Raw genomic sequence first — 72089 nt, forward strand, 5'->3', positions numbered from 1 at the left:
CTTGCTTTCCTTTCACCAACCATGGATGATTTGAAGATTTCTTCTTTTGGTCAGTTGAGGATGACTTATCCAAACGAAGGCAAATAGCCATTATTAATTAGTAAATTTCAAAATTGCCCTTTCCTTTAGCCAGAGACAAAGGGAACAGAGTGAGAAAACCAGGTTTGGAATGTTGAGTTTTCCCCTAAGAAGCAATCTGCTGAAAAGCTTTTGGCTCCAGAATGCTGTTATAAGGGAGAATGAATTGGGAGCAGAATTCAAATGAAGGAAATAATGAAGGTTTTTCTCATCTAATGGACAGTATATTTGTTAACATTCCTGAAGTTAACTTGAAACTGTAAGCGTGTTTTCACATTTCAACTAGAAGATAATAGAAGGCTGGTAGACCACAGCTTATCTTGAAAATATTTGTCTGAGGATGAAACAAGCCATCAACTGGGTGAGAAATCTGAAAATATTATCTAGAAGGGTATTGAAAGTATAAATAATACTTGTTTATTACTTACGAGAAAAGAAACTATTGATTTGATTACTGTATTTTATTGATTTTATTACTAGCTTTTGTTGATTTTTTTTCACTAACAATTTTTTAGCTTTAATTGATTCTATTACTAACAAATTTTTAGCAAAAGCCTTCAGGAATGTGTTTTACTTTAAATAGCTTGCCCAGAGTTATGAAATAAACTATTGTTCATTTTCTTAAGTTATCATATTTCTTGAGTATACCTTGGGAATATTTCAGAAATATCATGACTTGCCTTTTAAATAGTATTGATAATAGAGGAAATAACTACATTTCTTGGTCAGCAGTCTGAAAAATTCATAATACTCTGTCCCCTCCTTGACTCTTGACCCTAGCAGTGAGAGATTGCTCACACATAATTTCTGTTCAAGTTGATGAAAGACACAGGTGCATTTTTAGAAGGAACAATATCTGAGGCCTGTTATTTGAATAACATTATTTTTTTAAAAAAACTGCTTTAGAGACATAATCAGCCTGGGCAGCAGACAGGATCTGAGAAACTAAAGTGTTGTGTTTGTTTATATGGGAGTATATTGGCATGATTTCGCCAGTTACCTAGTTCAGATAAAGAAATTATTTATAGAGAAAAACATTATAAGCAAAAAAAAAAAAAGACTCAGTAAAAAGCAGAAAGTAACATTTTTAAGGAATCAAAAAGAAGTCTTATTCCTTAATAAATTTGGTCTGCTGTTGCGTGTGTGTGTGTGTGTGTGTGTGTGTGTGTGTGTGTGAACAGTGGCTGCCACCTCAGTTGGTAACCATCTATTTTAAAACCATTCATGCCTACTAAGAGTGTCTTGGGCTCAACCAGCTTTATTCCAAATGTCTGTTTATTCAATAAATGATTTTTTTGAAAACCTCAATAACTTCATCATGGTTCACAACTGATTCCTGGCTCAAAATTTAGTTGGCTTTAGGTTTTTATTGACTAGCTGTGTGTTTTTCCTATTAACATTTCTTTTATGATTTCCATGGCAGTTTAACACCTGGAATGCAGTTCTAGTTTTGGCAGAAGAAGACTCAATTATTTACTTATTTTATTTATTTATTTCTAGCTCTTTAAAAATCATGACCTCTATGAGTTTCTTCATCTTATTACTGAAGATAGTTATTTGAATGATTGGATGGCCCCATGGGATTACTCAGCCTGAAATATCAAGTGTGTTTCATTTTGTTGGATCAGCATTACAACAAAGGAAAGAATAAATTGCACCATTCTAAATGTTAAGGAAGCCTCTAGACAGCTGGCACATCTGCACAAAATGTAATCACCTATTCTCCCTTGAAGCAAAATCCTGCACTTTTTCCTGTGTATAGCTATGGCTAGATATTTGATTTTGTATATCCCAAACCTCAGTCCACTTCCCTGTGACCTGTGTTGTCTGGTACAGTGGTTCCCCCAAAATGTTTGGGGCACATTAGAGTTGAGAAAAATGTCCTTTTAGTTGGATTTTGGTTTTCACATTGTGGAATTCCTTTATTTTTCTCTTTTGTTGTCTTTCAAAAAGATAGTTCTCTGTGAAACACGTTTAATGATTTCTGCACATACAAGCAAATCTTCCAACACAGCAAGTGTGTCCAAGGTCCAGAGGGCTTGGCTGGAATACCTGGTAAGTGAAGATGTCTGTGATATCAAAATAACGAGGTGCCAGCTTTTTATTACCAACCCCCTGGAATATCAGTTCTCTTTATTATTTTCTACTTACTAAAAATGAAAATCCTTACAGTGAAACCTTAAATAAATTCTGCTAAAATAATTAAGTGATATTTTATTATTCAAAATCAATTTTGTTAATTCTCAGGAAGTTGATACTGACCCCAAGCCATTTTAGCACAGAGAATAAAACAATAATTATGATTGATAACATGTAGGAGTGCTGTACTTCCCTTACCCTTAGTTTCCAGGTTAATGTATGTTAGTATTTGTATGAGAAAACATTTCCATTTCTCCCCAGTGGTCACATACTGTAGTGGCCATGGCCCGCAGATCGGGGAACCCTAGCATGAGTCCATGCACACACTTTCCTAGTCAGTGGGAAGGATTTACATTGTCTTGCTGGCTTTCATGTTAATTGTTGTTATGGTTCACCAGGAAAGTCATCACCTCCTAACAGTATATTTGTATTTGTCTTGTGTATTTTCTTCTTTAGTCACTAAGAGGTAACCTCCCTGGGGGCAGAGGCTTTTGTTTATTTGTTCATTTCTCAATGAGCAATTGAGAAATGGCAGAGGAGAAGAGTGCCTGCCACCATACAAATGCTTCAGGAACATTTGTAACTATTACTGCTGTGTTTAAGAAGATGGAAGCATTACCAACTGCCCCCTTCTGCCCTCTACGGAACAGTGGGTGTTCTTAGAATCCATTCTTCCTAGCAGGACTGAAATGGCTGCAAGGACTATGGTTTTAATGGCTCTGTGTGGGTGATGACTTCATCTGCCAGCCCCTGTCCTGCCCCTTTCTTGAAGAAAGCCTGGGTAGAAGGATTGTGTCTCAGGGCATCATCTGTATGGAGGGGAGGTAACAAGACCTGTGGGAACTTCTCATCTGTGACTAGAGTTCAGACCAGAACCCTTTTAACAAAATCTTCAATTTTTAATCTCTCAAAGCCTTTTTCTTGACAGAGAAAAGAATATAGTATTTTCATTTATCTACATAAAAAGAGAAAATGAACTGTTATTCTCTATTGATATTAGAAAAATAATTTTAAACCTATAATTGTCAGGAATATCAGTCTCCTTCTGCACAGTATTAGATACTATTATCCACAACATATATAAAAACAATAACAAATATAGTTATAGACTAAGTACAAGATCAAAATAATAATTATGACATGGATAATTTTTTTTTGTTTGCCAGTCTGGGGATAAAACCCAGTACCTTGCTCATGCTTAATAAGCACTATACCATTGTATTACAAATGTCTTTTAAAAAGACACAAACTGCCAAAGTTTACCCACAAAGAAATTGAAAACTTGATAATAATAGATGACAGAATAATCCTATGTATATTAAAAATAGAAATAGTGCCAAAAATCAATCGAGGTCCAGAGATGGTTTGATTGGTGAATTATATCAAACATTTAAGGAACGTTTACACAAGTGGAGGAGGAGGAAAACCTTTCTCAACTCATACTAGGCCAACATTTTCCTGGCACCAAAAACACATTGCAAGAAAAGAAAACTAACTGAATGTCAATATTGCCCAAGAACACCACATAAGAATCCTCAACAAAATAATAGTAAATGAAATCCTGCAAAATACAAAAGTTGATAATACTCCATGATCAAGAGGTTCTTTTCCCTAGGAAAGGAAAATAAAAATCAGGGTAATTCATCAAACTAAAGAATAATGGTATGATGCATTAAAAAAAAAAACACGTTAGCCAAATTCAACATCTGTTTAAGATAGAAATTTTCAGCAATTAGGAATAGAATGGAATTTCTTCAATTAATAAACAGCATCTATACAAAACCTTCTGTGAACCTCACATTTATGGTGAATGACTGAACACTTTCTCCTCAAAACTGGAAAAAAGCTGGGCACAGTTGTGCACACCTGTAATCCCAGCAGCTCTGGAGGCTAAGATGGGAGGGTTGTGAGTTCAAAGCCAGCCTCAGCAACAGCAAGGTGCTAAGCAACTCAGTGAGACCTTGTCTCTAATAAAATATAAAATTGGGCAGGGGATGTGGCTCAGTGATTGAGTGCCCCTGAGTTCAATCCCTGGTACCCAACACTCCTCCACCCAAAAAAAAAAAAAAACTGGAAAAGAGATACCTTCCAATTCCATGTTGTATTAGAAATACTACTTAATGCGAAAAAAAAAAAAAAAAAGCAAAAATGACATAGGCAAGTTGGAAAAAATAAGAGAAAGAAACAGGATTTTCTACATAGAAAATCTAAAAGTATCTACAGGAAAAGCTACTAGAATTAATAGGTAAATTTAATAATTTTATATGACTAAAATATAAAAATAAAATGTTTTATATACTAGAAATGACCAACTGAAAATTGACATGAAAATTATCATTTTTAACAGTACCACAAAACATGAAATACTTAGGTATGATCTAAATAAAATATGTGTGAGATTCATATACTTTAAACTACAAAGTTTCAGTGAAAGGCAGGAACCAAAGCTAAATGGTTGGAGAGACATTCTGTGTCTGTGGATTGTAAAACTAATAGTTGAGTTTTTTCCTAATCTACTTTCAATGTAATTCTAATAAAAAGCCCAGCAGGATTTTTATAGAAATTGACAAGTAAATCTAAAATATGTATGGAAAAGGGAAAGAAGTTGACAAAATAATTGTGAAAAAGAAAGAGTTGGCAGATTCAAATTAACCAATTTCAAGACTAATTACAAAGTTACAATAATAAAGAGAGTGTGATATTGGAAAAAAGATACAGATACATCAACAAAACAGAATATGGTGTCTAGAAATAGATTCATTTGATATAGACCTCTAATTTTGGACAAAAATTTTGGACTCAAATGCTAAGACTCAATGGAAAAAACATAACCTTTAAAAACAACCTGCTGGAACATTTAGATACCCATACTCCAAAAATAAAACTTACCTGATCCATATGTCATTGCCACATGTGAATATTATCCTAAAATACATCATTAAAGGAAAAATCTAAAGCTATAAAACTTTTTTTTTTCTAAAGAGAGAGTGAGAGAGGAGAGAGAGAGAGAGAGAGAGAGAGAGAGAGAATTTTTTAATATTTATTTTTTAGTTCTCGGCGGACACAACATCTTTGTTGGTATGTGGTGCTGAGGATCGAACCCGGGCCGCACGCATGCCAGGCGAGCGCGCTACCACTTGAGCCACATCCCCAGCCCTATAAAACTTTTAATAGAAATATAGGAGAATATCTACATGACCTTGGGTACACGAGGATTTCTTACATATGTCATAAATGCATGATTTTTAAAAACAAAAATCATATATGGGACTTGAAAGTAAAATCTTCGATATTCTAAAGGTACTGTTATTAAACAAAACAAGAAAGCTGATATTTGCAAGACATGTATTTGATAAATTATTTTTGCTAATAATAAAAGATCACGTTAAAAAGAAAAAAAAAGAATATGTAAAATCACTCAAATGGCAAAGAAAAATGAAATCAACTCTTTTAATTTCTACTTTGCTGCAGAGTTTACATAGTTATTAAGGTGGGTGTTGTTTTTCTTACTGCTTAAATGTAAACACCTTAGAAAATAGGAATGAACTCTCTATGTGGACTGAATCTTGAGGCCAGGATCATAGAAATCAAGCTAGGCCAAGAGACTGAGAATTTAAATGTGATGTAATTTTTGAATCAGTCTTCAAAACAGCCTGACCCAGAAGGATGTGCTAGAGTTGTTCCCAGACACAGAGCAGGCTCTGAAACACCTGGAAGAGGCAGGGCAGGGCTGCTTTAGTTTCTAGAGGCTCTGGTGGATAAGCTGTCCTCTGAATTTTTGCAGGTTCCAGAGGCTGCCTCCATTCCTTGGCTCGTGATTGCATTCCTCCCCCTTTGCACCTAGGGGTGTCTTCTCTATTTGTCCATTGCTATATCTCTCTCTATAGTCAGGAAAGTTTTTGGCTTTAAACTTTTATGATCAGACTGTGCCCACACAGATAATCCAGAGTAGTCTCTCCACATCTAGGTCCTTAACCTTAATTACATTTTCAGTCTCTTTTGCCATGTAAGATAATACAGTCACAAGTTGTGACAATTAGGATGAAGGAATATTGGGGGGCATTATTCTATCATAGCTGTTAAAATAAAGAGCAAAATGCTGATTAAATATTTTGCAATGGGTGGATCAGGCTGAAACATTCTGAACACATTAGTGAATATTACTATCATAAAAAATAAGTCGATCTTTAAGTACATCTTGAGATAATAGATTAAAAATTCACAATGCTACCTTGCAAAAACAAGAACAATAACACACAAAATACACATACAAAACCAAAGACCCCTCTGACTAAATTTATCTTATCTTTATAAAAGGGTCAGAGGAACAAGTTAAATGCAATACAGAAAAAATCAGCAAAACCCAAACTGTGTAAAACTAACTCTGCAAGATGAATTACCTGTCTCTTTTAAATAAATAAATGCCAAAAGAAAAAAAAGGAGGAGGAGGGAGAATTTGAAGATTGTCTTAAAAGATATTCTAACCATTAAATTTATTTGGGTCCTAATTCAAACAAAGAGGTTTTAAAAATTATTAAGTAGGAATTTTATCAAAATACATGTTATCTTTTGTTTAGAGAAGTTTTAGGTTTATATTAATATTCAGCAGAAATTTCAAAGAATTCTTATATAGCCCTTGCCTCCACATACTCACAACTTCTCTATCAACATTCCATACTCCAGTGGTACATTCTTTGCAATCAAGGAGTTTATGCTAGTATATCCTTATCACCCAAATTCCACAGTTTCCATAAGGGTTCACACAATGCTTTATGTTATATGGGTTTTAAGACACATGTGTTAGGTGCCAGATCCTCACTTAGTAAGTCAGGGTTCATGTTCTGTTGGTGTATACTGTGTGTGCATTAACAATACTGACATAATCTGTCCCCATTAAGACAAGAAGGTTGCTGTGGTCTGTGGCATAATGAGATCTGGGTGGCAGTTTCCAACACTTTACCTGTGTGATAGCCATAGCTTAGGAGAGCCACATTAGACTTCCCTGAGGGGGCCTAGAAATATTGTGAGAGTCTTAACCCAATCAGTGAATTGATCCCTGATGGGATTAACTGAGTGGTAACTAGAGGCAGGTGGAGTGTGGCGATGGGGTATATATTTCGTATCTGGAGCTGGAGTCTCTCTCTGCTTCCTGATGCTAGCTGCTTCCCTCTGCCATACTCTCCTGCCATGATGTTCAGCCTCACCTTGACCCCCGAGGAATGGAGCCGGCCTTCTACGGACTAAGACCTCTGGAACCGGGAGCCCTCATTAAACTTTTCCTTCCCTACAGTTGTGCTGGTCAGATCCTTTAGTCACAGCAGTGAAAAAGCTGACTAAACCAGACTCTAATCTGGAAGTGATACTTCTCTCTATGTGATCTCCACAAGATAGGGGAACAGGTCTAGGAAATACTAGAGTCTTAGGTCCCTCTAATGATGCTGGGGACATCCAATCCTTCCCCACTTTGCTGCCCCACCCTTGTGAGAAAAGCAGATTGGCAGATTAGAGTTCCCCACTCTTCCCTTCCAGTCGTCCCAGCTGTCCTTTCCCTATTAGATAGGGTTATGCTGAGTTGGTACAGTGACACAGTCTGTCTCTATTCCAAAGCTATGACTTCTGCAGGCACCTGTTGCCCTTGCTGCCTGCCCTGGATCTATTGTCCCCAGTTGTCCAGTCTAGGAAGGGAGGTGAAATCCTGTACAAACTTGGCATGTCTGAAAATGTCCCCATTGACTGAAAGGATATTGTCATGTGGGCTCCAATGTCCAAAAACCCCAAACAAATCTGGATGCCATTTCCCTACCTTTTTCTCTTGACAGGAGTATAGGGCCCCTGGTCCTATCCAGGAGACCTTGGTCCCATTCCAAACTGCCACTCAGACATCTGGATCTGCAATGTCTCTCTATCAAGCAAACACACCACTAGGCTGCATAAAACATTCATGGCCTTTCTCCCTATAATGTCTTTAGATAATGAATCTCCCTTTCTGTGAAGACCCATATAGTTTCCCTTTAAGATTCTTCAGGGACTAAGAACTTCTTCCTCCTTCCCTCTCAAAGTTCACCTGACTACCTACTTCTCAGCTCTTCGGTTCCAAGAATAACTGATTAAATAGGTGCCTAATAATCAGAGGGTCATGTGCCTCCCTTTCCTATTTTCACACTGCTTTCTCTTTCTCTCTGCTTTAATCTGTGTAGCTAGCTCATTCACATCCATGGGATCCTTCCTTTCCTATAATACATCCAGCTATGTCTCCAGATTCTGTGCCTCAAGGATGACATTTCTGCTGAGGGATAGGGTACTGCGGGGAATATTGTCCCCCCATTCCACTAGAAAGCCATGGTCTGCCACAGCAGACCCTGTTATCCATGCTAAATTTGTGAAGCAATTTCACTTGTGTGCTGGTGACCACCTTTCCTGAGTCAGTGAGACAACATATTCATTCACAACTAGGTACAGTAAGTGAATTTATGTCTTATATATGGGCAGCAAGGGACAACAGAAGCCTAGGATTTATGGTGAGCCAGTAGCCCAAGACTCTGAAAATTGCCCAGGATGGATGGCATCTTGACAGCAAGTGCCACACTTGTACATTGCTGAGGGGCCCTGGAAAGCAGAACAGAACGCACAGGTTTCATACCTCAGGAGCAATGTGTGTAAGGATTTATGTGTGTAAGGACATCCTGTTTGGAAGAAGATGTGAGACTGGAATAGAGCCCAGGATACTCTAGATAGCTCCTCCTTACCACAAGATGTTGCTATTCAAGTAAATTTTATAGTTATTCATTTTTTTAAAAAAAATAGTTGTAGTTGGACACAATACCTTTTTTTATTTATTTATTTTTATGTGATGCTGGGGATCAAACCCAGCACCTCACATGTGCTAGGCAAGCATCTATGGCTGATCCCCAGCCCTAGCCCCTCTACAGTTATTCTTGAGAAGTACAAACAAGAAAGATGGGAGAACTGGGTTGGTCCAAAGAACAATCTTGCTATGGTCTACTTGTCCCACTAGAACCCTTAACATATTATAGTTGTTTTAAATTCCTTAACATCCTTGCCATATCTGAAATTGGTTCTGGTAACTGCAAACTATATTCTTTGATTTTTATTAATGAGGCATTACATTAATTGGTATTCTTATGTTGATCTATCCATCCACAACTGGTATAAACTAAAAGTCTTAGTGTATAATTATTTAATTGACTGTTGGATTTGGTTTGCCAATGTTTTATTGCCGATTCTTGCACTTAGAGTCATGAATGATTTGAGTTTGCAATTTCCTTTCTCTGTGGTTATCTTTGTTTGGCTTTGACATTAAGGTAATACTGGCTTCACAAAGTAAGTTATAAAATATCTCCTATTTTGGAGAAGATTTTAAGGACTGGTGTTAATTCTTCTTTAAGTGTTTGGCAGAATTTTCTAACTTGAGCTCATCTGATCCTGAACTTTTCTTTGATGGTAAATTTATAATTACTGATTCATCTTCTTCACTTTTTACGTAAATCTTCAGATTGTCTCTTTTACTGTAAATCAAATTTGCTAATTTGTGTCTGTTATGGTTTGAAAATGAGGTGTCTACAAAAATTCCTGTGTTAATGAAGGAGGTGAAATGATTAGACTGTGACAGCTGTCATCTGGTCAGTCCATCCCAGTTTTCATGGATTTACTGAGCGGTAACTGTAGGCAGGTGGGCAGGACTGGGGGGGGGGGGGAGTTGGGTTATTCCCAGGGGTAATCCCTGGGAGGGTGAAGCTTAGCTAAGGCTCCTCCCTCTCTGCTCTCTGGACACCCTGAGGTGAGGGCCCTTCCCCCGCGGGTGTTCTGCCTCGCCTGTAGCCCAAAGCACTGGAGTCCACCAACTATGTATGGAAGGTCTGACTCTCTGTGAGCCAAAATAAAATTTCCTCCTCTACTTTGGTCTTATTGGGGATATTGTTGGCAGCGACAGAAAGCTAATCCAGGAATTCTGCATTTCATCTGGGTTATCTAATTGTTGGCATATAGTTGTAATAGTCCTCTCATAATGCTTTAAGATGTACCTTAATTGTCCCACTTTGTTAGATTTTCTTTTTTGGTCAGATTTGCTGGCTAAAGAAATAAACTTTGGTTTTGATGATTATCTATTATTTGTCTTTTTTATTTCTCTGGTCCATTTTTTATTATTTCCTCCCTTCTTCTACGTTTATTTTTCTCCTCTTCTTAAAAAATCTATAAGGTACTCAGGTTATTAATTGATAGTCCTTCTTCCTCTTTCTCCTCTTTCTTCCATTTCCTCCTCCTCCTTTTTAAAATTTAAGCCTTACTACTTAGACCACCCTTATCTATATGGGGTGGGGGATATATTCTGAGACTCAGTGATGCCTAACTCTGTATGGTGCTAAACCCATTTTACATTATGTATCTTCCTAGACATATATACTTATGGTGAGTTTGTTAGACACAATTAGAGATTAACAAAAATAACCAATAATAGACTAATAATAATGACTTGTTGTACCAACAGTTATTTAAAGCTTGGAATTATTGCTGGAACTTTCCATGTAATGTTTTCAAACAATGGTTGACTTGGGTAACAAATTGTGGTATGTGATAGTACAGATAAAGGGGGATTATTGTAGGAATAATTTCCCTCCAAGAACTACTTGTACTGCATCCCATGTGTTCTCGTCTGGATATGTGGTGTCCTCAGAAGCTCACCTATGAGGTGAGGCAATACAAGAAAGTTTAGAGGTAAAATGATTGGACTATGAGAGTCTCAATCTAATTAGTGTATCATCCCACTGATAGGATTGTGATGGGATTAATTGGATGGTAACTATAGGCAGGTGGGAAGTGACTGAAGGAGATAGGTCACAGCAGGTGGAGGGGTGGTGTGCCTTTGGGTTATGTTTTGTTCCTGGTAAGTGGAGCCCTCTGCTTCCTTGTTATATTCTAAGATGCTTTCCTTTGCCATGCCCTTCCCCCACAGCAATGGAGTTGGCCATGTATTTGATTGAGACCTCTGAAACTATGAGCTTCAAATAAACTTTTTCTCCTTTATATTGTTCTTGTCAAGTCTTTTGGTTACAGCAGGAAAAACGCTGATTAAAAATACCATGGTTTATAGTATATTGTGTTTTCATTTTCATTCATCTGTATTTTCTAATTTCCATTTTGATCCACTGATTAATTATTAGGAATGTGCTCTTGGACTGGGGAAGTAGCTTAGTGATAGAACACTTGCCTAGCATGTGCAAGGCCCTGGGTTCGATTCACAGCACTGAAAAAAAAAATAAAAAGAATGTGCCTTTTAATTTCCACACATTTGTCAGTTATCTAGTTTTCATCCTGTTACTGAATTCTAGTTCACTGTGGTCACAGAAGCTACCTTGTATGATTTCAATAATTATAAACTTATTAAAACCTGTTTTGTGTCTTTATTTTTTTGTGTGTGTGTGGTTTTGGGGGGGTTTTTTGTGTTTTTTTTTTTTGTGTGTGTGTGTGTGTTGTTTTGTGCCTTTAGACGTGGTCTGTCCTGGCAAATGCTCCATGTACACTTGAGAAGAATGTGTAGACTACTTTTGTTGTGTTGAATTGTCCATATATAATAGGTCTAGTTTATTTATTGCCTCTACTTTCTCACTGGCCTTCCATCTATGTGCTCTACCTATCAATGAAAGGTAAGTATTTCATCATTATTATAGAGATATTGAGAAATTCTTCAATTCTGTCAATATTTGTTGTTTGTTGGGTATATGTTATCTCTACATTTTCTTGACAAATTGACCCTTTATCAATATATAATGTTATTCTTTTTTTGGAATAGTTTTTGACTTAAAGTCTCTTTGGTCTCTTTATTACTATATCCACCTCAGTTTTCTTTTAGTTACTATTTGTATGAAATTTTTTTTTTAATTATTCAAACTTTCACTTCAACCTGTGTGTGTCTTTGGATCAAAGTGAGTTAGTTGTAGATAGAATAGCATTGGATCCTTTATAAAAATCCATTTGCTTACCTGTGACTTTTGATTCTAGGGTTTAATGCTTTTACATGGAAAGTCACTATTAATAATGACTTTCATCTGATTCCCGTGTGTTTTCACTCCTGCCTACTTTGGCGGCTTAACTGGGCGCTTTGTAGTGTTCTCTTGATTCCCTTCTCATTTGTTTTGTATTCATTTTTTTAAAAAAATAGTTATTTAACTGGTTACCATAATCATTGTAATCTTAAATTTATACCAATCTAGTGTGAATTGATTATAAGTCAAAATTAACTTCAAAAGAATATAAAACCCTGAACCTACTCAGATTTGTCCTCTTTGTTTTATCCATCTTCATAAATTACATAACCATTACCATAGATTTAGTACTAGTTTTATGCATTTGTCTTCTGAATCATGTTGTAAATAAACAGTGTTACAAAGTGAAAGTACAATAATCTAGTTTCCAGACTTTATTTGAAACTGATCTAATATCTAGTATAAATTTTGTCATTTTCAAAAAATCTGACGCTGTTGAAATACTCTGAAAGGTCAATACGTTACTATTTGTTATAAATGACATTCAATTTGGAGCATAAACTTCTGAAAAGGTCAAAGAAATATTTAAATAAGTATAAGACAGATGGCACAAATGGCAAAGATACCCTATGTGACTTAAGTGACAGCCTTCGTTTACCTGTCCTGGGATTCACCAGTAGCACAGTTCTCAGGTAAAGCTTTTGTGAACTCATACACTTGACTTAGCTACCATTGCTATTGCCTCGTTTCAAATGTAATGTGCATATGCATTGGTCCCTATAGAAATTAGAAGTGCATATAAGGAATGGAAAGTACAAAAGTCTAAAGTTTTCTATCCCATTCCTATTCTCAACCAGTGCTGAAATAGTGATGAACCAAACCATGGCTTGATCAGGATGACTGACTCTACCAGTTGTGCAAATATCAAACCCATGTAAATTCCCAACACTTACCTTTGTTCTCCTTTCTATCAAAGGGTAAAAACCTCAAAGGTTGTGTCAGTTCCTTGAAGACAGACCTTTTGTCACTGTATCTGTTCTTCCCAATGTGGCTATGATAAAAATTCCTTGTGAGAAACTAATGTGACTCCATTTTTGAGAAATCAGCTTCTACTTCAAGGCCTGTCCTAAGGAAAGGGGCGTGACCCTTGTCCTGGGAAAAACCCACAGAGCACTCCTAGGCACATACCCACCCTGCTGAGTTATTTGTAAATAACAGGAGAGATCTGCAGCACCAGGTGTCCCTGACTCAGTTAAGCTAGGTGAGGACCCAAAGAAATTCTAGCAACCTCCAATCAGCATAAGACAGGGAAAATACCTGGGATGCCAGATGACTCCTCAGTAGTTTATGGTGGTTGATAACATGTTGGGAAACCATGTAGTTTAGCACGGACACCCCTCATGGCTTAAACCAATCAGTTCAAAGGAATCCCCCTCTTGTACTAACCAATCACCCCTACCCAACTTGTTCCCGCCAGTTAAGAGTTAAGAGTTGTTGTTTGATTTTCCCGAGGTATGGAATGATTTGCAGTATGATGTTGTGACGCATACACTAACCTCCCAAACCCTATAAAATCTCACTGAACAAAGGACCGGGACTCACTTCCTGGGATCACTGCATCTGGAACGGTTGTGAGTCCAGGCTCGAGCCTGCATTGGATTCAGCTCCTGGAGGTCTATTGGGGTCCCACAAATCTGGCATTACACTTGACCTTTGAAAGAATTCCCCACGCAAAGACACTTCGCCGGGAGAATTCCAATTTTATTGCAAAAAGCTGTGTGCTTATATAGAACTAAAGGGGAGATGGTAGGGCTTAGATAAATGGCAGGCCACCCGTTTATTGGCAAGTTCTTCCAGATATGAGTTCCCGCGCCCAGGCATTAGTTCTCATTGGGGCTAAGGTTCCCCGCCAGCGAGGTTTGAAATTGGCGCTGGCGGGAGAGTTCACAAGGGCGGGAACTTTTCGCACCACTGCAGAGAAGAAGAAGGTAGGAAGGAGAAGTCCTTAGGCGCCATGTTGGGTTTTTTTCTCTGAGGTACAGCTGCCGTTTATACTTTTCCCAACAACCTTCACCATTGCTTTTCTCTTTGGTTGGAATAATGGAACAAGTGGCCAAACCTGGTCTGTTGGGACCACCAGGGACTTTATCCAAAGACTCAACACATTCAGCTAATGGGGTTGGTTCTTCCCCTTCCTCAAATCTATTCTCAGACCCAGATCACAAGGAACTGGGTCTTACTCCCTTCCTTGCCCAGGTTCTGACCTGAGTTCCAACTCCTCAGGCTCCAACACTGACTTTGGATTTTACTTAGGTTATGACCTCTTATACTCAGAGACACTCATAGCTTGGAATGTGGCACCTGCTAGAGCAGCTTCCATCTCTGAAGCCACTTCAACCCCTTGCCTTGACCATCCAAGATGCTTTGACCTTTGTGTTGACAGTCACTGGCAAACCCTCTCTGGGCTACCGGCAGGCCCTTGTACTGCCCCCAGTTCTGATTTCCAGTCCAACTGACTTCCAACTCCAGGCCCTGTACTTCAATGCCTCCGATAGGCATTTTACCTAGGAATCTTCCCACAGCCCCGGCTGGAATGAAGGCTAATTTCTGGTACCCACAAGTGAGGTTATCAGCATGTTAGAAGGTAGCTTCTAGAGTTTTGTTATTAACAGGATAGCTGCTTGGGAGTTGTCCTTTACAGAGTTCCACAAGGCTGTTCCCCTCCCTAACACTTCCTCTCCCTCCACTGGCATTTTAAATTCTAAAGAGGCCTTGCCTGTTGATTTAATTGCTGAAATGGCCCAGTAATAGAACTACCATCTCCACCCACCTGAAGGTTACCTGCAGAAATTCTAGGAAGTCTCTTTTGAGTTCTGGCTGCTTGTGGCCAGATGATGGAGTCATCATTCAGGAGCATGTGGTTTGATCCTTTGTCTAATTGGCCTGAAACTTGTTTGCAGCTTCTCAATCCTCTTAGGAGTTCAATAAATACAAGAAACACTTCGCAAAGGTGATCAAATGCATGCTTACCTACAGGACTCACAATTTATTGGGAGAATATGGCTGGTTCACAGTCTAACACACTCTCTCTCTCTCTCTCTCTCTCTCTCACACACACACACACACACACACACACACACACACACGGCAAAGATATGCTACGTGACTTAAGTGGCAGCCTTTATTTACCTTTCCTAGGGTTCACCTAGTAGCATAGTTCTTAGGTAAAGCTTTTGTGAACCCATACATTTGACTTAGCTACCATTGCTATTGCCTGGTTTCAAATGTAATGTGCATATGCATTGTCCTTGCAGAACTTAGAAGTGATTGTAAGGAATGGAAAGCACAAAAGTCTAAACATTTCTACCCCATTCCTCTTCTCAAAGGGTAAAATCTGGGTCTTTATATCTATACTTTTCTATGCATTTACATGCAGTCAAAGATATTTACAAACATAACTTTTTCATAAATACTATTGAGAAGATTTTTATGCAGATAACATTTTTCGCCCAACATGTCAGAGAATCTTAATGTGTCAGTGCATGTAGATTCATGTTATTCTTTTCAACAGCTCCACACTTTTTCAATGTATGGATAAAACCCAAGTTAGCTAGAATTCTCTTGACGGACCCCTAGGTTGTTACTGAGAAAAGAATATGCGGGCTGAGGATGTGCCTCAGTGGTAGTGCATCTGCCTGGCATGCATGAAGCCCTGGGTTTGATCCTTAGCAACACAAATAAATAAAGATATACAACAGTGCTTCCTGCTTTGTGAAAAAATGAATAAAAATTATTAAAATAAATTAATATGCACATAAGTTTCACCAACTTATATTCTCATAAGCAATATCTTAATCAACTTATATTCTCATAAGCAATAGTTTGTGTTCCCATACCGTATCCCATAAGATCAACAAAGTGTTTGATTTGTGTCATTGATATCTTACTTTGGATTACTTTTGAATTTATTGCTTAATATAATTATATTTCCTTTTAAGGTGAACTATTATCTTTTCCTTTAGATTGATGGGATTTTCTTCTTATAGGAACCACTCATATACTAAAAAAATGGCACTTTTCCTATTTTTATAGTTACATGTCATTACCCATTTTTTGCTGGTTGTCATGGCTTATGTTTTGTTGAATGAACTACTATTTTTCTTTCATGAGTTCTAAATTTTGTGTCATAAAGGACAGACTTTTCCCTTTTTGTAATTATAATTTTCCACACCTTTTTCATTAATAATAGGCCCATCTGGAATTTACTTTAATGTATTATAAGAAGTTAAGAATCGTTAATGAGGGCTTGCTGTCAAAAATCATGCTATCCTTTCCAAACTACAAAATTTCAATTGAACGATGGCTGCCCAACCATGGAGTATATTTTCTAGTCCTTTGTTTCCTTTCATGACCATGTGACCAGGAATTGGCTATAAAATATAAATGGATGTGATGTGTCACTTCCAGAGAAAACTTTCAAGACATTTTCTGTCCATCCCACACAGGAAGCTGACGCCTAAAGGTCAGTTCTCTCATGACGGGTAAGAACCATATGTTGAATTGGACAACCTACCAGGCACGGTCCTTAAGCCACATTGCTTGTTGTTTAATTAATCAGAAGGGGGGAGATGCTGAGGGCCATTGCCAAGTAGGAATGACGCATCAAAATTTCCTTGCTAGCGTACCCCATGTTAAATGGATTTCGCTGTTGACATTGCATGTAAGGTGACCTTGCTCAAGGACCAAGGCGGATCCGGGTTTAGAGCTGATCAGGTTTGAGGAAGTATCCTGCTCCTTGAGTTTAAGGCGTTCCCGGTTTAAGACAAGTTTAGGGCATTCCTGGTTTAAGACAATAGGGGTTTTAGGGAAGTTAGAGGTTGAAGATTATTGCTGCTGGGATTAGGGCGTTCCTGCTGCCTGAGCTCCCGTTGAGTTCTCGTGAGATTCAGAAGATATATTGGAAAAAAGCCTGGTGGAGTAGGGGAATTGGGCGGAGGAGAACTGGGATTTCCCCTGAACGTGTGTAGAGGCCGGTGTGAGTTCGGGAATAAAGAATTGCTGTTTGAATCTACAAAGTTGTGTGGTGGCTCGTGATTCTGTGCCCAGCCAAGACTGTGGCATCCCACCATCTAGATATAGGCAACAGAAGGGCCAATTTGAAATGTGGTACCTAAGTTGGCAGGAACCTGGGTTCCTGAATCACTTGGATAAGACAGCTATATAGGGCTGGGGATGTGGCTCAAGCGGTAGCGCGCTCGCCTGGCATGCGTGCGGCCCGGGTTCGATCCTCAGCACCACATACCAACAAAGATGTTGTGTCCGCCGAGAACTAAGAAATAAATATTAAAAATTCTCTCTCTCTCTCCTCTCTCTCCTCTCTCACTCTCTCTTTAAAAAAAAAAAAAAAGACAGCTATATAGTGACTATTACATGAGTAAGAAACATATTCTATTGTGTAAGCCAGTCAAATGTTGGGACTAATTTATTAAAATGGCTAGTATGGCTTTACTAATAAAGGATCTAATGAAAAGGATCCAATAGCTATCCCTAACCATCCATATCTGAGCATACTTCGTTTTATTCAGTGAGCTCTCTGCCCATTGACATTGAAAGGGATGCATGCGTTAAATAGCATTTGTAAAGAATCTGCAGGAAAGATGCTTTGTCAGTGGGTGATTTTTCAGAGTTAACCACTGTTAAAGTGAGAATTCTATTCAGTGCACTTGTGTCATCCACATCACTAGACTAGACCATGGCAGAATCTGAAAGTAAAAAGCAGAGGTACATCAAACTAGTCCAGGCTTATTTTAATTTCTACTATTACTAATAACATTTCATTTAAACATAAGACATCCAGGACAAATTTTAACTAAATGTTTTACCAGGGCAATAGTAGAAAACCAGTTTTGGCTACTGGTGACAGAGTTAATAATTATATTAAAAAATTACCAAATTACTAAGCAGAAGAGCCCTTCATTTGTAAGCATGAATGGATATAAAAGATTGCAAACGAGGAATATAGAAGGGAGGGGAAAATGATTAAATATATATAATACTTGAAGGACTGAACTACAAATATTGGGGGATTAGGCCTGATGTTGAATTTTAAAATATTTAAGCATGGCAGCAGACATTTTTTTCTCTTTGCTGTCTGACTTTAAAAGTGCTTTAAAGGATCACTTCGCAAATCAATCTTGTTTTAAAATGAATTTGAATTCTGTTTTGTAAATGAGTCTTCTATTCATTTGTGTTGCAACTAGTTTAAAATTAGTTGTGAATCTTTAATTAAAAGTAGTCACTGGATAAAACACCAAACTTAAAAGTTTTGAAGCCTTTAGCAAAATGGGATTATTGAAAACAGATTTGCTTAAATGACTGCCATTTTTACCACCACAAATGTCAAAGAGGAAGTAAACAAATTAAACAAGAGCTCAAATACTGTACACAACTTAATTTTGAAATTTTATAATTGTTTCTTGTGTTTTCGCAACTTGTGAGAAAGCTTTTTTGCCAAGTTTTGACTTTAACAATAAATTTATATTCTGCACTGAAGGAGAAATGAACTGGGAAAGGCCTATTTTTTGTTTTTTTGCAACATCACTATTAAGTTTAATAAAACGTTTGAGATAATCAGAAATAGAAATTATTTTATAGGTTTGCTTAAAATGATAATCATAATAAAATAATGATGAAAATATTTGGAATGAATATTTAAATATTTCAATGCAAAAAAAAATCCCATAATGAACAGCTGTCACATAGCAGAATTTTCTTTGCTTGTCAGTCACCTTACCACGTGTAGAAAAAGTTATTTTTTTTTCAATAAAATACGGGCTGTAGCAGAGTCTACTGAAGGCATCAATAATTCAGATTTGCTAACAGTAATGTAAACTTGAAGAATATGACAACTGTATGAATTGACTAAAAATAATAACAACATATTTGCAACTGGATGCCCAGAAGGCTGAAATATTTCCAATTAGGTGAAAATTACCAAGTCACAGATTCCACAAACTCAAACATACTAAAGAAGTTTAAATAGAAAAAAAAAAGCAGTCAAATTGTTGAAAACCAGTAATAAAGAATATCATCAAAGTAGCTAGAAGAAAATAAAGGTGTAATTCATAGATAGAAATAATGTAGGAATGAAGCTGAATTCTAATCAAAGCATTGTATAAAGAAGATCATGCAATCACATCTTAAAAAGTGCTTAAGAAAATTCTCTCAACTTAAAGTTCTAAATCCAGTTAAATAATTATTTTAAAATGAGGAGAAAATAAAGATATCTCTTGATCCATGGATCAAAGAAAAACACAAGGGAAATTTAAATTTATTTTGAAATAATTATAAATATTCATATATAAAAATGTGTACAAAAGGAAATTCATAGCATTAAAAGTTTTCTTAGAATAAATAAAAGGGTTAAAATCAATGGCTTAACCTACTGCCTTAAAAAGCTAGATAAAGAGAATATTAAGTCTAAAGTAGATGGCAAATAGGGAGGAAGAGAGAGCAGATATTAATGAACTAGAAAGAGAAGTAACAGAGAAAATCCAAAAGGCCAAAAGTTGGTTCTTTCAAAAATGTAATAACATTCATAACTTTTAGCCATACTGATCAAAAGATAAAACAGATACAATACAAATTACCAATATCAAGAATTCCATAGGGACCATCACTAGAAACATTAAAATAATAAGGAAATAATCAGTTGACCACTTTGCTGCAAAATGGTTAGATTCCTTACAAGATAAAATATCAAAATTGACCAAAGAAGAAACAGAACATCTGAATGGACTTGTAACTTGTCAACAAAAGTGAATTTGAAATTAAAAACAAAACAAAAAAAATTTTCCAGGAAAACTGCAGACCCAGAAGACTTCACTGGTGAATTCTATTAAACATTCAGGAAAAATGAGGAAGAAATAACATTAACCATACATCATCTATTTTAGAAAATAGAGGAGGAGGAACACTTACCAGCGGATTTCCTGAGGGTAGCACAACCCTGATACGAAAACCTGAGAAAGACATTACAAAAAAGGGAAGTGCAGACTAATAGCCCTCACAAGCACAGGGAAAAAAATAAAATTAAAAATACTAGCAATATATGAAAATAATGATATGCTATGACCAAATGTGGGTCATACTAGTCATGTAAGGTTTGTGTAATTTTTTAAAACCACTTACCACAAATTACTGTATTAACAGAATAAGAACGAAATGATATGAATATATTAAGAGATGAACAACAAGTATTTGACAAACCCATCCATGGTATAACATCTGCACAAACTGGGAGCATAAAGGAGTTTCTTCAATCTGATAGAAGACCTTTATGAAAACTCTCTGATACTCATCATTAGGATGAAAAAATAAACATGTTCCCTAGAAAGTTGGGAGCAAGGCAATTTTTCTCAGCTTTTTTATTTTTTATAATATTTTATTGGATATTTTAGCAGGTGCATTAAGCAAGTGAGAAAAAAGAGAGAAAGATTATAAAGAATTAAATAAAATGATCTTTATAAGCCATTACATAATTGTGTAGATAAAAACTACTAAAGAAACTATACAAAAATCTACAAGAACTAATAAATGAACATGACAAGATTACACAATGTATTGCATAACAAAATCAATTGTATTTTAAGTACTAATTAAAAAGTCTTGAAAAAGAATTTTAAATTAATATTATTTACAATGACAAATATTAAAAATACTTAGGAGTAAATCTACTAAAAACTACAAGATATTCTTGAATGAAATTAAAGACAACATTAAAGTGGAGAAATAAATTATGGTCATGGACTAGAAGACCTAATATCGCTAAGATATGTATTTTCCCCAAACAGGCATGTAAGTCATCATAACCCAGTAGAGATCCCAGAGGCATTTTTAAGAAATTGACAAATGACTCTCTAAAACTAACATGTAAATTCAAAGAACCTAGAGCAGCCAAAACAAGTCGGAAAAGAAAAATGTTGGATATCTACACACTCAACTTTAAAAATTAATAAAAAGTTTCAATAATCAAGGCAGTGTGGTGTTACCCTTAGTGTAGATAAGCAGATCAATGGCACAGAAATAAAGCCACATACAAACTGTCCATGATTTTTTAAAATAGGTGCGAAGTTAATCTTATGCTAAGGATTGTCTTGACAAATGAGGTTGGGACAGCTAGGTAGCTATTCTGGGAAGAAAATGAACCCCTATCCATATCTCCTAACAAATAGAAGTGTCTGGATCATAGACCTAAATGTAAAATTTTAAATCTTAGCTTTGAGAAGATGATTTTTTTTTGTAGTCTTGAAGTCGTCATAGATTTCTTAGGACACAGAAATCATTAGCCACGAAAAGAATGATAAATTGGATTTATAAACTTTAAAAACTTCTGTTCATCAAAATATACCATTAAAATGCATAGAAAAGCCTCCAATTGGAGAATAAATAATAAGCTGCATTTTCACAATGTAATGCATGTAAAACGTACAATGAAAATAAGATTCCATTTATAGTATGAACAATATATGAAATACTTGAATTCCAGGAATACATTTCTAATCTTATACTTGATTGTAGACACTATAATAAAGATGACAACACTTTCTAATTTAGTAAATATATTTTAATGGAAGACTAATTAATTTTTCTCAGGGTATGTTCAATAACAATTTAAAGTAGGATTTCCAACTCAAGGAAACATGCCTTTGTTAAAAGTTTATTTGACTATTCTTAATAGTGCATTTTTTTTATCAGATTGGATTGAGGCAATTCTATAACTGGTCTTTGATTTGTCAGTGGATATTCAAACAAACCTTCAAAAAAAGGTTAAGAAGACTGGAATAAAAATTAGGCCATGAGCAGCCCCAAATACCATAACAAGAAACATAATCTTGAAAAATGTCCTGAAGATGTATGCTTTAGCTGTAGCTAAAACACACACCCCTATTATTGTTGAAATTGCACTTTGTAACACTGGATAGCCTAGCAGATATAATGCCTCAATTGATTTTTGGTTTACTGAAGTCTTAGTACTGGAAACAAATGCATAAGATATGTGTGCAGAAAAATCAAAAGAAAATCCTATACAAATGACAAGATTAATCATGGATATGGAATCAAGATTGACATTCCAAAATGCCATGAAACCTGTTACTCCCACAATCACAGAAGCAATAGCAAAAGTTACCCACAAGGAACACATTGGATGAGGAATTAACAATAAGGAAACAATGAACATAGCTGTCGACGCAACCATGATATTCCGCACAGTGTTTTCTATGATTGCAGCATACTGATCAAAATATATGAATGCCTGGTTATACACCATTAGAGGAATCTCACACTTTTCGGCTGTTTCTCGTAATTGGAGTAACATTATTTTCTTATTGGTTGAGGAAGAAACACCCATAGTCTGAATGAAACCCCGGGAGGAAATGATTTCATTTGATGTAATATTAATATCATATGTAAAAACTGGAAATTTATGTAAAAAATTAGACATACCATTCATAAAAGTATCCTTATCATTAGGGTCCTGTCCATTTCTTTTCATATAATCCATATATGTATGTAACCAAAACTCTGTAAGATTTCTTTCTACATAGTCATTTTCTTTAAAATTTTCTATACATTTTTCCAATTTTTCCCTTACATCTTCATCCCAGTAGTTAATACTTTCAGTAATAATAATCATAACCCTGGGACCATAATCTGAAAAATAATCTTCCTCTACATTAAAATATGGTGTAATGTAGGAATCATCACTTGCTAGATTTCGGAGGTCTAAACCTTCCTGCACTTGGAAACACCCATATATGCTGCTTATGATGTACAAAATGTATATCACCACCACAAAAAACTTGGACATAGTTCTTGTGAGTACAGGACCAAAATAGTCTCTAAAGAACAAATTCATTGGATGGATATCAGTTCCTTGTTCATCTGGGACAGAAGAAAATGGGAGACAGCAGGCCTTTTTTAATGAGGAATATTTCTGATCTGGCTTTTTCAACCAGCGTAGGCAGAGTATTTCTCTTTTACCATCCAGGGCCATAAATGCTCCAAAACAGGTGATGTTATAAAAATAACAAAAGAGCAGGGTTGTTCCTGTATAGATGCAAAAGTATTGTACGGACCTGAAAGAACTCATAATCCCTGTATAGAAGGCCAGGACATTGGTGATGGTGGTGATTGTAATGGACACTGCCACCTTTGAATAGACAGTGGCCATCCGCTCTTTTATGCTATCCATAAGACTGGTCTTCTGCCAGGCAGAAATCATGATAAACATATCATCAACCCCAACACCTGTTAGAAAAAAAAAGAAACAGAATCTTTGTACATATTAAATAAATCAAAAATTTAAAAGATCAACCTTTTTCTTTTTCAAGGTCTATTTATCTTGCCTATTCTCTGCTTAAACACCAACTTTTCTATGATGCTTTCTCGAGTTGCCTCTGAATACACAACAGAATTCACCACTCCATTCTCTGTATTAAGTCTTTGTTTTGAACATGCCCCCTATTATTTGCACACAGCATGGTATCCACTGGTCCTAGCCTTCACTTAAGGAGATTGAGTGATGAGATCAGGAAACCTAGCTGATTGAGTGTTAGCTGAAGTAGCACCAGCAATGTATCTTTGATTTCACTAGATTGCAAAGAAGATCATTTTCTTTTGTAAGCCATTTTACACTAACATACAAATACAACCATCCAACATTCTGTTACTTAAAATATAAGCTGGATATATGTGTTGTACAGTTAACATCAGGCTATTTATGTGGTAAATTTGAATGGTATCTCATACTCTACAGACATAGACCCAGAAACCTAGACAAATACAATTTCCTGCTAGTCTATTTTGGACATCTAAAATGCTATTAATTTCACTTGCTAAGGATAAGACATCATCTCACTGCTCCTAAGGCCAGTGCTCCTGAGATCAGAAACATGTACCACAGTAAACCTTAAGAATCTTTTATTTATCAATGCCTACTAGGCAGTTAGTTCCTTTCCACAAAGACAATTCATTATTGGCCTGAAATAGAAGAATGTTCAAGGATTCTGAAGTCATCAATAAAGACTAGGAAAAGATTACCAAAAAAAAAAAAAAAAAGGAACTAGAAAGGGTAACATGAGCATTATGCAGATAAATTGCACCTAAACTTTCTACTAAAGTTCACACTACTTTCACTCTTGTGAGCCTTTGCTTCCATGTGTATTGATATAACATCAGTACTTGGGACTAAAGTGTAGATTTTAATTTCAATTTCTTTTTTTATGGACTACATGTTAAATTTGGGAGAATACTGGGAATTGCAACCTGCCTCCAGTTCAGATGTTCCCTGGGTATTATCAAGGTAGGATGATCCAAATGAGCACAAAGCTATGTAATCTGTCATAACCTGCACTGTGGCACCCTTATTGTCACCAGCTTTGAGAATTCCAGTTGTGTTCAGTTAGACAAAAAAGGGAACAATTACAAGCTCTAAGGACCAAGAATGAACTCACTGATATGTTAGGTATTTAAAAACTAATTTTATTACTTACAGAACCTTGTTCAGAAATTGTCCTCACACATTTCTTGTTTAAATTGCTGAAATCATATATGTGTGTGTACATACACAATTCTATATATACAGAGAGTGTATAAAAATGGCTTACACTAAATCAGATAATGCACCTTAACTATAGATACTTATGGCTCCAGAATACACGGAGTGATTTAGTGTGTACAGAGGTGTTCCTTGAAGAGCCACCATAAACTGACACCCTTTGGACAGCACATTCACCACCTCCTCCAGAAAACCAAAAAATTATTTTGTCCAAGTTGCTTACTTTCCAAATTTTAAATACCTTTGATTTCTCATGCTTTCTGTAAAATAAATTCTGAAGATACCATGCAGATGACAAAAACAATGGAAAACAACTGTGTAATTCCACACTTCAGGGATAACATCCGTTTAGAATTTGTCTTATGTAAGTATGCATGCAACTATCTCTCCGTTTCAAGCAATCCTGCTTTATAACCAGAAATTTTCATTAAACTTACATAATCTACCTTTTCAAAAAGACTGAATATAATTCAAGTATTTCAGTATGGAATGTTCAACTTGACAAATCCCATATTGATATGGGATTGGGTTGTTTCTGATATTTTCTTATTCTAAATCATACCAAAATGAACATACATCTACTTTGATATACTTGTCTAATCATTAGAACAAATTCATAGAAGTGAAATTGGTAGGTCAGAGATGCTCCCTTTTTAAATCTTTTGATTTGTTGCAAACTTGGACCAAAAAAATATCTAAAAGTGTCAGTTTACATTTTCCCACAGAAGAATATGAGGGTGTTCATTTGCATACAACCTTCCCCAAATCTTCAATCTTGCTAGTTATTCCAATAAGAAAGCAAGCTGTATCACTTTTAGTCTAATTTGTTTTCCATGATTCATCCAGAAGTCAAGGGTTTTGTTTTTTCTTATATTTGCAGTTATGTGTTTGTGAGTGTGTGTGTGTGTGTGTGTGTGTGTGTGTGTGAGAGAGAGAGAGGGGAGTGGGGAGAGGGGGGAGAGAGAAAGAGAGAGGGAGGGAGAAGAAAAGTTGCTGTTCATGTCCCCTGTCTATTTGTCTATTTGGGGTACTAGATTTTTGCAATTCCAATGATACATGATTCAATATGATTTTCCTGTTTCCTGACACTTCATTTTGGATCTGTACAGCAACCTAAATACAATTCCTTCCCTTATATATCCCATCCCCCTATATACACAATGTGTAACCTCACATTTTTTATTTTACTCACCTAGAATAAGAAATGGTGAATTTGCAACTATGATCACAAATGGCACCCCAATGTACAACATCAGGCCAAAGCCGCTCACCACTGCAAAGGCAGCAGACACCACTCCAAAGATTGCAACCCACATTTTGTTTCGTACACAGTCAAACCTGTAAATTTGGAGGGAAAAATCATGGAATTTGCGGTGGTAGCTTCTATACTGAAATTCCATCAATTGATAACATTTTTGAATTGGATAACAAGTCAGAAACCTCTGGGGCAATAATTTCCACAGTTGTCTGCAGAATTCCTTTAAATTCCTAGGTACTATCCCAGACCAAATGACAGAAAAAAGGGGTAGAGGACAGAAATGTTGGAAATCTCTAATTTCACCAAACTCTCCTGGGTGATTTTTGGGTAGCAAGCCAAACATTAATACACGTACTAACATTTCAAAATTTCAGAGATTTAAATCACTGAAGATGGTTAACTCCACTCAGATCTTCAGTAGGGTGTGAATGGACTATAATTGTTAATGGAAAGATGGAAGGTATCTTAGTCTTTTTTGTTGTTGTTGTTCATTTAGCTCAGTTTTGGATATCTAAGAGCATGATGGCATACTGCAAGGCTCCCCTCACCGTGTGTAATAACATGGTGGATGGTGTCATAGTGGGAATAAATATGAGAGGGAATGTATACATGGCAAGTCAGGAAACCACATAGATTCAGGAGTTAAGCTTGCTCTTTTTATAATAACTTGATCTCAAGAACTAATTGAGGTCCAATGAGAACTACATTAATCCCTTCTGAGGGTGGTACCCACTATCACCTAAATACTTTCCACTAGACCCCACTTCTTTTATCTATCTGTCTATCTACCTATCAATCAATCAGTCATCTATTTTATTGTACTGGGGATTGAACCCAAGACTTTTGCATGCTAGGTAAGTTCTCCACCACTGAGCTACAATCCAGTGCTTTTTATTTTTATTTTCTGGGGATAGGGTCTCACTAAGTTGCCCAGACTGGCCTCAAACTTGTAATTCTTTTATCTCAGCCTCCCAAATGGATGGGATTATAGAAGTGCATGACTGTGGCTAAGCCCCACTTCTTAAAAGTCTTATCACCTCTTAACACTGCCATACTGGGACCAACCTTACAGTACATGAACCTTTAAAGGAACAAATTCAAATCATATCCAAACTATGGCAGAGGGCAAGCTATACCAGAGACAGGATACATATCCATTTATGTTTTCACTCACCCCTGAACTCCAGGAAACCTTAACACAATAGCTCCTGCATTTCAAAACTAGTTCAGTGCATATTGTGGTTAACAAAATGTATGAAGGCATTGTTTTAAATCATTTTCAGGATTCTCCTCTATTGGTGAGGAGGGATCTGTGGAAAGATTGCTACTAATTTACAGAAAAAGGGTTAAAACATACCATATTTTGAATGTCTCGACCAGTAACTATTTCCTTGTCAGACCAGCAGAAGTAAGGATATGTACAAGACATTTTAAAGTATGATTCAGTGCTGCTTCTCCCCTGCAGCCGCAATGTTACATTACAAAATATTAGCAATAAACTTTGGTTTTAGATTTTACTTGCCAAAAATTGATTCAAAAAAATAGTGGATATTTACCTCCAGATATTTTAGTAAGAGAGAAAAATCAAGTTTGGATTGAAAATCTAGGAGGGACAACTAAGAACTAGAGCCAGTGATTCCAAAACAGCAGGAATATGACTGCAGACTGTCTTTAGGCAAGATCACATTTAAATAGCTAAAATGTCATATTACAATAAAATTCCTACATTGAGGCTGTATTTCACTTTCTCCCAATCAGTTGTTGCTATGAATTCAATTCAGAGTTTCAAATCAACTCACATAACATATATACATACAAATTTCAGGGCCAACAGTAAAATACTTATAAATAATAAAATTTTTTAGAATGTGTACTTCCTAAAAAACATCAATATTGGTTGATAGGAGTTTAAGAAAATAAAAAAGATGAAAAAGTCAGAAAGACTAGTAAAGGGCTGGCAAGTCCCTTTTCCATTAAGGGCAATCCCATGGATATATTATACGCTCATTCCCTTTCCTCCTTCTGGTTTCCTGAAAAAAAAAATTTTTTTTGGTGTGGAATTTTCAGGAAAGAGGGGAGTGAAGTATATTGTTGGTTGTAGTGACTTTGACTAGTTGTTATGTTGACATAGTCTCTAAATGACCTTTCTTTTAAAGTTCAGCAGACAATGGAAGGGAAGTTTTGAAAGTAGAACATTGAAGGCATTTGACGAATATATCCCAGTCCCCAAGAAGGATACTGGTTTAAAGAGTTAATCAGAACCACTAAGGAGGAGTGTTAGAATGTTTAGCTTCCGGGAACCCAATTCTATAAATTCTAATTCAGTATGTTGATAGTGAAGCTGCAGAATTTTTGTGTCTAAAAAATTGTGCTCATATGATTCCAAAGAACAGGCAGATTTGTGCATAAAAACTGGCAGCAAAACAGCCAATTTTCTGAATTTCTTGTTTATTTAGTAGGGATAGTCTAAATTATAATTTATTATATTTATTACAAAATTTAGAAAATCATGTTTATGCTTGGCAAGGCATCTACATCTCCCTTGAAAGATAGTGGTATTTATAATGAGTAAAAAAAAAAATACGGAGTATTGAGAAGGGTTGTCAGGTTTTATCAAAAGTTGATCTAATATTTGGTGTAGGTTTTGTCATTTCCAGAAAATTACAAAATGTTGAAATACCCTGGAAGCGCAATGTTCCACTATGTGCTACGGTGTGAACTCTAATGAAGTTCAATTTGGATCATAAACTTTTGAAAAAGTCTTATTATTCAAGTGACTTGTTCTTATGTGAGCACTTTGTTAAACACTTAAAAGTTGGAAGATAATAAATACAGAACCCTAAAATGTATTTGAATAAGGGTCTGTCATCAGGTAAATGCACACATGCAAGGTATAATCTTCAGATATGTGTGTCAAGACAGGCAGAATGGAATATGACCTATGGACTATCTAGGAGGCTCCATTCAGAACACAGATAAGAGACCCTCAGTGATCCAGAAGGAAAAGAAACAAGACACGCTCAAGGAAATTACAGAAGCATTCACAGAAGGATCATTTTTTAAATTCAAGTTCAGAGAAAGCATATATTAGACTATCATGAAGTTCTCATGTTCTCAGAATTTTCTCATTCCATTTCCTCTACTCTTCGAGCATGCTCCAACTCACAACCCAGATCAGCAAGACAGAGAAAAAGATAAGTGGTTGGGGAGGGCTGGCAAGTCCCTTTTCCCCATTAAGGGCAATCCCTTGTAGTAAGATCCAGTCAGTAGAGATGGAAAAACCTTAGCTTCAAATTAAGTTATCACTTGTGTTTATTACATTGATGTGGATATTTTAATTCTGACTGTAGGGCTTTGTCTTACCTAAAAATTACCACAAAAGTCACAGAGCCAGCTTGAGTTTTCATGGGGAAGAGGAAGAATTTGGTTTACCTACAAAACTTAAAGGGAGACAGGGAGACAAATATTAAGTTGATTTATGCTTATATTTCATGAGTCCTGTGTGTTCCAGATATTGTTTCCACAAGCATGGAAAGTGTTCAAAGAGAGATATAAACCTCTGCATTTATATCTGCATTGCTTTCCACAATCATTTGTAAAGATAAGCACATGTCTAGATAAATCTATACAGTTAAATAATATGATTTGTTCCTAGACCTACCTACACATGAGAAACAGGAAATTTTTAAAATATAAATTGTCAGATTAAATTCTGAGATATTTTGATTCAGTAAGGTAAGGTCAAATTTAATTGTGAGAAGATCTGGATTAACTTTCTTTGGGGGATATGAGAATAACTGGGATCATTCCGTGAGGTTCCCTCTAAAAATTCTAATGTTTGCTGCTATTTCTCAAATTTTAGCTTTCTAATCACAAGAAGTCAAATCATGTCCAGTCCAACTTTTAAGTGTTTAACAAAGTGCTCACATAAGAACAATGGAACTATTCAAGTCAATTGAAGAAGAGCTTTGTTTTTATGTAGTAAAAATTATTATTTCAAACTTACAGTAGAAACAGGACTTGCTTCTTCATACTACATAGCTATCTGCCTTTCAAATTATTAGTCATAACTGATGAAATACATAAGGTAGGAAAGATACACTATATCAACAAAAACTGGCTACAATTTTTTTCTATTCCACTATTGCTGAAGGACAAAATTTCAAAAGTCATCAGGCTTAAAAACTAAGAGTTTAGCATTAGACATCAGCAAGAGGGTAGAGAAGGAAGCACTCATCTCCTCAAAGAAACATAAAAAAATAAGCAGAAGCTGTTAGAACCAATTTTTTGAATTCTGGAAGTCAAAACAGATCAAAATACAGAATCCAAAGAAAAGGGCACTTCAAAACAGGTTTTGTAGTAATTTCACATGCCCATACTTACTGTCTCCCTGGTGTGATGGCAATCTTTTAAATGGTAAAGTCTTAAAGTAACAGGGATATAAAAGTGGACATGGTATTCATTCATGTAGTAGTAGTCTCAAGTAGCAGTATTAAAGTGGTGACATCCCATGTTCCCAGTGTGGAACGATTTCCATGGATCTGGAGGGAGCTGAGCTGACCTATTCATAAAATGATGCATCTGTTCTCACTTGTCTGGGGCTACCCGGATACAAGGCATTCCTCTATATTTTTCCTAAATTATAACTCAGGTTGAAAGAGCTAGAATACTATGCAAGCTGAATCCACACCCCTCAGATTCCTGATCCAAATATCAGAGTCCAAACACACAAAAGACTGTCTGAAGCAACAGATGCATTTCTCTGGGAATTTAGAAGATTCAAAAACAATCTTGTTCACTGGGAAATTTAGAAATTCACAATAAACAGTAATTCTTAAGTTCAAGGAAGAAATAAAAATCCCCAGTAGAGATAAATTCATTGATAAATATAAAAAAAAACAAGTACTACTTTATTTGGGGTTCAACTCCACATTTCCTATAGAGTCTATTAGACAAATAAATAAAAATAATCATTAGCTTATGTTACAGGGCATACAATGTATAAAGATATATTTGGGAACAACAAAAGGAGAGAGGACAGAGATGTATAAGAGTAGAGTTTTTGTGTCTGTGAGGTTAAATTGGTATCAGTTCAATATTCAGTCATGAGATATTTTGGCTAACAATAATTTAGTCAATGAGGAACTACATACATAATGGTGGTTCCATAAGATGAAAGCAGCTAAAATATTCCTGTCACCTAGTGGATATAGAGCTGAAGAAGACACAAGGAAAAAAACAAGAAGGAAAAAACCTCCAAAAAATTCCTAACAAAGAGTTTAGTAGAAGCTTTGCAGACCTCAACAAGCTCCTTAAAAAGTTAGAAAATTTGGATCACAATACCAAAGGTTTTGTTACTAGAGAGGAATGCTCATGGTGCATTAATTGCTTATAAGCAATTAATGATGGGGGGAAAAAAGAAGCAAACCACTGTGGACATATTTCTGAAAAAAGATACCTCTTCAAGAAGAGCCTTTGACAAGCTCTTCAGATGTTCCAGAAGAAGGCACTGTTTTCATTGGAGGTGAGAGCTCCCTGGGTGTAACTGCCGCTCCAGACATTCCGGATTAATGTGTGTGTGTGTGTGTGTGTGTGTGTGTGTGTGTGTGTGTATGTGTGTGTTTGTGTTTAAGAACTAGTTTAAAAGTACAAAATAAATTTTAATAGAATAGATTTTAGAATAAGCATATAAAGGAAGAAAATCTTTTTGTACACCTGTACAATCCATTTGTTTTTGGTTAAGTGTTATCACAAAAGTCAAAAAGTTTAAAAATAATAAAAAGTTATAAAGCAAAATGATACAGTAAGCTAAAATTAACCCAGTACTGAATTGTTTTCTTTGGTTTTGTTTTTGTGAATTTACTATATCCCAAGTGTACTGAGTTTTAAGCATTAATAGTAATGTTGTAATGTTCCAGGACTTCACATTTATTCCCCATTAACACATTGACTCCCCCACAGCAACTTCCAAACCTGAAAGCTATATTCATGGCAAGTGCCCTATATAGGTATAATATTTTTATCTTGTATATCATATTTCAACTGTTCCTTTTCTATGCTAAGATACATTTGAATGCACAAATACTAATCATTGTGTAACAACTGCCTATTGTAGTAATATAATATGCTATTTAGGTTTATAGCCAAGGAACAATAGGCTATATTATCTAAGTTTGTATAAGGTTACCCTGTAATGTTTGCACGACATTCAAATTGCCTAACAACACATATCTCAGATTGTATCCACATCATTAAGTGATATGATCATAGATTGTTTTAAATTTAGGATGCTATATCTAATCCCCATGGCAACTACAAAAAAATCTCTTAGAAACATCATAAAAGGAAATGAGAAAGGAATCAAAGGAGTTCCCTAGGAGAATATAAACTAAACTTAGGGAAAAAAAAACATAATGGGGGTTGGGGGAAAGCTGTAAGACATACAGAACACAAACAGGAAAATGAATGGCAAAAGCAAGTCCTTATAGCAATTTCCTTAAATGAAATGGATTCAACTCTCTAATCAAAAGATATCCATTCACAGAATGGATAAAACATGATCCAACTATATGCTGTCTATAACAGACTCACTTTAGATCAGAGACATAAATACATTGAAAGTGAAGTACAGAAAGAGACAGTTCTACATTAGTAGTTAGAAAATTCAATATACCAATTTTAATAATGAATAAAACATCTAGACAGAAAACCAATAAGGACATAGAGAAAATGAAGAGCATTACAAACCAATTAGAATCTGTAGAGATGTAGAAAATTCAACCTAATGATAGGAGAATATACATTCCTCTCACAAGCACATAGAACAATTCCTAAAATAGATTATATGCTAGTGTTACGATTTGGATATTAGGTATCCTCCCAAAAGCTCAAGTGTGAGACAATGCAAGAAGGCTTAGAGGTAAAATGACTGGGTCAAGACAGCCTTAACCCAATCAGTGAATTAATCCCCTGAGATTAACTGAGTGGTAACTGAAGGTAGGCAGGGTATGGCTGGAAGAGGTGAGTCATTGAGTGCATGCCTTTGTGATATATATTTTGTATCTGGTGAGTAGACTCTCTCTCTCTCTCTCTGGTTCCTGGTGCAATGTCTTGAGCAAGTTCCCTATACCACACTCTTCCACCATGATATTCCACCTCACCTGAGCCCTAAGGAATGGAACTGACTATGGACTGACACTGACACCTCTGAAACCATGAGCCCCCAAATAAATTTTCCTCTTCTAAAATTGTTCTTGTCAGGTGTTTTAGTCATTGCAGCGAAAAGCTGACTAAAACAAGCATCATCTCACTATGTCCTCACATCATTGAAGGAGCTAATAAGCTCCCCCAGAACTCTTTCATAAGGGCACTAATCTCTGTCTAGTCATCTCAAAAAGGCCTCAACTTTTCATACTATCACTAGGGGATCTTTCATCATAACAATTCTGGGAAGACCATACCAAGAAAAGTGGAAACATTTAGAAGAGCTAAATAAAATAGAATACAAAAACAATAAACTCAATAAAATAAAAAGTTGGTTCTTTGAAAAGATCAATAAACTTGACTAAACGTTACTTTGGATAACGAAGAAAATATAAGAAGACACAAGTAGCTAAATCAGTATGAAAGTAGGGACATTATAAAAGAAGTATAAAAATTCATAAGAGAATATTATGACCAACTGTATGCAAACAAGTTGGGTAACCTAAACAAATGCACAAATTCCTACCAACACACAAACTACCTAAACTGACTCAAAATGAAATAGAAAATCGCAATATACATAACAATTATGGATTCTACCAAACAATCAAAGAGAATTAACAATGATCCTTCTCAAACACTCTCAGAAAATTGAAGCAGAGGGAACACTTCTTACACTGATATCAGAACCAAAGACCTAACAAGAAAATTAGACCACTATCTCTTATTTATATAGATGTGAAAGTCTTCAACAAATTCTAGCAACACAATTTAAAAACATAATAAAATAGTTCTATATCACTGTCAAATGGGATTTACACCAGAATGCAAGGGTAATTCAATAGGAGAAAACCAGTCAACATAATCCATCACATTAATAGAACGAAGGAAAACACATAATTTTCTCAATAGATGCTGAAAATGCATTAACAAAATCCCACACTGTGATGTTAAAAAAATACTTAATGACTAAGAATAGAAGGGAGATTTCTCCAAATGAGAAGGACATTTGTGAAAATTTCACAACTAACATCATATTCAAGACTGAAAGATGGGAAGATTTTCATTTAAGATTAGGGATAAGGCCAGGATGCTTACTTTCACCACTGATATTTAACACTGTTCTGGAAGTTCCAGCCAGAGCAATTATATAAGAAATAGAAAATAAAAGATATTCAAATAAGAAAGAACTATAAATATCCCTTTTCACAGAGTATATGATCCCATATACAATCATTCCAAAGAATCTACAAGACAACTACCAGGGTTAATAAACAAATTCAGCAAAACTGCAAGATATAAGATCAACACACAAAACCCAGTTGTGTTTCTATACATGTGCAATGAAAAATCCAAAAAAGAAATTAAGAAAATAATTACATTTAAAGAGCTCTAAACAAATTCAATGCCAGGAATAAATTTAACCAAGCAAGTGAAAGACTTGTGCATTGAAAATACCAAACATTAGTGAAAGAAACTAGACACAAAAAGTGGAAAAACCCTTAGCTCATGGATAGGATGGATAATTCATGACATTTATTGCTAAAATGTCAATTCTACCCTAAACAATTTACCTTCCAATACAATTCCTATCAAAATTCCTTTTCTCCTGAGAAATGGAGAAAACATTTCTCAAATTCATATGGAATTACAAGGAGCCCCAGATGACCAAAATAATCTTGAAAAGGAACAAAGTTGGAGGACTCAATATTATTCAGACAATATAAAGGAATGTTCTGATACCTGCTATAAGATGAGTGGATCTTGAAAACATTATGATAAGTGAAATAAGCCAGTAAGAAAAAAACAAGTCTCCAGAATAGGCAAATTCATAGAGAGAGAATTTAGAATAAAAATTCACTGGGACTGGGAGGAGGGAGCTACTATGCATTATTGCATAATGGGCAGAGTTTCTGTTTGAAGTGATGGAGAAATTTGGAAATAGATGGTTGCACAGCAGTGTGGATATAATTAATATCATTAATTGTACTACTAAAAATGGTTAAGATAGGATATCTTATGTTATATGATATATATATATATATATATATATATTATCACAATCTTTTTACAAAGTAAGAGATAAAAAAACTAATAAAAGTATCTTACCTGTAGCATGATATAATTGCGAATATTATGATTAGAAGGTAGGCCAAGTGAAACAAAGGGACCACTGTCATAGAAGTTGCCTCAAATTCCAGCTGTCTGGAAAGTGATGTAAAGTGGACCACCTGCCAAAAAAATATACTCAGGTAAATAGCTTTGAATTTCAATATTTGTGTATGAGTTACAAACACTATTGAAACACTTTAGCTTATTGATAGAAACAAAATTTAGTGAAAGATCAAAATACATGGGTTATAATTTTAGAATAGAGAAGATAATATAGATTTACTTCTTCCCACAAAATCTGTTGTGCTTTCCAAACTCTTTTAAAAATTGAATATGCCCAAACTGAATGTTATATCAAGTTGTGAAATCTTGTCTTCCTTAAAAACTGAAATGTGCTCTCACTCTCCCCCTTTCCTCTCCCCTCTCCTCTCTCTTCCCCTCTCCCCTTCTTCCCCTCTGTTCTCTCTCTCTCTCCCTCTCTCCTCCTCCCCTCCCCCCCCTATATATACACCCCCTTCTCTTCTCAGACTGGCTGCCATAGTCCCGCTAATAAAATCTCAGACAGGTAAACGGTTGTTTCAGCTTGTTGAGTTTATGGAGCTTTTCTGCCGTTCCTACATTGGTGCCAAAACCCAGGATGGGGATCCCCATCACTCAAGGCGGAACCCCATTCCCAAACTCCGAGCCCAACAGTTCCTGTCGAAGTCCACTCCTCTGATCGCTTGCCTGACATCCACCACCAGCCTGCAGATTGGGATTACCAGCTACTTGCTAACGAGCTGGACGACACTCACGTCCACTCATCCCAAGAAACCTCCACCAAGTCCTGAAAGATGAAGATTCCAAATGACAACTCCTCCAAAGGGCCATCTCTACCCTACCATGCCAAAGAAATAAGCCCTTGGTGTGGCGAGCCGCTTCTGCGGACTGTGGTCGCCATTACAAGATGGCGCTGGCCTTGTGGTGGTCTGTGATAAACAACTCCTTCTTTGGGAGAGTTGGCACATGGTTCTTTGACACCCTACGAGAAAGCTCCACGTGGCAGGTTCGCATTGGGTGTTTGGATACTTTATTAAGGCTGGGAGGGGCTTCTGGGAGATTAGAAGAAGAACTCTCGAGAGCTTGAATAAACAGCTGTAAGAAGATTCCCGGTGTTGCGTCTTCCTTGCGGGCAAGGGGGTCGCGACACCTTGGTTTTCAGCTTTATATGTTCTAACTTGCCTTCTCCTGGGCATAGGCCTTTTTCTACCAGCCCTACAGATTGGATGACATGCCAGAAATTAATGCTGTTTCTTTTCATAGTTGCAGGGCACATTCATGGTCTTCTCCCTGGAGGAAATCCAGGCCTTCAGTGCATGGATATGGTACCTCCTGGCCCTCCTTCTCCAACCAACTTTCCTCCCTCCCTCCCTCTAAACGACACCCCTTCTCAGCAGGAAGTAGCCAGATCCATTACGACACCCCCCAACCAAAACAAAAAAGGGAGGAATGTTGGTAAAGATGGCGCCCGGACCCGGAACACTTCTCTTCTGGGAGCTCAGGTCCATGATGCACTGAATGGCGCAAACCCTCACCTCCAATCCCTGTGAATGGCACAAACTTTGAATGGTGCACCTTCAATCCCTGAAGTGGCGAGAACTCTCAGCCAATGAAGAAGTAACAGCCCACTTGCCTTGCTCCTCCTCATCCTCCATTGAGCCCATACTCTGTCTCTCACTCTTCCCCTCTCCTCTCCTCTCTCTTCCCCTCTCCCCTCCCCCCTTCACTTCCTCTCTCTCAACCCCCTTCTCTTCTGCGACTGGCTGCCAGAGTCCTGCTAATAAAATCTCGGACAGGTTAAAAAAAAAAAAAAACTGAAACGTGTGTTTTGTTTTCTAAATTTTTACTAGAATGGTATCTTTTCTTATTTTACTTGCAAAAGCATCATTTCAAGAAGGCCTGCTCTTCAGAGGCTCTTTCCAGTGTGTGTCCCACTTTCACCAAATTGCCGGAGCCAAAATTACCGTATACCTAACAAGTAACTTACACTAAACTAGGTGCTTTATCTGTAAGTAACTTGAAAAATGGTGAGCTAGTTATCTTCTTAGTACCATGGAACTTCCCTCAAAGTCTCATTTTAATCCCAGTGAGCTCCAAACAAGTTTTAAAGGGCTCTGAGAAATCAGAAAAGACTGTCTGAAGGTAAGATTTTTCCAGGTAATTTGATTAGAAAAAAACAAACCCAAAATGAAATGTGAATCCTAAACATAGGATTTGTGTTATGGACCAGAATATTAACAATTATTTATAATTTATGGTTATCCTTCAATGTTAATTAAGAAAGTTGGATTACGGGCCAAATGCTACACAGCACACCCAGCTTTGAGTCAAGGTCCCCCTCAAATAGGAAATGCTATTGTTACTGTCCTTCCAACAAGCCTTTCTCATACTTCCCACCTTCTCTCAGCTTCCCTGTACCTGGATATTTTTAAAGGCCAGCTTCTCCTTAAGGTTGTAAAATTCGTCCAAAAAATGAACCAGCCACTCCTTGCTCTGCTCGCTGTCCTCCTTGACTTCGGTCTTCAGATAGTACAAGAGCCTCATGGCTTTGGTTTCCAGAAGTAAGTGGTTCTGTCCTACAGCATCGCCCAAGGTATTTCCACCAAAGAAGCCAGCCAGGTAGATGAAGTGGTTCTTAAAATTATGCATGGGGAAGGTGAATGTTTTCAGGTCGAGGGTTTTGTTCCTCTGCCAGACGTACAGGAGTGGGTTGGAGGGCACACAGAAGGTCCTGTACTTGGCACACACCTCTCTGTAGTGGATCGGGGCTCCATTTTCCTTTCTCGAACTCAGAGTCTGCACTGCTTGGTCTAATTTACTAACTTCCTCAAAGATTTCGGATTCCAGCAGTGTTTCGCTGTTGGAGACCACCAGAATGGAAGCAAAATTGGTCTCGCTGCTGCTCCTGGTAGAAGAGAAGCGATTTGAGTCATTGGTGGTGAAATGTGCCTGCACAAATCGCCGCTCAGCCTTGGCAGGGCTCCCAATCGGAGTGTACTGCTCCTCGAGGTTTTCTTCTTCTTCCTTGGGCAGGTAAATAAAGCCGATGCCAAGCGCAGCCGTCAGTAGGATGGGGACCAGCAGGAAGATCCAGGGGTGTGAACCCACACACCTTCCCAGCCGTTCGAAGGCGCGGGAGAGTGGCTTCTCCAGGCAGTTGGTGTGGCAACGAGTTCTGTGGACTGTCTCAGTCTCTTGAGTTATCCTCGATGGCTCTCGCTGAGGGGTCCTCAATGACTCCTGGGGCGGCTGCTGGGGCTGCTGCGGCTGCTGCGGTGGCGGTGGCGGTGGCGGTGGTGGTGGCGGCGGCGGCGGTGGTGGCGGCGGTGGTGGCGGTGGCGGCGGCTCCGGCTGCGACGGCTCGGGTTGCGACGGCTGCTGGGGCGGCGGCGGCTGCTGGGGCGGCTGCGATGGCTGGAGCTGCTTGGATTCCTGCCTCAATGGCGGTAGCCGCTCTGCGCTCTGCCCTGAAGCCCAGCTCGGTTTTGATTCCCGTCCCTCATGGGCCCGCAGCTTCGAGGCGTCGAGCAGTGGCCGCTTGGGCCTGGGCAACTCCGGGGAGTCGGGTCCAATGCCGATCTCCGACGTCTCGGCGAACTTGCCCTCCGACTGCCCCGACTGCCTAAGCTCCGGTGGGGGCTGTGGGTTCACCAGCTCCTCTGGCTCTGGCCCCGCCTGAGTCTCAATTTCCGCCCGTGGCGCAACCTTAGAGGAACTAAGACTCATTTCCGGGAGGCCCAGGAGATGTGCTCTTGCGGGACTGCGGGTTAAAGAGTCACTCCCCACCACCCGACGGTTTCCTGGAGAAATTCTAGGAAGTCTTTGAGCTTGGAGTTCTCGCGCCCCCGGAAGCTGGAGACATCCTTGCAGAGCACGTGTTTGACCCCGCCCTTAACTGGCTCCAGATTTGTTTGAGGTTTGTCAATCCTCGCTAAACCCAAGAAACGCTTTGCAAATGGGAACAAATGCGTGCCTGGCCTAAAGGACTCATAATTTAGGGGGTGGGGGGCCAGAATTTGACTAGTCCTCAATGACCATTTACAGGCACACAAATGGAAAAGAAACATTGTGTGTCTCAACTAGCACCCTGTCCTTTCCTGGAGTTTATCTAGTAGCAATTTTCAGGTAAGAGTTTTGTGAACCTCATACAATTGACTTAGTTCCTATTGCTATTCTCTGTTCTCATAATGCCTTGCCCTTGTAAAAATTGGAGGTGAAAACATGGAATGGAAGTGCAAAGGTCTAAATCTTTCTATCCCATTTCTCTTTTCAAAGGAAGGGCCAAATGTGGATCTTTATAATTATGCTTTTCTGTGAATCTCCATGCATATCAAAGACATTTAAAAATATACCTTTTTTCATTAATAGTATTACAAAAGCTGTTTGGCCGATTACATTCTTCAGCCAGTACGTCAGAAGATCTTGAGGTACCTGTCAACTACATCTAGAGTCATCTGTTCTCTTCAACTGCTCTTAATCTGATTTCCAAAGTATGGATGAAACCCAGAATCCTTTTGATGGACCCATAGATTTAGAGTCATTTGCTGTTATAAATAGTGCTCATAGAATGAATGTATTTTACTTAACCCATATATAGCAACCATATCTGTGAAATAATTTTAGAGTAGATTTACTAAAGGAAAAGTCCTTTAAAATTTTTATAGCTATTGAGAAATTAATATGCAAAGAAGTTGTATCATCTTATGTCCTCATAAGCAATGTATGAGTTGTTGTGTTGCCACAGTGTGTCCCACAATGTCAGCAAAATGATTTGTACCATTGGTATTTTTAGTTTAACTTTGAATTTATTGCTTAGTGTTGTTGTATTTCCTTTTGGCTGATTTTCCTATTGGAGGGCTGAGATTTTCTTCTTGATTTATAGAATCCACCCATATATTAAAGAAATTACTACTTTTCCTGTGATTATAGTTACATGTCCTCACGGACCCCTCTCTGTTTTTGCTAGTTGCCATGTCTTATTTTTGTATTTGAATTAGCTAATGTTTTTCTGTTATGAGTTCTAAATTTTGTACCATAGTAGTCATACTCCTCTTTTCCCTTTTATGATTATGATTGCTGTGGTTTGACTATACTTATTCCTGCAAAACTAATGTATTGGAACTTAAGCCCCATTTTGATAGCTGGTAAGACTAAGCTCTCATGAATGAGATTATGGACCTTATAAAAAGTCTAGATGCCCTTTGACCCTTACCTTCCAACATGTGAGTGATACCACCTTGGTGAGTCCTGCTTCCTCAAATGTTGAAGTATAACATCAGAGAAGAGGCAAGTGGAGAGTAGAAAATAAGAAGCTTTATTAAAGGATAGTAAAATAGACTTCTCCTGGGTGGTAGAAGGGGACCCAAAGGCAGAATCCTTGGTTTGGGGAAGTCATGTCCCTTTGATATGTCTAAACTTTCCCTTGTTCTCCTGCATTCTTCTCCCTCATCTTGTTCATTTCCCCTTATCCTGCATAGTGACTGGGGGATGTCTGTAGAATGGCCAGGGGTTGAGTTGATAGGCTGGAAGGGCTTAGGTAGAATGCTAGGCAGGAAGGGAATGGTGGCCCAAGGGGCCTTGATTAGCAGCTCCCTAACAACCTTTTTGGGAGGAGGAAGTATCAAAGGGCTTTGGAGACATGAACATTCCATTCTCCTAGGGGCTGTTTCTGATTTCCCAGACTCAAATTGGACTCCACTTTCTCCATCAGACCCAATTTACCTAGCTACACTAACTACCTATCTTTAAATCTGGCTTCATGAGGACATAGCTTTTGTCCCTTTCAACATGGTTCCATCTGGAAGGCAAAGACTAGGTTCTTACCAGAGACGAAACTTGCCAGTATTTTGATTGTGGATTCTCAGCCTCCAAAGAGCTATTCCTAACCACTTGTATCTGAGCAAGCTTTATTTTATTCAATGAGCGTTCTGCCCCACTGATATTGAGAGGGAGATGTTAGTCACATAGCATTTGTAAAGGATCAGGGGAAGAGATGGATTATCATTTGGTGACTTTCGGGTTTAACTACATGTTAAAATGAGAATTTAATTCAGTGCTCTGTGTCATCCACACCAGTAAAGCAGATCATGGTAGAATCTAAAAGTAAAAAGCAAAGGTATAACAAACCAAACCACATTTGTTTTAGTTCAACTATAAACAACAACAGTTTGCTTAAAATAAAGCATCCAGAACAAATTTAAATTATACAATTTATCAGAATAGCAGAAGAAATCAGTTTTGGCTATTGGATAGAGAATTAACAATTGCATATGAATTTATCAATGATCTACATAAACACCAAAATCATTCTTCACTTATAAATATGAACAAATAACCAACATCTGAGGAATACATGAAGAAGGAGCAAGGTGAACTAATAGATAGAGTAACTAAAGTCCAAATATTTGGTGGTTAAACCAACCTTGAATTTTAAAATATTTAAGCATGATTAACATGTACTTTTGTCTCTGTTGCCTAACATCATTTATATTTTACAGATGTTTAAGTCTTTGAAAAAGCTCTTTTAAAATCAATAATAGTGCCCTCCAAAGTTATTGAACTAGTTTGCAAATGAGTTACTTGTTTATTTTTGTTGCAGTTTGTTCAAAACCAGGTATCTTTAATGAAAGTGTTCAGTGAGTGGAATATCAAAGTTTTAAAATTTTCAGCCAACTGCAATTAATGAAAACAAAGTTTATAAGAGAAACTATTGAAATTTTGACACTACAAAAGTGAAGGAAGGACCTGAGAAAATTAAACAGTGAAAGTCAATCACTGTAAAATATTTAAATTTGAAATTTTATCAATTTTTAGGCTTAATTTGTAAAATGAATTATTCAAATATATATTCTGTAACGTGTAGAATAATGAAAAGCCCTGTTATTTTGCAATATATTGTTTAGTTTGGCAAAGCATTCAAGATAATCAGAACTAGAGATGACTCATTTTATGAGTCTGATAAAATATTTCTCTAAAAAAACTGAATGAAGTAAGAGAAATAGTCCCCATATATGTTGGTTACTTTGTTGGGTCAATTTGACTAGGTACAGTAACTAGTAACTTAATCAAATGCTCATCTGGGTGCGTGTGCCTATGAAGGTATCTTAAAATGTTACTAACTTCTATAATCAGTTGACTTTAAGTTAGTATGGAGTTAAGTATTATGGATTTACCCTCCATAATGTGGGTGGACTTAATCCAATCAGTTGAGAAGACTTAAGAGCACACAAGGGTTCCTGGAGAAAGAAAAATTCCTACCTCAATTGCAACATCAGCCCCTACCCAAGGATTTCCATCCTATTGCCTTCCATATGGATATTGGCTTTGGTTTTGGCAGCCCTCACAACTATACAGGCAAATTCCTTCAACTGTGCCATATATGTCCTCCCTCCCTCTCTCCCTATCTACCTACCTAAGTAGAGGTATCCTGCTGGTTTTATTTTTCTGCAGGATCCTGACTGACACATATTTTGTCAAGAGTTATTCTAGCTGGGCATGGTGGCACACACCAGTAATCCCAGCTGCTTGGGAGGCTGATGCAGGAGGATTGAGGGTTCAAGCCAGCTTCAGCAAAAGCAAGGCACTAAGTAATTCAGTGAGACCCTCTCTCTAAATAAAAATACAAAATAGTTCTGGTTGAGTGCCCCTGAGTTCAATCCCTAGTACCCCCACCCCCTAAAAAAAGAGTTATTCTAGAGGAATGGAATATTTTTCTTTTCCTCTTTTTTTCAGGTGGGGGGTGGATACTGGAGGTATCCCCAGCTCTTTTTAATTTTTTTAAAAATTTTGATACAGAGTTTCGCAAAGTTGCTGAAGCTGGCCTTGAACTTGAGTTCCTCTGAGTTACTGGGATTACAGGTGTCTATCACCACTCAACTAGAGAAATGGAATCTTAAGGTCAAGTTTTATGAATAAAAAGTGAGTTTTCTGGAGTTGGTGCTCTAATCTGATTTTATTTAAAGGTACTAATGATTCTGTTTCTAGTGGTAAAAAGGGCACAGATATTTAAATTATGACCTGATGTTGCAGTAATTATTTTAAACAATCTTATTGGATATTCCTAATCCAATGTTTATAAAAGGCAAGTTTCTGTATTACCATGTATTTGATGCCTTAAGGTATATTAGTCAAAATAACTAGTATAATAAGGTTGACTGGTTCCTAATTGCACTGAAGAGAGGGGAAAGAAATGGATGAACTCAGACCATCAAATTTTTATCTCAAGTTTTGCATGAATGAACTGAAATTTCCAATATCTGCCCTTAAGAAAATACTTATTTCCAGTATTTATAGTACTGAGGTTTCTGAAAAACAAACCTAAAGTATCACTCTGTGAGTGGCTGAATTACAATGCAAATTGAATTTCCAATCTTGCAGGATCTGATAAAGTGAGGACATTGATTGGGAAGGAATACGATCCTGGAAATCAGAATGATGACCAAGTTACCATGTGACATGACTGGACCCTCCCTACCTAGATGTTATTTGATTCAGTAAGCCATAAACAAGGATGTGCATAGCAACAATCTATCATCGCCTAGAAGTGATACATAACCTCTGCAACAGCACTTGGATGAGTTAAAAAGAAAATAACTTCTAATTATAACATTCTTCCAAAAAGTTTTAACATACAACACTTCAACTATCAAAGATCCTCTGCCATGAAAATCATCTGCTTCTGATATCCAGCTACCAATATGCCGTGGCTTTCTGATCCAGGATCTCCTGAAGCAGATTATCTTTCTTCTCATTTTGGTGAGAAGATCAGTAATAGCCTCCCACTGTATGATGATACATACATACATGGTTCACCTCACTTCATCTCATCACAGAAAGAAGGATGAGAACAGTAAAAAATGATGTTTTGAGACAGAGAAGAAGAGATGGAGCACAGTCACCTAACTTTTATTAGAGTATGTGGTGCTCAATTTTATTACTATTATTACTAATATCTTACTGGGTCTAATTTATAAATTAAACTTTACCACAGGTATGTATAGGAAAAAGCATGGTGATGTGATATATACATATATATATATATATATATATATGTAGGCTTCAGTACTATTCATTGTATCAGGCTTCCACTGGGGGTTATCGAAAGTACCTCCTGCAAATAAGCGAGGGGGACTATGATATATTTGTAAAATTCCTTTACTCCTCCACTGCATTTCCCCAGCATATTCTTCCTTTATGACTATCAATTATGTTGATGACATCAGTGACATGATTTTCTAGTTTTGCTATTAAAAAAAAAGTTGGCAATAAAATAGCTCCTGTTCTCTTAGCCTGACATAGTATTTTGTATCTCAATAGAATGATTGTTTGGCAGTTATCAGGGTTTGGGCTCAAAGCTTTTGTCCTTGAAAATTAAAAATATTTGTCTTTTTGCATTGTTTCCTAACAGGGTTGTTGATGAAAAGTCTAATGTGATTCTCGTTTTACTTCCTTCTCCTGGTAATATCTTCCACTGTCACTCTCTCCCCTCTCTGGAAGTTCCTAGGATTTGCTCTTTCATTAGTCTGTGTCTTAGTATGTCTCCCCTCTCTAGTCAGCTTCTGCCTTTCAGACACAGTTTTTTCTTAGCATTGAAGCATTCAATAATTCATGTTTTTTTTGTGTGTGACCTTTATGCATTGGGTATGTAAGGAAGATAAGAAAGTTCTTTGTTTCCATAGTATTACAATGTCATGGATTATTCCAAACACATATAGCCTGTTAGTGTACATGTTTACCTTTTAACTTTTTACCAATTTGGCATGTGTTAAAGAAGGCCCCAAATTGAATCCCATGAAGCTGTTTTGCTTCTAGGTTAAAAGTGGATTCCTATGGAGGAGGTAGGCTCATCAAAGATCTAGCAAACATTCCTTTGATCCAATTAGGGGGGAAAGAAGAGTGGATTCCACATAGGAGTCTAGAGTAAAGATAGTCTTTTTCATAAATAAACAATACTAAGTCAGGACTTAGTACCGGAGTATCCAGATATCTGCTCTGGATTTTGACACTTCTCAAACTATAGAAATGAAATCATGAGGTAGCTGGATTGAGATCATTAGATAATTGAAGAAAAACACAAGAAGAAAAGAATATTTTATGATGAAATAATCAACTAGCTAGAGTTGGAATGCTTTTAGTTATCAGTACAGATTGAATAGCATGTGCTATCTTCAGATTTGAAGGTGATCCTCCTTTTTACAAAACCTGAAGATACTTTGACTAATTTAGTTGAAGCTATAATTGATCTAAGACAAGAACAACAAACAAGTCAGGAGATTGGTTATAGTTAGCAACAGGTCTTTGATGTGTACTAGGTTGTGTTATTCATCTTAAAATATGTCTTATTTTTCATGAACATACAAAAAGATAAATTTGTGATAATCTACAGTAGGGTAGCTAAGTGACTAAGTCACATGTTTGAGAACACTAAAGGCCTTTTCAGTTTCTGTGTTCCATGGAAGTAGATCTGAGTTGCCTCATTTAGTCAAACCAAATTTGGAGAATTTTGTACCCAAGCCATTTTATATCCACCACCATCCACATGCAAGCCATAAATGTGTGTAAAACTGTCATGTGGATATATTGTTTGCTTTGTCATTTTGGGCAAATAATATTAGTTCACAGAATTCCTGTTTTGATTTTTATGTATTTTATATTTATATATGTAAACTATGTCTTAGTTAATTTTAACTGAGAGATTATTCTTTGAGTGCTAACATATACATTCTTATACAGTCATTTGGAATCTATGAATAAAGCAGATGCATCTATCTAGTCACGTTTAGATAACTTGTCTATACTATTTCCCCCAGCAGTCTATAGTATCATTTTTGAATATTGTTTCCTTTGCATTCTATCTCTAAGAAATTCTTCAAATTTGTGAGACATTATAGTAACACCTTCAATGTCAAGTGTTTTTGGAATTCTCTTCTTTATTAAATTTCTTGGGTCTATTCTGAAGTTCCCAGGAGGGACTCCTGTATCCATGTTACCACTTTTATGAAAATCCTACCTTTTAACTTGTACTTAACTGAGTCCTTGAAAGGCAGGTTGTGTGCAGTTTCTAGAACTACAATGATTGTTTGGTGCTTTTTGGTGGTAAACAATCATATAGTATTATTAGTTCAATAGTAATTGAGCTTTAATGTTAGTAGATGTAGCATTTTCATGAAATTTCCAGATTATAAGACAGGGAATCCAAAAGTCTAGGGAAGGAAGGGAGGCAGGGAGGGAGGAAGATTTTGCATTTTGTCTCTTCAGAATTTGGGTGATCTTACTACAGATGGCCACAAGATGTCACCAGTGTACCATTTTATAAGCTGTAGTAATTTTGAAGATTGTTTTTGTCCTTCATCTTTGCAGGGCCCCAGGACTAGTTATCACCACTAATCATTCATGAGCTACAAACCTAGTAGGCCCCATATCACATTTAAAGTTGATATATAAAGTGACCTATTTGAGAATTCCATTTGTTGAACCATGTTCAATTAAGAAGAATGGCACTGCCATTCTCCTAAACATAAGTTGAAGTGAGGGATGCACCGGTGCTATACAAAGGAGCAAATCCAACCCTGGGACCTCTCACTGCCCATATTTGTTGTATTTCTTTAGCATAATACCAGAAGATTTTTTTTCTCCTCAAAACAGCCACTGAAATATCTATAATTGCTCACAAAATTAGTCACTGCAAGGCACCACATTCTGTTGAAAATCATGTACGTGTTTCAGGATCTGGTTTTATTTAGTCTGATTCTAGATGATCTATTCTAGTTTATTTTATTTTAGTGATCCAGTTATCCAGATTACTAATGCTTCTATGAATTTAGAATGTCATTCAAAAGAGACTTCCATTAATTACTCTCCTGTGAGAAATTTGGCTTTCTTAAAATGTCTAGGAAATAAAATTATGCCAAATATTTTATGAGCTCCTCTGCTATCTTTGAATTGTGAAACCCTTTCTTGTTGATGTAAGGGCTCTAGATCCTGCTTCAGAAGTAGCCATGACATGACCCAGAATGGACGTGACTTCTGTTTTAAGCAAGTCGTCTGGGTTCTTCCTTTCAACTTTAGCTAACACTTCTGGCCTTCGATTTGGGGAAAATGACTGCATTTCAGGATGGGATCCTTTACAGGATGGAATCAGTTTCCTACACTTGACCTTGAGTTACTCAGAGGCAAGTGCTTTGCCTTGTTAATCCCTGTGTTTGGTATTCAGAGGACACTCTCATGTTACCCAAAATGGGGAGAGAGGAAAAGCTTCAGTGGCAAAGATAAGAACCTTTCAACCATGTTATCTGCCTATTCTCACTACTGAGGTCAGCCTGCCTTTCCGTCACTCTTGAAATTATATAATTAAAATATGACAGGAGTAATGGCAGAAGTGAATTCTGTGGGTAAGTAGCTCCTCGAGGATCTGTTCAGATGCCTCTATCCTGAGTTATGAGGCATATATTTTTCATCTTTTCTCTGCCCCATCTTTAGCTTTCCCTTCTTTCCTTTCTTCCTTATTGGGAGTTAAAATAACATATATGTGTTCCTCTTAACTTGCCATGGGAAATTGTGATGTTACACTGTTCTCTTTTTCTGAGTTAAAAGTGTAAAGATTTAATATAATGTATCAGACATTGAGGTTCTAAAACTGAATCATGAATAATTAGAAAAGAAACTTAGGTAGGGACTCAAATTGACAGCACCAGGAACTATAAATGAACATAGTCTATGAATATAGAGGGAAACCTATTGCTAAAATACACATAAATACTGCAGTGGTTTTAAATGAATCATGGCTTCCAAATTTATGACCTCTCCCCCACATGGACACTGGCTTGGCCATGTAATTTACTTGGTCTCCTGGGACTTTGGCAAGTGTGACACAAGCATTTTGGGCTTCCTGAATTGGAAGCAAGAGAGAGCAGGTTCCTACTAACTTGAGGTCAAGTTTACAACACTGATAGTAAAACTCTTAGAAGCATTTGCTTTGTTCTTGGATTCCTTTAAATTCCTTTTCTACAATAAAGTGAATTTTTCATTTCCTGTAGTGTAGCAATGCCAAAAAAGATGGCTCATGAAACAGCAGAAGACAAACTGGGGGCTGCTTACGGAAGAGAAAAACAGATTTCTTTAAAAGAATTGATAGAATTTTGGAGATTATACTTGACAGCAAAGAAAAAAGAGATTTGAAACCACACTCAATATGCAAAAAGGAAAAGAAAATAAGTAGATTGACTACTCTTTGAGATGGGCATATAAAAATAGAATACTTTGATAATTAATTAGATCCAAGAGAGTGACTTGAATCTAAAGAAGTCTTACAAAGGAAACCCAAGTGATTCTCTCAAAGAGGATCTGAATCCAGGAGATAACTGAATTATAAATGGACAAGGGAAATTAAAAGGTACTGGATATGCCCCAGGGCATTATGGCATCCTGGGTTGCTGGGTTTCTGTTCTGAGACTAAAAGGCTCAGGGATCACTCCAGTTGAACTGGGCTAATTGGGCTGCGCAAAATAACCACGCAAGAGACACAAATACCTTTTTCTTTAGGGTCGCTGTGACAGCTCCTCTGACTTTAAGGGTCCGCAGGAAGAGAGAGAGTGAGAGCACATGCTGACCCCTTTTATTGAGGAGAAGCTATTCAATTGAGGCAAGAGGTCAGGTTTCAGGGGGCTGAGTCTATCTTCATGATGTCCACTGTCTGCAGGTTGACTGACACCTGGGTAGGCCACACCCAAGGCATAAGATAAGGGGACACACACAAGGCACTTCCATGGAACATTCTATCCTAAACAGGGCAAGGGGTTATATTACAAAGGAACAGGTGAGCCTAACTTCACCCATGGGGCTGTAGGAAAACATGCCCAGGCACGAAAACAGTCCCTCGAACCCTAGGGGGCAGTCTAGCAGCATGGGTTCCTGATGCCACATCACTCAGCAGGGGAGTTAACTCAAGTCACATGCAAGGTTGGTCTCCCACACTGGGTAAAGGCAAGAACTTGGAGGCCAAAGTGGCTGGTTTCAGACCTCTTACTGTCTGATTTTATGCAAGTTAGTTAACATGTCTCTGTCACACTCCCTCCCTCTAGCAAATTAAGAATATGATACCTAGCTCATGGGGTTCTTATAAATATTAAATTGTGTAAAACGTGAAATTATTAAAAACACATGAAATTAGATAAGGAAAAATTGGTTGTTAGGTGTTATAATTTGAAATGTAATTTTCACCATTATGCAAGGGCTTCTTTTATCAAGATAAGAAAAATTTACTACATTTTTTCCCTTTCTTAATCATAAATGAGTAGGATTTGTCAAACCATGTATATGAGTGCATTAGAAAGATCTTACAGAGAACCCAGGGGCACTTAGCCACTGAGCCACATCCCCAGATCTTTTTATATTTTATTTAGAGACAGGGTGTCACTACATTGTTTAGGGCCTTGCTAAATTGCTGAAGCTGGCTTTGAACTTGCAATATTCCTGTCTCAGCCTCCTGAGCCACTAGGATTATAAACATGCACCAGCATGCCCAGCTCTCTTTTTCTGTTTTCTGCAAGAATGCTTTCAAAATAAGGATAATTTGTTTCCTGAAAATAAGGATAACCTGTTAATTAAAATTTGTTAAATCTCTTCTATGAATGACTGGGCATAGTGCCTTTAAGGAATAGAAATTCTAAACAACCAGTTTCCTTCAGAATAGAGTGAATCAGGTTTTAACTTTGCTATGTACATATGTAAATACACCATAGTGAATCTCAACATCATGTACATCCACAAAACTGGGAGCCTAATTAGAATAAGTCATACTCCATATTTTTATATCAAAATAGATTCTACTATTTCTAAATGCATTTAAAATTTAAAACTTTTATTTAAGTACCAGACTGATTCTGTTCTACAGGTTTTGGATATGTAGTATTCTAATGATAGAGTTTCAAAAATTTAATTTCCTAGAAGTTTCTTGTGTAACCATGAGTTATTTTAAAGTGGAATCATTTCTAAAACTAATTAATTGTCTTGGCTATATTTTATTTCTATTTTTAATTTTATTGTCAGAGAATCATCAATATAATGTTACTTCTTTGTAACTTACTGAGATACGTGTTTGTTTTCTGATCTAATATGTCACCGTTTTTGGTAAATTTCTATCTGTCATGAAGTAATAGTTATTCCTTTGATAAGATTTCTTCACCACAAATATACTATACATTTCTATATCTTAGTAATCTTTGTCTGATTTCCTTATTGATTTCTAAAAGAAAGTAAAATGTAACATATCATAACTATCAGTTTGTCGATTTGTCCTTATAATTCTACATCTTTTATATATTTCAGGCTATTTTGTTTATGATTTCCTTGGATATTTCTTCTTTTGTCAATATCAAATGTATCATTATCCCATTAAATATTTGATACTTAAAAATGTCAGTATATCAGCCTCATTTTTTTGTGTTTTTTCCAAGCTTTAATTTTTAGACTTTTTATGGTTTGCTTTAAATGTCTCTTATAAAAAAATACATAGAACTTTTTTAGATGGATCCCAAAATTTATCTCTTAATAATTGTTTTGACCTTTTTGTATAATTTATTTTGGCATTCATTTCTAGTGTCTTATTTTGTTTGCCATATTCTATCCCTACTTGCTTTTCTATTGTTATGCCTTGCTCCATTTATTGGATTAGTACGGTTTTCTTTATTACCATGTTTTACTTTTAAAAAGTTACTTTTGATGTTTTAATATATACATCAGCTTTGTTGTCTCTAATAAGTTCCAAAGTTAATTAGTAACTCTATTTTCTTCCAAAGGGAACAAAGCTGTTTATAGTTTTTTTTTTTTTTCCATTTCTTGTTGAAACAACCTGCCATCAACTTCCATGTTATTGTTATCTGGAATTTTAACTTCGTTTTGATTTTTAAATATACCCATGAAAGTTAATAGTTTGTCTCCCCACAGTTAATACTCGAGTTTAACGATATGTTTTCCAAATGGATTTGTTCACCATCACACATGTCCCTCCTTCCTCCTTGAATCAGTTTTGTTGCTGATGTTCATGCTCCAGTAGTTTCTTTGGAAATGTCAATGAGGAGTAAGCTCTTATTGTTTTCATATCTGGACACACGTTGTCTTTTTATGGAACTTGAATTATAAGACACATTCTTGAGCTCTCAGAGCCATTCTAGTATATTATCAAACCTGAGGGGATGATGAGAATCCTGAATTTTTAGGTAGTTGATCATAGGGAAAGTGACAGAGGACCCCACTTATGAACTAGGGGTGGACTTGGGAAGGAATGAGTCCTAAAACCTGTGGAGCTGGATGCTAACTCTGAATGCTTAGGTCATCATTGAATGGTAGTTCATGTCTATCTTAGTCCTTTTGGGGATGTTGTAACAGAATACACCTAGAAGGGTAATTTATAATGAACAGAAATGTATTGACAAGCTTAGATTCAATCACTTCACTTGTACACTGATAATATAACAAGAATATTCACTCTCTGTTTTTTTTCCTGATATACTGAAAGATGGAATCCTTATATTTGTTAACTCAGAACAAGGTTATATTCTTGACTCTCTTTAATACAAAAATCAATGAGGGCACATATTGTGTGGCTCAAAAGCAGTTTTCATATGTTTCACTATAGATGAGGCATACTCATTTGCTATAAGAAAGAAAAATCATGATCGGTGAAAAATAAGCTGGTTATATTTTTTTGCTGTGATGTGTTTTCATGCTAATGAGGGGAAATATGTGGATAACCTTTGGTTTTCCTCAAATGATCACACTCTACATGAACAACTTTCTTAACTGCCCTGCTCCGCTCTGAATTTCTGAGAATTCAAGTAATTGCAGTTGAATCTCTGCATATTTGCTATTTTAAATAATAAAATGTACATTAAGTGGTTCAATTAAAAATTTCAAGTAAGCTGGGTGCAGTGGCGCACACTTGTAATCCCAGTGGCTTGGGAGGCTGAGGCAGGAGGATTGAGAGTTTAAAGCCAGCCTCAGCAATGGTGAGGCACTAAGCAAATCAGTGAGACCCTGTCTCTAAATAAAATACAAAATAGGGCTGTGGATGTGACTCAGTGGTTGAGTGCCCCTGGAATCAATCCCCAGTACCAAACAAAAAAAATTTTTTTCAAGTAATAGTATTACTTTATTAACATACAAGTGAAGTGTTTTAATGCTGCAACATGCAATTATTGAACTCTAATGTGGAGACAAGGACCTTGACTCATTGCTTGAGTCTTGTAGAGGTTTTCAGGCAGAAAAGAAGCCATTTGTTCTTTAGCTTTGAGGAATGAATGAAGGAAAGATTTCTGAGACATGGTGCACATATAGTATTGGCAAACAAAGTAACTGAGTCATTTTAATATTGTTCTAGTAATGTTAAACATGCATTGTAAAGCTTAGTGCAAACATTTCTTATTTTTTTCTTTGCTTTAGAAGATTTCACAGTATCAATTTATTACTATACCATGAGAAAAATATCAAGGAGGCTAGATTCTCTTTATGGATTAAAATTCTTCCTATGGGGGAAATCATAATAAACTTATGTGGGAAGTCACAATTTTATATTTTAGAGACTTTAGTGCAGTGATTTCTTCATGTTTTGAGATATAAATAGATGGTAAAAACCATGTGATCATTTTTCAGACAAAATGTCTATATGTGAATGTTTAACATTTTGTCTGTTTTCAGGATTGTATAGACCCCCTGTTGCCCATCTGGACTCCGGGGAAAGCAAAACATTGAGTCCAGTTCTGCCAGTACTACATGTAGGAGAGTTACATGCTATAAACCCTGTCATTTTTTTTCTTTAAATTTTCACTGTGTGTAATTTATCTGCACCATAATAATTGGAATAAGCCTGGTCTATAAGCTTTAATAGAATTAAAATAATCTCAAGTCAGAAAGACTATTTAGTTACATCCCTGATAAAGCAGTATAGGACAAGAACACAAGCAGTTATTTTTGTGGCATTTTTACTAATAAATCTAGCCTTTCACATTTCATCCATTTGGAAGTTGCATTGTGAGCTGATTAGTGCACAGACTCTGGAGTCAGGCACCTCTGTTCACATTCTGGGTTGGCAGCATCCTGGGTGTGTAAACTTGGTCAGGTTACCTGGGGATAATTAAGCACCTCAAGGAGCTTAGGATAGCACTGTTACATTGTAAAAACTCAATCAATTCTTTTCTAAATATCAAAATAATTATGTCAGTATTTATAATATTTAGAATGGTGGTTTCAGTTGTAAGAAGCCTTTCTTATCTTTACTTTATGCCAGGCTGGTAATATGGACTCAGTAGGAAGTTCCTAAGGCTTTTCTGCCTGGTCCTGATTGAGTGTTCTTCGTCCAGCACAATTTCTGAGAAGGTGGGGACAGATGGGCCCCAGCATAGAGCCATGCTATGGCAACTTCCCTGTACACTTACACTCTGTAATGCTTTTCAAGCCTGTAGATTAAAATAGTGAAGGATTCTGCATGTCTTTCTGCAATTTATATTCTGAATGTGAGTCCTTAGACATATTTCTTGGTTTTAACTCTTTAGAGAACTTATCTACCAAACAAACAAAACATCATTAAAAGCTAATAAAACAAAAAGACTTCAGAATTCTAGATTTAATTTTGTAAATTAGATACTTAGAAGTATTCCATTAGGTAAGGCAGTAGTTTCATCTTTTCCAGTGACAGTACATTTTATACAAATAAATTAAAATAATTACATTTAAAAAAAATATTCCAGAGTAAAGCTCTGAAAGTGACAATATTTGGGCACGAATTTTGACAATGGGCAGTTAAACAACATATGGTAGCATTTACAAAAGTGTATCAGTAAATGATCCAAATTAACTCATTAGACATGTATATTTCTGTCATGTACTTGCCTAGGTGTTGGATAATTTTGTGGGGCAAGTGGTTCTTTTGGTGACATATCATGTAGCAGATGGAAAACATTAACTACTATTTTCTATACTTGTCAGATATGTTTTGTAATCATTACCCAAATTATATGTAGATATACATATACGCATACATATATATACACACGTTGTATTAAATCACAGTAAAGAAAATATTCATAATATAGTAAACTATTGGTGTGAAATGAGGCAGACCTTAACAAAAATAAATATGTGTTAGATCTTAAGCTTCATGCAGTTTTAAAAGCCATACAGAAATAAATGACATGGGTTTGATTTTGATTTCTTGGATCATTATACAACAATTCTACATATATTTAGTATCTAACAAGTATAGCCTGTGTCTTATATTTTAAAAGTCACCTCTGAGAGCTGGTAACAATTTATCATCAAAGCAAATGTGTTAACTAATCAGTAAAGTATATTCTGAAGTGGTCAGTCTGATTATATCATTGGATCTAAGTCCACTCTCTAAGACCTCCATTTTGCCAGTTATGTTCTATGTGAAAACAGTCTATCATATTTCAGGATTTTAAAAATTGGTGAATAAAAAGCAGATTGTGAAGGCTGGTCTTTCTGGGCTCTGCCGGATATTTGTTTGGTGTTTTTTTTGGACTATCATAAGTTGCATGAAATGGCAATATTACTTCCTTTTTGTGTACAGTGTTAAAAATGAACAAGCTGGACAACTGAGCTTCACTTTTCTTGAAATGCTGAATGAAGACTCCTTATTTAGAAGTGTATATCTACAAGAAAAATGATCACACAACCCACAGTGCCATAACATATAATATTTTATTTTCGAAATTACTGTTAAAAATGAATCAGCATAAAGTCTCCACATTTTCTCTTTTGGAAAGGACTGTCCATTTTTTTCTGAGATGTGCTTTCTATTTTGAGGAGAGGAAAACCTTTCTCTTATGAAATTATTTAGAACCCCTAAAATTTACAAAGAACTGTTCTAGGTCTCAATGAGTTAGCTGTGAACAAAACACAGAAACTTTCTAGACACATAGTATCATAGTAACATAGAGGTCAAATGAATATGTAATACCATGCCAATAGTAATACATGCTATGAGCTGAAGCTGTCTTGTCTACATTACAAACACATGAGAGCTTTAAAAAAATATACTAAATCTTTGATCTCATCTGGAGAATTCTATTTCCGTTGAATCAAGCATCTTGATTTTTAAGCACCTTGGGTAAGTATAATATGCAGCTAAATTTGGGAACCACTAAGTGAGAGTGACAATGGATGCTATTTTATATAGGTGATAAGAATGGCTTTTCATTAGATAGCATGAGGAAAGACTTGAATGAAGACAGTGAGCCAAGAGCATATTTGAAGTGCCTCCCAGGTAGATGGTCCATACAGGGCAAGTCCTAAGATGAGTGGATGTCTAGGTTGCCATGGACACAGAAAGGCATTAAGGTTAGGTGGAGGGAATAAGGGCAAAAGCAAAACAGCATTAGGTTGAAGAGGTACACAAAAGATGGCTGAGAGCCCTGTAAGACATGGAAGGAATGATAAGAAGCCACAGAATTTTGACCAGGGAGGTGAAATAATCTAATCTATATTTTTTTAAAGGATTCCTCTGGAATGGAATGTAGATCAAATATCTGGTGCAAGAGTAGAAGTAGGGGAACAGTTGGAAACTACTAAAGTCAATTAAGCTAGAAAGAATGGTGGTTTAGACTCAGATTCTATCAGCTGACCAAAGTGATGGGAAGAGGTTGGATCAGAGATAATTGGAGAGAGTATAGCCAAAGGAATTTTCTCTTAAATTGAATGTTGGCTGTAAGAGAAATAAAGAAGTCAGGGATGATGCCCAAAGCTTTTGCTTGAGCAAACAGTTTTGGGTGAATGGTGGTGCCAATTACTAACTTGAATGACACCAGGGGAGCAAATATATCTTGGTAGGATGGGATCAAGAGTGTTGTTTGTGGGGCATGTTAATGTTTGAGGTAAAATGATGTTGGAATAATAAATGGAAAGATTGAATATTAAAATATCCTCAATTGACAGTTTATAATGTTGGCCCCTTAATTTATTATCAATTTTAAAATTTCATTTGGTGCTGGAGATGGAACCCAGGGCTTCAGGATGCTGAGCTCTCAGTATACCACTGAGCTACGACCTCAGACAATTTAAAAACTTTAGCATTTTAAAAACTTTAACATTTTAAAGCAGTGACTTCATAGTGAAGAGCATGATTAGGAAATTTATTAATGCTTATAAACATCTCCTGGTAATACATGTCTATAAATTGGAGTCTTTTAACAGTTGTAAGAAATCTTACTCCAACTAGGCTATTGAAGTCAAGTGTTCTTAGTATTTCCATAAAGTAACTACATTACAGCAGAATTTAAACATTAATCCAATAATAGGTTGAGGGATTTACACATCACAGTGGCTGGACCAAATCCTTTCAGCTTCACGTCATATTACCTATAAAGATATCTATGATATTATGAGGCCATCTGTATTCACAACAACATCTCAGATGATGAACATCAAGTATTTATATAAACCAGATAAAAATTTTTCTTTCAGCACTATTTGTGATATCAGAATATAAAGTGATGTACCCAGAGATGTTAATACTTAATAGACTCATATTGCATGTCAGATTATTTTCCTATTACTTGACCAAAGGAACAAATAATTCCTGATGATGTCAACAGCCATATTATGAATTTTAATGTTTACAAGCAGATTTCCCTGGTGGCACAGAATGGATGCAATGACATCAAATTCAGAGTGTGTATTGCAACATCTTTCAAATGGGAATGAAGACTTCTTTCATATATCTCTGGCAATAGGAGCAAAAAATGAGTTACATTTTCTTTTTCACCGGGAAAAAAAAGAAAATAGAGAAGAAGAAAAAAAAAAACATTAAAATTTCCAAGAATCTGGACAACTTTCAGTGAAATTCATTCCTTAGTATCCAATGGTTTTTATTATCACTAGTTATATATATAAGTTTCTACAATGAAAAATGTACCTGGCAAAATTGATGCAACAGTAATAAAACTGTCCCTATGGGGAAGGGATCACATTTTGCAATTTCATTTATTGATAATTTGAAAGTAAATTTTAGCCAAATGCCACATGGACACCAGTGAGTTTAAAAGCCTATGCATGTTGAACCTATCTGAGTCACTACTTTCAGTAATTTCAAGAGTCTCGTCATCAAATATAAAAAGACATGTAAGTAGCCAAGCATCTGTGAAGTCCCTGTGATGTTTTTTAGGTTCATGGTTTTGTTTTATTTTTTCAACGATTTCTTTAAAGATTATGTAATGTGTTTCCAAAACATAACTAATGTATTTATTGAGGAACTTTGGAAAAACACAAAAAGATTGCACCATAGAGGCCTATGAAAACCAAGAGTGCTCCTCATGGATCAATAAAACGGCGGTCAATGGTGATGGGGGCAGCAATTCTAGGGGATTCCAGTTCTCTTTCTGCCTCAGCTAACAGTTCTCTGCTTTTCTTTCTTTTTTTTTTTTTTCCTAATCTTTTTTCCAAATTATGAGATAGGCTTAAAAACAAGGTATTTCTGAGTGAAACTAATGACAAAATCCTGCTAACACAAATAAAAATTGGTCTTAGTAGCTGGGTGTGGTGGTGCATGCCTGTAATCCCAGCGGCTCAGGAGGCTGAGACAGGAAGATCACGAGAGTTCAAAGCCAGCCTCAACATAAGTGAGGTGCTAAGCAACTCAGTGAGATTCTGTCTCTAAGTAAAATACAAAATAGGGCTGGGGATGTGGCTTGGTGGTCAAATGCCTCTGAGTTTAATCCCTGGTACCCCCTCACACACAAAAATTGGTCTTAGTGCAGTTACATGAATTAAACACATACAAATGTGATAACAACAGCTAATGTGTTTAGCATTTACTTTGCACTCTATTTTTCTAGATGTACTATTTAATCCTAAATACTGCACTGTGATGTGGTGATTACTATTAGCACCATTTTACAGATGAGGAAATGGGGCTTGGGAATTAAGTAATTTGTCCTAATCTATTCAGCTCCTGAGTGGAGCAGCTGGAAACCCTGTGCTGGTTCTCCAAGCAGTCATGTCTATAGAACCTCCCTTAAAGCACCCAGCATGGTCTCCCAGGCTTTGGAGTTCATGATTAAGCCTAGATAAGGTGTGTAACACCTCCTCTTCACCACTTTTGGAAAAGGCTCAACACATTGCTAGGCCCTTGTGTAGAGTTATTAACATATGCCCTTAATAAACAGTACCCTAGAGGCTTGAGAGCTAAAGATAATTTAAGAGCTAGAGTGATTCAACCAAATGACATTGTGACTCACCAGATAAAATCTGGTTAATGGGAAATCAGAAAGAAAAAAAAATTCATTAAATAAAAACTAGGCTTCCTTGACCTGAAAGTCAATTTGAAAAAGGGTTGAACTTTTGGTATATAAAAATCTAGATTTGAAAGAGATCTCCAGAAACAAATGACAGATCAATCCTGATTTCTTTTGTTTTCAGTAATTTCTTGAACATGAGTCTTTGTTTTAACATTTTTTACATACTGTTTATTGCCATAATAAATAAACACGGCAGGTTTTCAGGCCTTAAACTTTTCCGGTAGCATTTCTAGCTAAAAACTTCTGCAAGCTCGGGCAACAGTTTGGAATCACAAACAACTTTGTTCTTTTTCAAACTGTTCCACTCAAAAGCCATTCCTATTTACTCCTTGCCAAACATTTGGGCCCTCTAAACCCTGCTGCCTCCCAGAACACCTTTACAGTCAAATATACCTTGTCACCTCTCTCAATTAATCTCAATTCTCTACACCTGAGCAGGGGACAGACCCAAGAATGGAAATGCACTTAGGCAGCATTTTTCCCTTTGGACTGCCAGCCTGAGGCAGGCCTGGGTAGGTGGTGATTCAAGTTGAAACTAACTTTGGCTCTGTCCAAGCTTTTGGTTTGATCTGTAGGAAAATGCCTTTGAAATGTGTGCCAGGGAAATGCAATTTTAAAAGTAATAATAATAATATGCAGGGAATTGTTAAATAAGAGTAAGATTTCTTTGTGGTCCCTTGGATGGCATGTTTCAAATGCTGAATTACAAGAGGAAAAACTATAAAGTGGAGGAACACGACAACCAAGGTTTGCATACAAAACAGACCCTTATTAGGGCAATTGGAATGTAAGTACTTCCTTTAAAGGACTTTGAAGCAGCCAAACTCTTTGGTTTTTCAAGAAGTAAATCCATTTGTTGCCGCTGCTGTTGTTGTTTCCTCCTAGGTCATGGAAATTTTGGGAAAATGATGAATCACAGGACCAAGAAGAATCTTCTTGTTGATTTCATCGCCTGGAATGAGATGATATGACTACATGATGTCCTTAAAAAAATGATCTACAAGGGGACTGGGCGGATGTACCTCTGTGGTAGAACATTTGCTTAGCATGTGTCAGACCTTAGGTTCAATCCCTGAAAAAAAGAATCTACTAAAGGAGATCCTTTGTCTTTCAAGACTGAATTATATATATTTAGGTAAATTCTTATATGGAATCATATAGCCCCCCACCATCTGACATCCATGTCTTGTTATTTCTCCTTTACACTTTGTATGGCCTATTTTTATCTATGGAATGAAGTGGATAATCTTAAAAATTATTCAACACACTATCACAGTTTTTTAAAACATGAGTTATTGGGCTGGGGATGTGGCTCAAGCGGTAGCGCGCTCGCCTCGCATGTGTGCAGCCCGGGTTCGATCCTCAGCACCACATACCAACAAAGATGTTGTGTCCGCCGAGAACTAAAAAATAAATATTAAAAATTCTCTCTCTCTCTCTCTCCTCACTCTCTCTTTAAAAAAAAAAAACATGAGTTATTAAAATGACCACTTGGTCCTCCATTTATTAATATAATATAGGCATATTTATAGCATGCTGACATATACCCCTGTTTTTATTTCTCTGTTTAATTATTTTATCATTAATATTCTAGAGTATGTCTAATGCCTATAGGTAGTGAAAATATGCTTAATGACAACCTGCTTGAATCAAACTGAAATATGTCATAATGAACATCTAAAAAAAAGTAGCATTAATAAATAAAAGCAATACTTTAGGTAGAATCTGGGTTGGTGGGTGTATGGACGTTCTCCGTAAAATTCTTCCAGCTATCCTTTATTTCCTGTCTGGGGGGGGGGGGGGAACAAAAACAACTCAGATTTTATTTGCTTGATAGGAACTCTCAAACTTTCCCATTAAAATACCAAAGAAAAATCAGAAAGATAAAAGTAGAAACAATAGTAGAAAATAAGGGAGGGAAGAGAAAAGATGGCAAAAATTGAGCACAAATCTCACAATTCCCACTATCATATCACTGCGGGTGGGGGGGTAGAGGCGTACAGTGTGTGCTCTGAATTCTAAACTGGAGCAGCCGGGAGAACAGCAATAAAGAAAAAAGGCTTTGACTCACCTCCACTGCCTTTCTGGAACAGGGCGTTCTCATGGGCTCAACATGAACACATTCCTTTCTGTGCAGACTCTGCTTTAAACTGGTCAGGTGCCTGCTCCACCTACCCATTCCTAGCCCTGCCACAACTGGTTTTTTCCTAAAATCCTAGCCATGGTGTAAGTAGTGGTATGCCACCAGAATAGCTTTCTTCTGCCATGCCCTTCCAACATGATGTTCTGCTTTACTCCAGCCCAGAACAATGGAGTCAGATGACCATGGACTAAATCTCCAGCAACTGTGAGCCCAAAATGAACTTTTCCTCCTCTCAATTGTTCTTATCAAGTGTTTTGGTCACAGAGATAAAAAGCTGACTAACACAGAGATAATAAAACAGAGGGACATTCTTATGGTTTAGAAAGCCAAAGATATCTTGCATAAAGTCTCTCAGACAATAGTAAAAAGAAGGGGGAAGATTTCTATTGGGAAAACCAGCATAACTTTGATATTAAAACCTGACAAGGACATACAGAAAATATCACAAACAAACCAAAATGAGTATTACATATGAAGAACAATCCCTCACTACAGGGGCTCTTATGAAAAATGCAAATTTAACATCAGGAAATCAATATATGTGATTTATTGACAAAGAATATAAATCCTATAATAATTGCAAATTTGGAATATATTCAGAAAAAAGTATTTGATAAAATTCATTGCCACTTACAAATTTAAAATCTCTCAGTAATTGTGGAATAGAAGAAAAATATTTGTAGCCTATCCAAAAAAAAAAAAAAATTCAGAATCTTAATATTGATGGTGAATCATTGTTTTCCTTGAGTTCAAGGAAAGACAGAATATTCATTATCACCTCTTTGATTCAGCAACTTAGTAACAATTCTACACTGAGCAACAAAGCAAGACAAAGTTTTGTTTCGGTGACTGGAAAGAAATAAAACTGCCAGAAGTCACATATTACTTACGTGACATACATATATTGTTCATAGATGAAATAACATAATATGCAGATAAAATATTAGAGTTAATGAGAATTTAGCAAGATAACTATATATAAAAATCAGTACCTAAACTTCAATTGCATTTCTGCAAACCAGGAGATAGCATCAAACAAAAATAATTATCTGGAAATAAATCTGACTAAAGATATATAAAATCTTTGTGGGATAAATTGCAAAACTTAATTGAGACATTCACAAATAATTGAAGAGAACTGCCATGTTCATGGATTAAAAGATTCAATAATGCAAAGATTAAATTTTCAAAAACTTATGTTTTTAAAAATAATTTTAATTACAGTTTTCAGTAAAATCTCAAGAACAATTCCAACTGATGAATGTGTATATTTGTGAAATTTGAAAAATTAATGTTAAAATATATGCAAAAGGAAACTGGGCACAGTAGCACACACCTGTAATCCTAGTGGCTGGGGAGGCTGAGGCAGAAGGACTACAAGTTCAAAGCCAGTCTCAGCAACTTAGCAAGGCCCTAAGCCACCTAGCGAGGCCCTGTCTCAAAAAAATAAAAAGGGCTGAGGATGTGGCTCAGTGGTTAAGCACACCTGGGTTCCATCCCCTGTACCAAAAAAGAAAAGAAGATAAGCCTAAATTGAAAGTATCTATGAAAAATTTTAAAGACAAAAGTAGCCCAGTATTCTGAAATAAGAAATGCAAGGTGGGAGGTTTTCCTCTATTAGATATTAAGATGATTTTGAAAGCTCTTAATAGTTACATGACTAGTAAATGAATCAAATTTGAAAGATCAAAAATGGTCCTCTGAAAAACCAGCCTCAGAGCAAAGCCTGTCAAAGGAAGGGACATCACCTTTGTCCTTGGAAAAACCCACAGAGCACTCCTAGGCACATTCCCACCCTGCTAAGTTGTTTATCTACAAATAACAGGAGAGATCTGCTGCACCAGGTGTCCCTGACTCAGTCAGGCTAGGTGGGGATCCATAGCAACCCCCTAGCAGCCACCAATCAGCATGAGACAGGGAAATACCTGGGATGCCAGATGACCCTCCCAGTAGTTTTTATGGTAGTTGATAACATGTTGGGAAACCATGTAGTTCAGCACATACACCCCTCTTGGCTTAAACCAATCAGTTCAAATGAAAATCCCTTTTGTACTGACCAATCACCCCTACCCAACTTGTTCCCGCCAGTGAATGTGCTAATCATGTTTTAGAGTTGTTATTTGATTTTCCCGCGGTGTGTGATGATTTGCTATGATGTATGTGAAGTCCCTGCCTTCTCCAAAGAATATATAAAACTGCTGCAAACCCTGGGCTCGGGCTTCTCAGCGTCACCATTTACTGTGTGTGTGCGCGGAGGACTGAGCTAGCTCGCAATAAACACCTCTTTGCTGCTTACATCGATCTTGGGTCTCTGGTGGTCCTTTGGGGGTCCTGAATTCGAGCATAACACCTCCACATATATGGACCTTACTATATTGACAGAAGTGATAGAATTAGAAGCAGAGAAAATTCTTTCCATAAAATTTCTGGGATAATTGGATGTCCAGATGGAATAAAGTGAAATTAAATCTCTAACCTCATATTATGTATAGAAATTAAATCTGATCAGATTAAGGCCAAAATGTAAAAGACAAAAATTATAAAATTGTAGACTGTAATAAAGGTAACTACCTTCATTGCTTCAGAAAAAAAGAAGGATTTCTTAAACATGACCCCCAAACCTAAAAATACCTAAAGGAAAAGATACAAAAATTCAATTACATTGAAATTAAGAGTTCCTTTTTTAGAAACATAAAAGCTGTAAAAGCATAGGAGTAAATATGTTTTAACTGTAGAACTGACAGAGGACTAGCATACAGAACATTCAGAGAACTTCTTTATTGGAAAAAATCATGATGAATTCTAAAAATGAGCAAAAGACTCCAAATAAAGCACTTAGGCTCTTCACAAAAGGGGAAATCCAAAAGGTCAAGAGGGGTCAAGGAAATGTAGGTAAAATTATAATGAGATACTACTACAATGTCATCAAATAGGTTATGTTGGATTTCACTGTTCATTTGCTTGACTCATATATTTCCAGTATCTAGACATGTGGTAAGTGGAACTCCACTTATTGAGAATGCTAACCCAGATTGAGCACTGAGGAATTCCTAGTCAATAGTTTTCTGTACAGAGAAGTTACAAGAATGATACCTAGAACTTTGTTTTCCTTGAACCATTTAGTTAGATAACTAAATTGCTACATGATTAACTGAAAGTGTAAGGTCTCATAATACCAAGAGTTGGCAAGGAAGTGGAACTGCAAGCCCTCACAGGTACAACAGACAAGAGTTAAACCGGCACGACTACTTTTGGAAATGTTTTCACACTATATGGTAATGTAGTGTTATGCCTACTCTGTGACTCAGAAGCTTCACTTGTAGCCATATGCTTAGATACATATCCAGAATGGTCATAGTAGTTTTATTGATAAAATTGACCAACACTGGAAACAAATGGCTATCATCAGCAGAAAGGACAAAGTGTAGTAATTTTATAAAGTTAAATTTTACACCGCAATGAAACTGGATGAATTAAAGCTACACATGATATATAAATGCATCTTACAAACAAATGTTTATCCAAATTATAAAGAAAAGCAGGAAATGATTAGCATAAAAGTTGGAATAGCAGTGGCCTCTACTGGAGAAGCAGGGGTTGGGAGTAGAGAGAACTGCTTGGGTGGGTTGCTAGAGTGCTCAAAATTTCTTTTTTGTAAACTACATGATGGTTGCAATGGCATATAGTTTTAAAACAATTTGTTAAATATACATGTACATTTTGGGCTGGGGATGTGGCTCAAGCAGTAACGCGTTCACCTGGCATGCGTGCGGCCCGGGTTCGATCCTCAGCACCACAAACAAAGATGCTGTGTCCGCCGAAAACTAAAAAATAAATATTAAAAAAAATTCTCTCTCTCTCTCTCTCTCTCTCTCTCTCTCTCTCTCTCTCTCTCTCTCTCTCTTTCCTCTCTTTAAAAAATATACATGTACATTTTATATATTGGTAACATTTCACAACACAAATGTGTATTTGTGTGTGTATGACACAGAAAGACTGATTGTTTTTTTTTTTTTTTTTTTTGGTTTGGTTTGTGTGGTCCCAATAAACTTATTCAACAAAGCAGAAATTTATTAGCAGTAATAAAAATTTTACTATCTTAAAAAATGGATTGAAAATGAGAAAATAAGTATTCAGTTACAAGAAAAAATGTCTTTAAAGTTCAAAGATAAACAAGGATTGAAATACTAAAGAGCTGGTTAGCTCAAGCAAATGAGCTTCATCCAGTGACATATATGCTCCTCTTTTTTGCTGAATTTTTTTTAGGTTTATGATGACTCCTAAAACAACGGTGTCCCTGTTTTCTGCTAGAAGATTCCAGAACAGAATTTTTTTTTTCAGGCTAAAGCCTCCTTTATTATTAGGGAGAAGAGAATGAATCACATCTATGCTGTCTTTGAAGTTACGAAATTACAAAGCACAACAGCAAAATAATAATATAACTTTGAGTTATATTTGTAAAAGTTAGAAGGTATATATTCTTAATTCAAAAACTATACACCACTATAGGAATATTAAATTATTGGTTTTGTCCTTCGTAGTTTTTAGATAAGCTACAATTTTGTATATTAAAAGAATCCTAACTTTAAATAGTACTGAGTTAGTTGTGAAACTTTTAACTCCTCTCAAAACAAAAAAAATATAAGTAAAATTATCTCTGCACACGTACACACATAAAACTTCCATAAAAATTATTTCCTACAACTGGAGCAAGCATGACTTAGAATGTATTCTAAGAAAAAAAAAAGATTTTTAGGTTATGTATAAACTTACAGTGAATGTTCAAGTAAGAAGTTAAGGAAATTAAAAGATCAAGGAAGAGTGAATAGCTCTCTTAGAGTTGATGGAGGAAATATGCATACCATTCAGGTCACAACACTACTAATTTGGAGCAAGCTGTCTTTAAATATTTAAAATAATCATTCTGAAGAAAAGCACATTAAATCATAGTAATATGGTTTACATTAGAGTAATGGGTAAAATTAAGCAAGAACAAATAAAGACTAATTTTGAAAAATCCATCCAAGATGATTAATTATGTTATGAAATGACTTTAGGAAATAAGTGATTTTCCAAAAGGCATTTTTGTAGGACAGATAGTCTTTGGTTTGGAGAACACCAGCAAGCTAAGATACATTTGTTCTGGAAGATCTCTGCCCTTTTCTGTGTCTTCAGGCCACACTATACCAGGTCAGTTGTCTAATTCTCTCTGTAATTCTACAGTTGAGACAAATGAATAAAATTTAGAACTGGAAAGAAGTAAGCATATGATAAGTTTTATGTTTTTATTTACTATAAAGAAGTCAAGAGTTGGAAGACCTGGATTCTCGACACTTAATAATTGTATGAGGGCTGGGGATGTGGCTCAAGCGGTAGCGCGCTCGCCTGGCATGCGTGTGGCCCGGGTTCGATCCTCAGCACCACATGCAAACAAAGATGTTGTGTCCGCCAAAAACTAAAAATAAATATTAAAAATTCTATCTCTCTCTCTCCTTCTCTCTCTCTCACTCTCTCTAAATAATAATAATAATAATTGCATGATTTAGAGCAAGACACACTTTATAGATTTACGGTTTTTCATTTGTGAACTAGGGATAATGATATTTATCTTGTCTACACCAATGGGTTGTTGGAAAGATCAAATAAATAATATATCATGAAAGTAAAAAGTAAACAATATAATAAATAGGACTCTGTGCTGCTTGTGGTACCATGTTTTCCCAGCATCTTTGGCCGACCTGGCTCTGGCCTTCTTATTAGACCTCAGGACCCTGTCATGGAGCAGTGGCAGAATGACAGCATTAGCAGCAGGAACTGTAGGAGATGAAGAAGCTGAACACGAGCTGTTGACCCAGGATGCTAGATTTATACACCCTTTGCTCGATTTATACCTGGGAAGAATATTTCTGAAAATTACTGTAACAGAATATATTTCTGAGCAATCTTTTCATTCATCCTGATTTTTAAAATTAAGATTTAGGATTGATTTTGCTATGAAAAAGGGCTTTACTCTGACAAAATTATTTTCCCTACTAGAAAGTGCTTCGTCTACTTTGTTGAGTCATGGAATGAATTGAAAACAGTGGAATTTGGCTTACTAAGTATTGCTTGAGACAGGCAGGACTGTACAGGTTTTCAAAATGGTAACATTTACAAAATGTAATATGTCTTCTAATGGGGTGTGGAGAAGACTGTCTAGTGAGAGAGTTCTCTAGACTTCCCTGGGGCAGAATATAAGCTTTGCATTGATGTAACAGGCTCTCATGAACATGTATGCATGGAGAACACCTTAGAAATGAATCTTCTCATTTTTCTTTTTCAAACTTCACAGGCTAAGAACAAATATTTTAAGGTTAAAGAATGTTAATATGTGCATAGGAACTCAACAAAATTGAAACTAAAGCTAACCAGACTACTAAACTAAAGCTAACCAGTCTTACCACCAAGACAGGATTTTTCAACAGTGGTGCTATTGACATTCTGAGTTGGAATAGTTCTCTGTTGTAGGAGGCTGTCCTGTGTGTTCATTGTAGGATTACTTAGCAGCATCCTGGGTCTCTATACTCACTAGATGCCAGTAGCAATCCTCAAACTGTGAAAAACAAAAATGTCTGCAGACTTCACCAAATGATTTTTAGAAGGCAAAATTATCCCTGGTTGAAAATCACTGCATCAAAAATACTAATTTAATTTACTATGCAAAAATACTCTTTCTGCTTCTTGAAATGTATTAAGAAGAAATAGGGCTTGCAAGTAAACAGTCAATAATTTGATAATTTTTCTAGTAATTTTTATGGCACTTTGCAATTTATAATATATTCATACAATATTATGGAAGACAAAGAAGGAAGGAAGGAAATATTAAGTATTTATTATATGCCATCTGCTAAAGGACTTACTTTAAATATTTTTTTTCATTTATATCTCACAGAATCTTTACCTTTGAGTTATTTGCAACCATTTTATAGAGGAGGAAACAGGTTTAGAAATGTTAAGCAGCTTTCCCAAGGTATTCAGCTGATCATCTGACTTCAGGTTTTACTACTCTATCCAACCTCACAGCTACCTGTGAAACACTGATCATTTATACTTGAAGGTTAAAGTTGCAATTATAGGCTATATGTGAGAATTAGCTATATCATAAGGGCCCGGGTCATTTTTATGGCACTGTTATACTATTCCTTTTTACAGTTTAGGAGTCTAGTTCAAAATCACCTAATTTCAGGCCAATGCTGTGGTTTAGATATGTTTTTTTTTTCTTCCCAAAGGATTCATGTATTGGGATCTTGGTCTTCAGTGAGGCAATTTTGGAATCTGGTGTAGAAGCTTTAAGCGGTGGAGCCTAGTGAGAAGTAGTTAGGTCGTTGAGGGTGCTTCACTAGGAAGGAATTGGTTTAGTTCTCACTGGACACTGGTTAGTTCTTATGAGAGGTTGTCATAAAAAAGGAAGCTGGCCCTACCCTGGGAAGTCTGTTAATTTCTGTCTTGCCACGTGATCTCTCCTGGTACATGCTTCCACCATGGTGCCATCCACCATGAAGTCCTCACCAGAGATGAGCCAATATCAGCACCAGGCCTTGAACCTCCAGAACTGTCAGTTAAATAAAATTCTTATAAACTCTTACAAACTCTTATAATTCCATTATTGTAATGGAAAACAGAACAAAATAGAATGTAGCACCATTTAAATATATTTAGTTCAATATTCTGTAAGAGGCACTATCACAATTATTGATTAGTTTGATAGGCACTATCAAGACTCACAATCACTCTGAGTCATTAAATTATAGTCTCCTCTATCTGTCTGGTTTGGGATTAGGAGTTTCATTAGGAAGAAGTAAGAAAATTTAGAATATTCTAGGATAGGTAGGGTAGCAGATATTACTGTGGATTTTCAGCAATGAAGGTGCTATTATTGAAACCACATAAACAAATTTTAAATTAAATATTAGACATATATTTTCTTAAAAGTCCTTTGGTCATTGCATCTTCAGGATGCATTCCCAATTCTTTTCAGGACATCTTGTCCTCAGGATCTATCTAATCTACCATCACACAGCTTAAGCTCTCCCTCAAGTACCCTCTTCATCAGTGACTCCCTAGGTCCCTTCACTTTGGCTCTCCCCTAAATTATTTTCCCTTCATTTACAGAGTAGAGCAGTTAGCTTGCCACTCCCTGCTTTTGTGGAGGTTTTTCTCTGAATGTTTAAATACGCATTCATCACTTCTCCAAAAGGTCACTTGCTCACCCCTGTATAGTACTGAAGAACTGACAAGAGACTTTATAATTTCTTTCTTCTATAACCTACCACCATCTAACTTCTCTGAAGCTATGTTAAGTGGAAGAATTTAATATTGACATTTCTTTTCTCATTGATAAGAATCACCTAGCCACTCTCCCATATACATCTTGAAAGGAAGAGGGTTTTTTCATTTTTCAAGTTTTTTCCCGTGTTTAATTTTTAAAATACTTTAGATTGATGTAAATTACATACTTAAAAAGTTTATAGTTTGGGGGCTGGGGTTGTAGCTCAGCGGTCGAGTGCTTGCCTCACACATGCGGGACCCTGAGTTCAATCCTCAGCACCATATAAAAATAAATACGTGAAATAAAGGTATTGTGTCCAACTACAACTAAAAAAATGAATATTAAAAAAGTGTACAGTTTGTAAGCATATATCTTTGTTAATTTTATTAACTAGAAAAACTTGTGGAACCAGCATCCAGAAAAACAAACAGAATGTTACAAGCATTCAAGAAGCCTATTTATTCCCTTTACCAATCAGTTAAATATTTTTAGTGACAGTTTGCATATGCAAGAATATGCTCTCTAACCAAGAAATTTGCAGTAAATAACATGGCCTTAATATTGCGTCCAATCAGAAGTTCAACCATGAGTCACAATTGCTTATATTAGTATGTTATCAAGTTATTGAAAAATGTAATGATTGTATTCATATTGTGGTTCAGGGTTTCAAGAAGTAAACAGAAACATCATAGATCATTGTCTTGATATTTCTTAGAGTATATCAGTATTTTTTAGGTGAGATTCTCTCCTAGTCACCTAAGGACCCAATTTCCTTTGGGTTTTATGTTAGCTTTCCATCACTGTGACAAAATACCTGAGACAATCAACTTAGCAGGAGGAAATATTTATTCTCTTTCAGGGATTTCCTTGGATGGTTGCTTGGTTCCATTACTTTTGGGCCTGTGGCAAGGCAGCATATCATGGCAGGAAGCATGGTAGAAAAAAAGCTACTCACCTCATGGTATCTGGCAAGAGAAACTGAGGTGAAGGGACCAGGGTTCCAATATTCCCTTTAAGGGCACACCCTTTATGACATAACTTCCTCCCACTAGGCTGCTTAACTTTCCACCACTTCCCAATAGCACCACTTCCCAAGGTAATCAAATATGGGCCTTCCAGGGGCACTTACTCAAACCATAGCAGTTTCAATGGACATGATATATTTTAATTAGTGGTTAGAGTTCTGCCAGGAGAGCTTACACTGTGTGTGAAGTTTATTGTTCTCAGAATCATCACCACTATCATTTTAGACTGTAATCATCTCTGCACATGTTGCCCCTGAAGTATGGGGGAATTCTCTATCCCGGTGGATCTCACCTCTGGTACATAAAATTATCCGTAGAATTAAATAAGACAAAAGCAAAATATCCCTCAGGACCCACACTAAACCAAGACATCAGCATTTTTTGAGAAATGGCATCCAGTATCAATTGTTTTAAAGTTCTGAGTATTTCTAAAGTATAACTCATGCTGGAAAGATTACAACTTCTCAACTTCTCCTGGAGCTCCATTTAATCTCATTTTAAGCATATCAGCAATACCAGAAGATAACTAAAAGTTCAGACCAAATTGGATTCTCCAGTTACCCCTTGAACCTAAGGTAGGACTTTTTGCTTTTAATTAAAGGGCTATCCTTAAATTTGTCAGAAACTGGCAAACTAACTCCATTATTTCTAATTATCCATTGAGCACTTGGGCAGGAATGATCAGATGACCCCAGAATCCCTGCCATGAAGATCTGTTCATTAGAATCCACTCCCAAGGGAAGCTGGGTCTTCTTCAACACTAAATTCTACCCTCATTCAGTAGCATTCAGTTCAAGACACGAGGGCTACCCCTAAGTAGAGCCACATAAGCAGGATGCTCCCCCTTTTGTCTCAGAAAACAATTTTACTACAACAATCATCAGTCACTCACTGACTACATATTTTTACTTTGAATCTGCTGTGATATTCTAAGAGAGGAGAGTGAGTTGAGAAGTTTGCTCAAAATGGTTGGCAAGGAAAGGGAGTATCCTAGAAGTTCAGTTTGAAATGAGTCCAAAGAGAGGTGTTGGTATTGGCAGAGCTTTGGGGAGGGCTTTTCTTACAAAGAATAATGAGTCTCAGTCATGCTAGATGAATAAATTCTAGAGTTCCACTATATAACACATCTCTATAATTAACAATACTATACTGCACACTTAAAATTTTGTTGAGAGGTCAGGTCAAATCTCATGCTCAGTGTTCTTCTCACAATTAAAAGACAAAAAAAAAACAGTACTTGCTTCCTTTAATCTGATAATATGCCTGCTTTCTCTGGCTCTTTATCACTAAGAAGGATGGTGGCCAAAAGACCTTCCTTGGAATTGCATTCTACCCCACTACCTGCATGATGTAGAAACTAAAAGATGGGCAATGACTTAAGAAGGCACGTCAGAAGGAAATGTGTCAACAGGCCTGGGACTCATAAACATGAAATCAGCACCAAACATCCCCAGCCCCTTCTAAATGCCTGCTGTGTTTGGATATGGGGGTGATCTTTGTCATAGAGCCTGTGCTATGCTGTTTCAACTTTGAACCTGCAAAAATGGAAGTTAAGTAAATCTCTTCTTTATCCCAGGGTGGCACTATTGGGAGGTAGTTGAACCTTTGGGAGTCGGGGCTGATGGGAGTTTCTTAGGTCATTGGAGCATGAAGAATTTCTTGTGCAACCTCCAGGGAGTTCTGCTGTGATCACTTTGGTAGCTTTCATATGATAGATACTTTGGGTAATTCTTTCAAGAGACTTGTTATGAAAGGAGCAAGACTGTCCCATCCTGTTCTCTCTTTGCTCTTGGTCTGAGATGTAATCATGCTTGCTCCTGTCTAAGACCCATTATTACTATATGCACCTCTACCATGC

The 72089-nt window shown here is 36.5% G+C and overlaps 1 protein-coding gene across 1 annotated transcript; it reads right to left on the bottom strand.

The window, feature by feature from the left end:
* Window positions 1-22035: 22035 nt before the first annotated feature.
* On the bottom strand, window positions 22036-39175 carry PTCHD3 (patched domain containing 3; the record flags this gene model as incomplete). The annotated part of the gene is made up of 5 exons (XM_081298186.1): window positions 22036-23528; window positions 26030-26175; window positions 35408-35529; window positions 37868-38624; window positions 38775-39175. The coding sequence occupies 5 exons, from the start codon at window positions 39173-39175 to the stop codon at window positions 22036-22038; spliced, it is 2919 nt and encodes a 972-aa protein (XP_081154312.1).
* Between the last annotated feature and the right edge of the window lie 32914 nt (window positions 39176-72089).

This window comes from Spermophilus citellus (assembly GCF_964194105.1).
Source record: "Spermophilus citellus genome assembly, chromosome: 6".
NCBI lineage: Eukaryota > Metazoa > Chordata > Mammalia > Rodentia > Sciuridae > Spermophilus > Spermophilus citellus.